This window comes from Mugil cephalus, chromosome 2, assembly GCF_022458985.1.
Source record: "Mugil cephalus isolate CIBA_MC_2020 chromosome 2, CIBA_Mcephalus_1.1, whole genome shotgun sequence".
Taxonomy (NCBI): Eukaryota; Metazoa; Chordata; class Actinopteri; order Mugiliformes; family Mugilidae; genus Mugil; species Mugil cephalus.
In genome coordinates, this window is record NC_061771.1 from 26,122,632 (window position 1) to 26,183,579 (window position 60,948).

The following is a 60,948-nucleotide window of genomic DNA, read 5'->3' on the forward strand; positions in this document are numbered from 1 at the left end:
TGCTTTAACTGTCGGCGGGCTCAAAAGGGCTCCCCATGCAGAGGGGGGCAGTTAAAGGGGACTTTATTTCAAAATGTACGGGGGGGGAACCGCAGAGTGTAATAAAGGCTATGAAAAAAAACCCCCCCGACACGGCTATGAAAAACTTATCAGAGTAAATCCTCCAGAAGGAAAAAAAAAGTCCACGGGTTGAAAGCTTTAAAAAAAAGGGGCTCCAAAAGGGAGGAAACTCACTATAACTACACTAAGACAAGCTAACCCGACCTAAAGGGGGGGAAAAATAAATCCCCGACAAACAAAAAGGGGCCCCAAAAAAGAGGAACAAACTGGTAAGAATAAATGAAAAAAAGGGAATTCCAAAAAAAAGGGGGGAAAAGCAAAGAAAGGACGAACACAAAATCACTCAGAAGGAGGAAACAAAAACAGCCAAATTCTAAACAGAAAAACCAATCACTAGAAATAAGCAAAGGGAAATCACAAAGAAAATCACTCTTTCGAGATAAAACAAGGAGACGTGGCATGGATCGCGGCAGGGTAGAACAGACAAAATGCAAAAACCCTCACCTCCAACCTCAGACTGGGGGCACTGAGGGGTGCAAGTGACCTGAAACAAAAGGAGAGTTACTTTCCAAAATAAAACGGAAAAAACGAGACAAACACACCCAAAAAAAGACCTGACCACACCGCGCGTGACACAAAAGAGGCCTTAAAACTGGGTAAAAGGGAAAACAACCGGGGGTTTACATGTGTAAATACCATTTTTCATTGTTATTGTATTACTGTTATGATATGAAGTTATTTGTCTCATTCCTTTTTTGATTATTTTGTGTTTCTGAAAAGCCGCCTATGGAGGTGGTGAAAATTAGCAGGGCTATTTACCCCAACAAAGCATCGGGGTTTTCCATGGGACAGTTCTTATCAGTTTAGTGTGTCCATATCAATTTCAGTAAACATAACTCTTAGCCTGGGTAAGCCTTTAGGCCAGGTTTTATCCGGCCGACCTCCCTTTGGTCAGAACCTCCTTGTGAACTGATTTTGTCCGACAAAGCTCCTACGCACGGAACACTGGGTTTGGGGTTTTTAAATTTTTGGGGTTTAAATTTTTTTTTGCTTTGGTCTGCCCCTGCTGCCAAAATTTGGGGAAAAATTGGAGATATTTTGTGTTTAGAGCTGCGATTTTAGAAGGTCCCGTGGATGAAATTGCATTCACTTGAAATATTTCCCTTTTTTTAAGTCTATTTTGGTTTTGAAAAGATTTTCACGAAACAAAGTCCGATTTAAAAAAAAGTGGGCCTGGTGTTTATGTTTTCCCTTAAACTTTATTTTAAAAGGTGAAAAGCAGATCTGTTTTACTCGGCATAAATTTAGGTACGTATGAATGAGGAGACTTGCAGTTTAAAAATTTTGTCGTCTCATGCTTTGCCCAGGGCCCCGGAGAGCGAACTTTTTGTCTACAATGTGGAAAAAATCATGTGACTAGTGTGTAAATTTTGGCGGGACGGGGTGGAAAAAAGGGAAAAGCTTCAACCGATTTTCCCCTTGTTCTCCCCCTTTAAAGTGCAACATTCTGCATTAGAAACGAGTTTCCGAGAAATTTTCATGGTCATTGCAGTGTTTGTCAAAAACTTCTCAAAACGAGGGGTAATCACCCGTAACATGTTGTTGGGTTTCCTACTCTATTCCTGTTGTATTTGTAACTGTGTGTGTACTGTGTAACCCAAATTCCTGGGTGTGTGTTGGTGGTATTGTTGTAACAAAATTTTTGGGACACGGGGTCCACTGTATTAACAGCAGGCTCAAAGGGGTCCCCGTGAATGAACTGGGCTCCTGTGGCCCAGGTCGTCAAGTGTGCCCTGGGCAATCCAGGGTCGAAGAAAGACAGAAGCGCACGGGCCGGGCCAGAAAAGAGTTTTCCCGCTTTTTTTCTGTCTACATTTGGTCTTATGTGCAAAACCTTAGCTCCCCAGAAAAACAACCATTTCCTGGGGGTCGTAAGACCTTCCTAAAGACTTTGATATGTTTTTGTCCTCCTAAAATAAATATTTTGGGGCACCTCGCGGTTTAAAGCCAAAAGGTCCCCTTCCCCTTTTTCCAGTAAAAAAAAAAAAGAAATGGAAAAAAATGTGGATTTTTAAAAATTTTGACCCCGTAGTGTATATTTATTAAACATCGAGTTTAATGTAGAAACATTTAGTTGGTAGGGGTCCTTCTTAAAGTTGTCATCTTTGGGGTCCTGGCCTAAAAATTTTTGAAAACTCCCGCATTAGCCCCATTAGTCCCCGTTAGCATTTTTGGCGAATTTTAAAAAAATGCAGACACCCACCCGGCACAGGTAAGGCTTTCCTGGAGAGCCCCATCACTCTGAATAAACCAGTGGAGAAAACCAGAATAAAAACTAGTAAACTTTATAAAAGTAAAAACAGAAAAATTTTGACTCATTACTTGACAGTGGTTGTTGTTTCATAAAATTTTATTGTAGAGAAGTCCCCGGCAAATTGTCTTCCCACAACAGTGAAGCAGTGGGACGTTTATTATTACAGTCATGTCTGTACAGCGTTTTTTAAAATGTTTTATTATTTTAAAACCTTTTTTTAAGATGGTATTTTGTTGTCCTTTGTTGGCCAAGGTGAAGCAACCACAAGTGCAGGATAAACGACATACAAAAGGTATCTGTGTACTGATGGGATTGAAAAAAAAGGGTGAGTCTTGTCCGACGATTTAGGACACCCAAAAACTCATGTTTTAAATAAACATAAAAAAACCTGTTTGGATGAGGACACCAGACACAGCTCTTAGGGCCCTAAAAAAATAATAGTGTTTGAAAAGCCTTCTATGGGTGAGGCTGGTATTTTATTTTTTTATATATTTATTTATTTATTTTTTTACCCGTGGTCCCCCAGCCTGCCCCCCAGGTTGGGGGTGATTACCCGACCTACTGAAAAAGGGTTCTGTCCAAGAGGGTTTTTACTGCTCCCCATGGGTTTTTTACTCTGTGTTTTAAATCTTTTCTCGAAAATAGCCCTTTAAAAGGCTTTTTTTTAGTGTTTTTGGGTTTTATGTAGACTTTGTATTCATGGCCCTTCCCCAAAAGCTCCCCCGTTAAATGGATAAAAATACTTGCCTCATTTTTTTCTCTATTTTTTTTTCAACTTGTGACTTTTTTTTGTGAAAACGCTATTTCACAACCATTCCAAATAAATAGTTTTAAAAAATGAAATATTTCTAAATTTTAATTGATGTTAAAAACCATGGGACCCCTTTTAAAATTTTGTTTTGATACCCCGCATCATTAAAATTATCAAGTATACCCGGTAGAATGTTGGCAGGTTGTTTTTTTTTTTTTTTTTTTAAAAATGACTGGAGACTATAACGTCACGGGGAAGGGGTTGAGGTGAGGCCCCCGGTGCAGGCGATAGGACGCGAGGTAGTTAAACAAAAGCATTTTAATAAACAAAAGGGCTGCGCAAAGCAGGAAAAATCCCAAAAATCATAAACGTGGCACGGTATCAAAAAAAGTGGCAAATGGAGTTTCATCAAATGAGCCAAGGAACAAAGGGAAAGGGAAAGGGCTTATAACACAAAGGGGTCAGGGCTGACCAGACCAGGTGGAAAAGCACGAGGATCAACAAGGTGAGCCCCCTTTTAAACAAAACAAGGACAGGGAGGCCAAAAAAGGAAAAAACCAAATTAACAAAATAAACGGAAACCAACAGCCAGACAGACATGCAAAACCCAAAGGAATGCGAAGACAGGAAATCCAGAATTTCAAAATTAAACGGAAAATTCAAAACATGATCACAAAATAAAAGACGACATGAAACCCTTTACGTAACTTAATCTCCCCGTTTTTTGACAGCGGGGGCAGACCAGGAAAAAAGAAAAAAAAACACCCGTGAAAGAAGGTGGGTTCAATGTAGGGTCTTAAAACTCAAGATCATTCGATCCAATATTTTTTGCAAGGAAAATAAATTTATTTCTGAAATTATTCGATTTGCAAATTTTAAACCCTTTAATTTCTTTCAAATTTTTAAGAAAACGTAGAATATTCTGCCCTAAAATTTCAAAATTCAATTTTTAACATTTAATAGTGGGTATTTATTATTTTCACTCTTTTTAAAGTTTTGTTTATAGGGGGACACTTCTCATGCTTTTTAAATTTATCTTTCGACAACAGTAAAACCGGCTTTATGATCTTTACGTAAACTCAAAAAGTCCTACACGTGGTCAAAGGTGAAAGGGAATGCCCCATGACACCACCCCTTAAATTTTTTCAGTCCTGCGTTTGGTGTCTGATTTTGTCTGTTGTAATTAATCTCCTCAAGAACAACATAAGAAATAACAGTAGATACTCCATATAGACAGCTCCCAGTGTTTCAGGATCCCAGCTAGGCCTCTTTTCTGGTAAATATGAGCTCATAATTAGTAAGTCACTGTTATAAGATGAGGTCTACATTATTAATCCACTTATATTTCTTAATTAAACGATTAACTTTTGTAGCCCTGGTCTGTAATGAGTTGAACCTGAGTGTTAACATATGCATATGCTGAGAATAGACAGCTCATTGAAGCAGGGTTGCAGTGTCATGTAATATTTATTCTGGAACAGTTTTGCAACATGTTTATCCTTAACCACAGAAGAAATCACTACTTAGTGCCCTCCTTGTTCTCCTAGTCCTTCTTCTTCAGCTTCTCCTTAATCTTATCCTTCAGATTCGTAAACCCTTCCTTAACCTTATCCTTCATATTCGTTAACCCTTCCTTAACCTTATCCTTCATATTCGTTAACCCTTCCTTAACCTTTTCCCCCACTTTCTTCAGCTTCTCCTTAAACGTCTTCTTCCTCTGAACAGTCTTCTTCTTAAATTTGTTCTTCAGATTTATCCACTTGTCTCTCACAATCGACGGTATTTTTTTAACCTTGTCTATCAGATTATTCACCATCATCTTTTTAACTTCATTCCGCCTCTGAACAGTCTTCTTCTTCTTCATCTTCTCCATCAGATTCTTTAACAGATTCGTCTCCTTAATGTCCTTCTTCATCTGAATAGTCATCTTATTCTGCTTCTTGTTGGAATTAGAAATAGTTGTTTCAATCCACTGTAAATAGCCTGGATGACAAAGGTCTATGAATCCAAATGCTTCTTTTGTTGCGTATACATGGCCCCCAGTGAAAGTGACTAAACCGTAGAGCCGGCCATTGAACACCACTGCTCCACCAGAGTCACCCTGTGAGAAAGAGGAACATGTTTATGGAAAGGTTTGTGCCTTATTCATTAAAACACTGATGAATCTTAAACTACTGAAAGTTTTCCACATTAGTAGCTGTACCAACTCACATGACATGCATCCTTTCCATCAGCTTGACCACAGAACCAGTGCTGGGAACTCTTAAGTTCACTGAGTCTGGTGCAGTCAACGTTGTTAACATTTGCACACTGAAGAGTTGCTGATTCACCACCTACTACGAATGAATGAAAAAGAGTTGTCAAATAAAATACAACAAAATCTCCATAGAATGTAATCTGGGGCAGAAAAGTGTTTGACCATAAATGATATTAATTGAAATGAATCAAATCATATTTTCAGTTTTTCAAAATAAATTGCCCAGTTAAAACGGACAAATTCTGAAATTAAAGAAATAATTCAAAGTAAATCTCACCTCTTTCTTTGTTGTTGCCCATGTGGGTGGAGGCATGTCCTGCAATCTGCACCTCATCTCCCCTGGAAATAAAAATAATTAAAAGAAGAAGGTTACCTTGACTTAATATTATTTCAGTTTCAAACATTAGAAAAGAAGTACAAAAATAAAAGAAAAGGAAAAATTAGATAAAATAAATGTAATGTTAAAATGTATAATAAAATATTTAATATACTTTCCTTTTTTTAATTATGAAGCTTCTGACCTTCTGAGCATTATGAATTATGAACTATAATAAATACAACACAATTGCCAAAAATGTGTTTGTGAGTAAAAAAATAAAATAAAATAAATAAATTATAAAAATGAAAGCGCAAACATCAGTATATATTTCACTACTCACAATCTTGGTTTTGCATTGCAGTTAGCAAGACCTATAATAGCTGGAATTTTTGTTCCTTCCGGTAGCTTCAGTAACATAATATCATGGATCCTCTTTTTGAAGATCGCAGGTTCTGTAGTTATGTCCACTTTCTCTCCTGGACCTGGATGCACTCCTAAAATGACTGACAATTTTCTGCAAGCACAGATAACACATTGTTACGTCTTACATTTTAGGTAAAACCCTGAATACTGTTCCGTGTCAACAGCTTAATCACATAATCGTTATGAGGTTTGATCTAAATTTAAGACTCAGAAATATTTGGATATTTTTCTTACAATCCTGACTTCCAGCAGTGAGCCACAGTCAGAACCCACTGGTTGTTGATCAAAGAGCCTCCACAGATGAAATTATTGTTTTGATCGACCAATTTCACATGATACAGACGCTCTGTTGGATTACATTGTTGACCTTTAATGATTCCTTTGTGCACATCCACCACTGTGCTCAGTGTGGTACCTGAAAGAGAAAATGATCTACTATGAGTCGGAACTTTGTGCTTCCAACTTTGTGCTGCCTCACTGACTAAACATAGAGTTTAGATAAATCATTTATTACAAAACACCCAACAGCCCAAATCTACTCAAATATGTTAGAAGTATAAAAATATCAGTAATGTCCTCTTTCCATGCATTGAATGAGGGAGGGAGACAGTTCATTAAACCTTCAGAACTAGCATCTGATGGATCAACAAAACATGATGTTGTCAAGTTTCAAAATGAAGAAATCACATAAACATCATTCTCTACTCACCGACCCACAGCAGAACAAGAAAGAGCTTCAGACGAGCCATCGCTTTCATTCTGCTTCCAGTGACTTCTGTCCAGTGGCACCACGATTTTAACCATGTTCACCATCTCATGTTGGTCATGGAGCAGCCAATCACAGAGCAGAGGCTTATCAATGAAACCACATTGACAGCAGATAATGGTTTTCCAACGAAAATGTAAAAAAAATAAAGTGACATCTGACAAGTTATGCAAAGTTGGTCTCTACTGCGGGAGTTGGGGGGTGGGTGAAAGGTCTTTGGTAGATTAGACATATTTTTATAGATTTTTTTTTTAATATTCGGTTTATGTTCACGGCAGTTGCACTACAACCTTACTGTTGCACGTTTCAAAATAAAAAAAAAAATTTGAACCTGTGTATTATTTGAATAGCTTATAATGATGTATATTTAGAAACAGCACTAAGCCGAGTTTAATATAGAACACATAATCTTGTCATCACTTTGGAGTCCTTGGCCTAAAAACATTTTGAAGACCCCCGGATTAGCCGATTAGTCACCGATTAGCATTTCATTGGCCTAATTACGAAACAAGCTTTCTCTGGAGCAGCCTCCTATGACTCTGAATAAACCTGATGCTGGAGAACACAGCGAATAAAACACTAGTAAACTTAGCATCAGTGTAAACACATGAAATATTTGACTCATTACATATGAAATTTGGTCGCTTGGTTTCATAAGATTTTATTTTATTGATTTTATGTTATGTGTATGTATGTATGTATGTATGTGTATCTTCCAGTGCATGGGGCCTAGAAAGAAGCTTCTCAAAGAGGTTCCATTGAACAAAACCTTGCAGCTGATGTCCTGCCTAAAAATATCAATATGTATATTCACTATTTGCTTATCACAAAGTTTAACACTGAGGTCTTTGTTCCTGTAGGGGTTTGATGAATTCTTTAATGAACAACCTTTGTGATGACAAGACAGAAGCTGGTGGTTTTATCTAGTTATATGGAGTGAGGAATAAAACCAAATTGTTTTATGACAAAAGTGGAGTCAGGTGTGGATGCGTCAGCCTTTCTTTATCAACAGCAGATGCAAATACTGAGCTTCCACTTTACCATACTGCCAGATCAGCTGGTGGACACACTCCAGACCTCTGGCTCTACTCCTGCTACCACTCACCTGTTAAACCCTCACTCCAAACTTTTTGTGTCCTGCATCTTCTCCACCATGTATCAACATAGCAGATTCAATTCATAGCAGAATTTTTTTTAAACAAGTCACACATAAGACATCCCTCGGAAAAATGTGAGCAAATCAGCAAAGACATCTGAGGCCAAACAAAACACTGGAGAAGACATTTGTCGAGAAGTCCCAGTCAAATTATCTGGTTTCTTCCGATTCTCACTAATGCCAAATCTTTCCTTACCATAATTGTAGATAATATCTCCCATCTTCTCCAACTCTCTACCGTCCCTTTTAGCTTACCTAGCGCACTGGCCAAATCATTATTGATGTCCTCCCACTTCCTAGTTTCAGCTGTGCCTGGCCACCTCACCCTTGGTTTCTGACCACTGATCTTCTCCTTCCTTGGCTGGCTGCACTTTTATTCTGTCTCCATGCTAGTATGCTTTAACATTAGGGATGCTGATATCCTGCAAACTGTGGATTACTTCCTGTCGCTGGACTCCAACCAACTGACTTGATACACTTCTTAAAAAGCAGCTATCAATGCGGGATCCCGGTGTTCCCTCTACCAAGCACCTTTTCCTCCTTTGATGGATTCTGAGGCCTTTTACTGTTGTTGCTTTCCGCCAGCCACACACACAAACCTGCTGCTTCTTCCCATCTCCATCTGAACAACTAGCTAACAAGTTTCGCCTACTCATTGTCAAGTCCATCGGGGTCGTGAACTGTGTTAGTCAATGGTGAGAGCCCCTGTCTTCGCCGACATTAGGGGTATTTTATCTGTCATTAAGTCTTTCCCTAGTCGCCAGCTGTGCTATTCACAGCAGTCACTAGCCTAGGCTAGCTTTCATATTCATAAAAACACAGGATAAGATGTTACAATCCCTTGTGCCATAATCTGAGGCAAAACACATTTAAAAACTTAGTCCAATTGAAAAGTCCACGAGCAGGCTACCAGTCAGCTACCAACAAAAAGAAATCAGCTAACTAGCCTAGCCAACAGCAGCAGGTAAGAAGTGATGGGACATGCGACTACACTTCAACCAACACTGACAATATCCCGCATTAACATTTTTTCTAAATGTTGTCTTTTTTTAATCGAATGCCACGGTGGCACAGTGCTGGAATACTTCCTAGCAAACACGTCCGGTTGGGGCCCATACGGGCCTCACTTGGGTTAGTTGGACTTTGGCTGGGTGTGGGCTCAGAGTGGGCTTTGCTGTTCGGCCCCACATGGGCATGTGGAGGACCAATTCAGCCACAATAAAAAATCAACATATCAAAAACAGATAAATGCAATAAATGCTATTTATGTATATACTGATGCAAGCACTTCAGCATGCACATTGAAATATAATGCAGATGAGGGAGCTGCCCACAATGGCTGAACTTTTCTCCTATTGGTTGATCAATGAGTGGACGGATTGACTGCACATGCCTTGCTTTTCACAGCCAGCCAGGTAGTTTGAACTTAAATGGCGCAGCAACAGCAGGCAGGAGCTGAGGCACTTAGCTGATGTGGCAGAAAGTAACAGTCAGGACTATTTACTTTTTGTAGTAGACCCTGTCTGATAGCCCGTTGCATTTAGCGTCTTACAACCATTGATCCTCAGACAGTACATCACTTGACCGTGTCTGTCTGCCACGCAGTTGGACGCCCAGTATGTGCGGCGCTAAGGGCCTCAGCCTCTTGGTTGGAAGTCGCCTGATTGCCCACATTGGCTCCCATAGACTTAATAAGGAGTAAATGCCGCATTCGTAGACATAATAAAGAGTAGACTCCGCATTGACTGCTACCACCCGTAGGAACTGACGAGCTGTGTGGTCTCCATCTTGGACCAGTCATCAGCTCCATACACTGACCTTTTTAAAAAGAATTAATGTGACCATAACTCCTGCGTTTTTCTTTGCTGCAAACGTCAGACTATGTGACTATGATACAGCATTATTATTTACATTGAGAACGAGTATTTTCATACTTTGCATGCAGACAGAAGGCTTAACAGTAACAGATTATTTTGAGTCTGTGTCCAGGCCCATTATGTTTGTAGTGTATTACATAACAGACACACACACATACAAAGAAACAGTACTATTCAACTCTTTTACTTCTATTTACTACTATCTGATTCTCTGAATACAATTGTATAAACTTTATTTCCAACCAGCATATCCACATAAACACAGATACACTATGTAAATGTACACACACACAAATATATTTGTAATACATACTGTATATACATCTACAACATTATGTCATCCACACACCTTTAAGAGCTAGAGTTTGAAATGGTTACTTAGCAATATAATTGTGTGGAGAGTAAACGGACTCAACTCACCTCAGTCTCCGGTCTGATCATTGTTATTTGCATCTCCACAATTGGTGACCACGAAAGTTTGAAAATGTCTGATGGTGAAGGAAGCAGGCACAACACCTCAGCGGCACTGGCACCAAGCGAGGTTAATGACACGGTTAATGTCAACGCCAACATCTATGCTGTAACCGTTAAGTTGCCCGACTTTTGGCAGCACAACCCAAGAACCTGGTTTCGGCACAACGAAGCCCAGTTCCAGTTGAGGGGAATAACTCAGGACGTTACAAAGTATTTCCCTGGCGTTAGATGCCTCGACAACGGCCAGAGCAATGGTGCTGCTGGAAGCGCCATTGGCTACCTGAAAATGCGGCACACTGAAGACATTCCTTTTGAGACTCTTTGAACTGTCTGATCTGTAGAAAGCGGACCACCTGCTGTCTCTCAACGGCCTCTGTGATGGCAAACCGCCGGCCTGATGGAGAAAATGCTGGCTGTCTTGGGCTCAGCCAACCCCTCATTCCTTTTTACGCACATTTTTCTGCGGCATCTCCCTGCGCCCGTGCCCACTGCTCTAGCTATTTGACCCCTCTCCTCCTCCAAAGACTATCGTGCTCTGGCTCTCCGAGTTCCCTGACCTCAACACGCCCACATTCTCGTCTAGATTGGCCAAGCATGGCGTGGAGCACCATATCACGACTGTGGGCCCCCCAGTTTACACACGGGCCTGCCGCCTTGACACAGCCAAGCTGGCAGTCGCAAGGGAGGAGTTCGCTACTATGGAGCGTCTTGGCAAAGTGTGCCACTCACACAGCCCATGGGCTTCCCCCTTACACATGGTTTCTAAAGTTGATGGAGGGTGGTGCCCCTGCGGTAATTTTCGCTGCCTGAACAACAGCACAATCCCTGTCCGATACCCTGTCCTGTACATACAAGATTTCTCCACTCACTTGGCAGGGACAACTATCCCCGATCTGATGCGCGGATACCACCAGGTGCCAGTCCATCCGAAGAATGTGCCCAAAACAGCTGTCATTACATCCTTTGACCTTTTTGAGTTCCTGCGAATGCCTTTTGGGCTCAAAGGGGCAGCACAGACAGTTCAGCATCTGATGGACTCTGTGCTACGAGATAAGTCATTACTGTTTGTTTACTTGGACGACATTCTTGTAGCCAGCACGTACGTAGATGAACACCTGACACATTTCTGGCAGTTGTTTGAAAAGCTCAGCGAACACAGACTTATTGTCAATCCAGCCAAGTGGCAGTTTGGACAGTCGTCCATCACGTTCTTGGGACACCACATCACTCCACAGGGAGCAGTTCCTCTTCCTGCCATGGTGGAGGCAATCACCAGTTTCCCATGCCCCCGCACCACAAAGTATCCTCAGGAGTTTCTGGGCATGGTGAACTTTTATAATAATTTTATTTGCTGCCCACCTCATGCGTCCTTTGTATGAGGCCCTGCGAGGAAAAAGGGCCAATGACGAAGGGGATTGGTCCCCAGAGAGAGACAAAGCTTTCTATGCTGTCAAGACCACACTGGCCAACGCTGTTCCGCTGGCGCACCCATCTCCCACTGCCTCAATCGCCCTCACTACCAGCGCCTCTGAATATGCTGTGGGGGCAATGTGTGAGCAGTGGGCAGGCGGTGCCTGGCAGCCACTAGACTTTTTCAGCAAGTGGCTCTGCGACAATAAAAAAAAATATAGCACCTTTGATAGAGAGCTCCTGGGTCTTTTCCACCCGACACTTCAGATTCCTGTTGGAGGGCCGCTGTTTCACTGCATTTGTGGACCACAAGCCTCTGACAATCGCCATGTCCAAGACCCCCGAGCCGTGGACTGGTCATCAGCAGCGGCAGCTCTCTGAAATCTGAGCTTACCACACATAACGGCATGTGGCGGGCAAGGACAACTTTGTCAGCGACTGCCTTTCCCAGGCGGTTGTATTGGGACTGGACTATGCTGCTATGGCGAGGCCACAGACTCAGACATTCTGGCTTGTCAGAAGGGCCTCACTCCGCTAAGGCTGGAGGATGTGGTGTTCGACAGAGCCAACACCACGCTTCTCTGTGACGTCTCCACAGACCTATTGTTGCTGCTGGCTGGTGACGCCGTGTTTTTGACATCATCCACAGTCTTTCTCACAGACTCTGTGAAGGCCTCTGCCAAGCTGGTCGGGGCTAATGTGTGGCATGTCAGTGCGCCAAGATTCAGCGTCACACCAAGGCCCCTTTGGCACCTTTTGCACTACCTGGGAAGCGTTTTGATCACGTGAATGTGGATCTGGTGGGCCCCCTGCCTCCTTCCCGCGGGTTCACTCACCTCCTCACCATGGTGGACAGGACCACCAGGTGGCCAGAAGCCCTGTCCTCATCTACGTCAGCAGAGGTGGCCAGAGCATTCATCACATCCTGGGTGGCCCGATTTGGCACACCATTGGATGTTACCTCCGACATTTGCCCATAGTTCCTGCCGGAGCTCTGGACTGCAATCGCTGAACACCTGGGGATGAAGCTCCACCGCACTACGGTGTACAACCACAGGGCAATGGACTATATGAGAGGTTTCATCGTGCCATGAAGGCCTCCCTATGGGCCAGCCTTAAAGGCAACGACTGGGTTGACCACCTTCCATGGGTAATGCTTGGTCTTCACTCTGCTCCCAAGGAAGACCTCCAGACCTCATCAGCCGAGCTGGTATATGGCCAGCCACTGTGGGTCCCGGGTGAGTTTCTCCATGATGCAGCCCCCTGGTCAGCTGAGTCTCATCGGACTGTGGCCCGAGATATCACTGACACTTTCGCCCCCGTGCCGATATCTTGGCACTGCCTCCCCCAGTCCTACGTCCTCAAGGACCTGCCGTCGGCCAAGTATGTTTTCATCCGCCACGACAGTCATTGGACCCCGCTACAACACCCCTACGATGGGCCCTTCCGTGTCTTGGAGTGGGGATCTAAGAACTTTGTAGTGGACATGGGGGGCAAACCAGGACGGATCACGATAGACCGTCTTAAGTCTGCTGATTTGGACGTGGAGGAGCCAGTGGAGTTGGCCGAGGCCACGCGGCGGGGGCGCCCCTCTGCTTTGGCCTCTGACCTCTGGCCTCTTATTTACATTTCCACAATGTAATATATATTCTATCTACAGCCTATCTTTTTTATTTCATCTTAAGCATAATCATATTTATTTTATGTAATCTAATAATCTTATCTATTCCATTATGAACAGGTTCTCTCTATGTAAGAGAGGTGGGTTTGGTGATGTGGTGAAGCCTTATTTTAAGGAACACGGAACAAGTAATGACACCAAATTGGATTGATGGTTATCAATGGAACGGTGTCTCTGCAATGTGGACAGAGGACATGTCCAGTGCAGACAGGGACACAGTGTCATCCTGTACCGCCACGTTGTCTGACTGACACCGAACCATCAGACAGTGGAGGATAGACTGGAACTGGTGTGCAGATGGATTATTCTTCCATCACGTCTGTAGGGAAGACACATACAAGACATACATTACATTAAAAAAATTACAAAATATATTTTCAGAATTCATTGTAATAAGAAAACTAAGAATTCTGACTGAATTCAACAAAAGCTCTAAGTGAGTCAGGCCGAACCTGTATCATATAGCATATAAATAGCATATAATTTCTTGTGTCCTATTTTGTTCGGTCTGCTGATTTTTACAGGAGAAGCTGCACAGTGCTCTGGTATAGTGCTTCAGTACTGTAGTAGCTGCAGCTGTACAAGATGGCGACAATGTTGCTCGCGCTGAAGCAGTCCATGAATGTGGTGTCTGCTCTTTTTTATGTCCATGAATGCGGTACTATTACAGGCATGTCTATATTAGCTCCTGTCTGCTGTTGCTGTGCCAGTTCAATTCAAACTACCTGGCTGGCTGTGAAAACATGTGCAGTCGATCCGTGCAGTCACCGATCAACCAACAGGAGAAAAGTTCAGCCAATGTGGACAACACACATGTCGTTGTGCATGCTGCAGTGCATGCATCAATGTTCAATGAATAAACAAATCAGTAAGACTTTAAATTGTAGGAATGACATTACTGTGGACTTTACCATACAATTTAAGTTGAAGTGCTGCTGCTTTTCTTTATGGTAAATTCACTTGATGGCTTTAGAAATAATGATAATAAGTGAAAAGATTATTATGGAAAAAACAGAAGCATTAATATCCCTGTTTTTGATGCTTGTAATTGTTTATCAGTTTCCAGGGTTCTCAAGTTTTGAACCTTGCTGGCTAGGAGAAATTGTTAGATATTGATGGTGTAGGGGTGAGGAACCAAATGCTGGACAATTGATGAGGAAGAAGGGAGTCTGGGAAAAATGACATATTTTAATGAAAATTAAAAAAACTAACAAAAATCACTGCAGAGGGCAAGTAAATACAAAACAATCAAAAACACAGCAAAAGGTCAAAAAGCGCAGGAACAAGGGCAAGGTAGGAACTCATGGAAAACAACACAACAACACGAGAGGGAACAAAGCGAAGGCAGGGCTAAATATACACAAGAGGGCTCAGGGATGACAAGACACAGGTGAAACTAATGAGGCTAATCACACCAGGAGAAACCAATAAACAATCAATACACAAGGAGGCACGAAAGACAGGAAACCAAGAAACTTGACAAAATAAAAACAGGAAACTCAAACCATGACCAAGAAATAAAAAGCAGACACAGAACCATGACAGAAATACTACTTTTTCATTGGAGGTTATTGATTCAGGCAGAGCAGTTTGCATTGCTACACCAACCACCTCGCTCTTTTCCCCTCACCAATATAAAATATACCAATAACTTAAATTGTTGTTTTTTTGTTTTTTTTTCTCTTATAATGTTTAGACAGGCTATTAAAATGCATCAACTCTAAATCATACTTCTAGAATCTTTCAATTCAACAATTCACAAATACTGTCTTTCTCATTTTTGCCACTGTGCAGATCATATATCAATAAACTTTGTACTTTGTTTGCAAAAAAAAAAAAAAAAATGCTAATGTGGCATGTGAATCCCACTTTCAGCCCAACTGGGCTTGCCCATGTGTGGCCACCATGGAACACCAGGCCAAATTTAACTGGGACCCAGCTGGGCAGCCTAGATGGGGCCCAATCACCATCTAATATTCAGTTGATCCATTGAAATTCCTTTACTGTTCTTCATGAGGTACTCTGGCCCTGAAGTAATTAGGCATATCATGTATGGGATATATATTATATGGGAACTGCTGAGCTTCCAGCTGTTGAAGACTATCAACCTGATGTCATCTGAGAGGTTCAGGCAAGATTATCAGGTCAAATGGTTCTACAGGAGTGTATAAAATACATATTACTTTCCCCTTCAATGTGTTTTTCTTGTAGTTCTTATACATACACTTTTTGGACTTAGTTTTACCACATAAGGGCAAGTTACCATATGTAGTCCCTTTGTTGACCTTGATTTTCTACATGAAAATGCACATTTTTGAAAAATTTCACAGTAAAAATGTATTGATATCTTGATTTCTTCAATTTTTCCGTCTGAACTGAAATTCAAATGACCCTTCAGCCTTTACAAGGCTTTCTTAATTAAATGATTAACTTTTGTAGCCCTGCTCGGTAGTGACTTGAACCTGAGTGTTAAGACTTTTCCTAGAACAACAGAAATCTACATTCTTGAGCTGAATACATACATGCTGAGAAGAGACAGCTCATCTAAAAATGTTTCTATAATTATTGTATTTCTAGTAGGTGTCATGTACACTAACAGGTAACTAATCAGTCTGTATCTCTCTCTCTCTAAATATAATCTAATAATGTGCATACACACACACACACACACACACACACACATATATATATTCAGTATGTGTGACGTGTGTAACACTGGAGAGATTCAGTTTTTCATAGAAAAAACAGGGCTTCATGCAGGGTTGCAGTGTCACATGATATTTATTCTGGAACAGTTTTGTGACATATTTACCCTTACCCACAGAAAAAAACATTACATCCCGCTGGGTTCTACTCGCCGCCGTCAGCCTCGCCGCCGTCGGCCTCGCCAGCATTGGCCTCGCCGCCATTCTCCTCACCACCGTTGGCCTCGCCGCCGTTGGCCTCGCCGCCGTTGCCATCGCCGCCGTTGCCATCGCCGCCGTTCTCCTCACCACCGGTGGCCTCGCCGCCATTCTCCTCGCCGCCGTTGCTCTCACCGCCGTTGCTCTCGCCGCCGTTGGCCTCGCCGCTGTCGGCCTCTGTGACTTCCTTATTCTCCTTGACCCCCTTCTTGTTCATCTTCTTCTTCAATTTTTTCATCAACTTCTTCATCTTCTTCTTTATCTTCTTCATCACCTTCTTCATCTTCTTCTTTATCTTCTTCATCACCTTCTTCATCTTCTTCTTTATCTTCTTCATCACCTTCTTCATCTTCTTCTTTATCTTCTTCATCATCTTCTTCATCTTCTTCTTTATCTTCTCCTTGATGTCGTTCTTCATCTGAATAGTCATCTTATTCTGCTTCTTGTTGGAATTAGCAATAGTTGTTTCAATCCACTGTAAATAGCCTGGATGACAAAGGTCTATGAATCCAAATGCTTCTTTTGTTGCGTGTACATGGCCCCCGGTGAAAGTGACTAAACCGTAGAGCCTGCCATTAAACACCACTGCTCCACCAGAGTCACCCTGTGAGAAAGAGGAACATGTTTATGGTTTGTGCTTTATTAATTAAAACACTGATGAATCTTTAACTATTCAAATTTTTCCACATTAGTAGCTGTACCAACTCACATGACATGCATCCTTTCCATCAGCTTGACCACAGAACCAGTGCTGGGAACTCTTAAGTTCTCTGAGACTGGTGCAGTCAACGTTGTTAACATTTGCACACTGAAGAGTTGCTGATTCACCACCTACTATGAATGAATGAAAAAGAGTTGTCAAATAAAATACAACAAAATCTCCATAGAATGTAATCTGGGGCAGAAAGGTGTTTGACCATAAATGATATTAATTGAAATGAATCACATCATATTTTCAGTTTTTCAAAATAAATTTCCCAGTTAAAAGGGACAAATTCTGAAATTAAAGAAATAATTCAAAGTAAATCTCACCTCTTTCTTTGTTGTTGCCCATGTGGGTGGAGGCATGTCCTGCAATCTGCACCTCATCTCCCCTGGAAATAAAAAAATTAAAAGAAGACAGTTACCTTGACTTAATATTATTTCAGTTTCAAACATTAGAAAAGAAGTACAAAAGTAAATGAAAAGGAAAAATAAGATAAAATAAATGTAATGTTACAAAATAAAATGAAATATTTATTATACTTTGCTGTTTTTAATCATGAAGCTTCTGACCTTCTGAGCATTATGAATTATAATAAATACAACAAAATTGCCAAAAATGTGTTTGTGAGTAAAAAAATAAAATAAATAAATTATAAAAATGAAAAAGCAAACATCAGTATATATTTCACTACTCACAATCTTGGTTTTGCATTGCAGTTAGCAAGACCTATAATAGCTGGAATTTTTGTTCCTTCCGGTAGCTTCAGTAACATAATATCATGGATCCTCTTTTTGAAGATCGCAGGTTCTGTAGTTATGTCCACTTTCTCTCCTGGACCTGGATGCACTCCTAAAATGACTGACAATTTTCTGCAAGCACAGATAACGCATTATTACGTCTTACATTTTAGGTAAAACTCTGAATACTGTTCCATGTCAACAGCTTAATCACATAATCGTTATGAGGTTTGATCTAAATTTAAGACTCAGAAATATTTGGATATTTTTCTTACAATCCTGACTTCCAGCAGTGAGCCACAGTCAGAACCCACTGGTCGTTGATCAGAGAGCCTCCACAGATGAAATTATTGTTTTGATCGACCAATTTCACATGATACAGACGCTCTGTTGGATTACATTGTTGACCTTTAATGATTCTTTTGTGCACATCCACCACTGTGCTCACTGTGGTACCTGAAAGAGAAAATGATCTACTATTAGTTGGAACTTGGTCCTAAAATTGGTTGGTTTTACTCACTGAACAACATAGTCACTCACTGCCTCAATGACTAAACATAGAGTTTAGATAAATCATTTATTACAAAACACCCAACAGCCCAAATCTACTCAAACAAGTTTGAAGTATAAAAATATCAGTAATGTCCTCTTTCCATGCATTGAATGAGGGAGGGAGACAGTACATTAAACCTTCAGAACTAGCATCTGATGGATCAACAAAACGTGATGTGGTCAAGTTTCAAAATGAAGAAATCACATAAACATCACTCCCTACTCACCGACCCACAGCAGAACAAGAAGGAGCGTCAGACGAGCCATCGCTCCCGTTCCACCTCTAATGTCTGCTGTCCAGTGGCACTAACTTATTAACCATGTTCACCATTTCATGTTGGCCATGGAGCAGCCAATCACAGAGCAGAGGTTAATCAATAAAACCACAGCTTTTCGTATTCATGCAAACTTTACAATTCCAGTCATTTTAAGCCACACTGACAGTAGACAATGGTATTGGTGCCATCTGACAGTTAATGCAAAGCTGGTCTCTTGACTTAAGCTAATTTATTTAAAGTACATCGACAGCACACCTCTAAGATCATCTCTCAAGTACAAACTGCTCTGTTTCACAACCTGTCCTTTTAGCTTTCAAAGAATTATTTCCCTTTAAATGTTTTCAGTGATTCGCTGGTTTACACCATCAGTGTGTGTTCAGTAAATGTGTTCTGTGTTGCAGCAGTTTGTCACGGTCAATCAATCAACTTTATTTATATAGCACATTTAAAAACCCCAGGGGAAGCCAAAGGTCTTTACATTGGGACATAAAATAGGTTTAAGATTAAGATAAAAGGCATAAAAACAACAACAAACAAACAAAAAAAAAACAGTCAGTTCCAATCATCTAATCACTTTAATCTTGGTTTTAGATGCTTGTTTGAAAGGATCACTTCTACCCTGTAGGTACGATTTAGCTGTGGACCCTAAGGTCGTATTCTGACCAGGCTCGCGTGGTCTGCTTGAAATGGACCTTTTCTCTAGTCTGGATCTTTTGGGTAGGTGTCAATATGTAACAGGGCGGAGCTGTATCAGCTGTTGTGTAGAGCATGTGTGGGTGTGTAATGGTGGGTGTGGCTTCCACATAGTGAGTGTGTGCAGTGATCGCAGGTGATGAGTGTTTTGATGGAGGTGTGCTGGGTGTGTCTTTAGCCTGCTAGTTAAGTGCTGCAGGAATATTCACCATTCGGCCTCTCTTTTTCCGTTGCCGGTGTCAGGTGTGTGACGGAGCACTGGGCCTTCTCTTAAGGACGCCGGGTTGAAATGAGAGCGGTGGAGGGCAGCAGCAGCAGTGCCCACCGAGCCTTCTGGTTCGACAGCCAACCCGTGGACCAAATGCACTAGTTCTGGTGATTGCACGGCTTGGCCACACGCTGGATCGCACACCAGGGACACCCAGCCCAGAGAACTCGTAGTCCTCGTGTAGTTCAGCCATGCCTGTGATTTTAAGACTCTTTCTAATAATCTTTTCTTGATTGGCCAATGAAGATCAATTGATAATAGTCCTGTCTGGTTGCCTCTTGCCTCCCTCTTACTGGTCGGTCAAGTCATTTGCCTTCCCACCTTACAATTGGCGTTGTTGGCAGGATTGACCAAAAAAGAAATCAGTGGTTGGCAAGACCAACATGACTGACCAAAGTGAGCCTCAATCAGGCCCTAGTCATGAAAATTTACGGTACAGTGTCTTGGCATGAGAGGGCATAATCAAGCCAATGTCCCCAGTGTGAAGGATTTGGAACAACTTAAAACCCAATTGCAGGATGAAATGAACACACGAATGTCAGCCAAATTTAATAAGCTGTCCCAGTCTCTGATTAAGGAGATCCGGTCAGAGCTCCACCAGACTACCTCACGAAGTGGGCCACCAAGAAGGATGGGTGAACCCTCGGCTGGGTTCAGCCAACCGGTGTGATGACCACGGTAACCCTCTTTGTAACATCTGCTCTCAGCCTGGACATATAGCACGCTTCTGTAACAACAGACAAAGGTCTGCATCGTTACTAGGATACACCACTGTGGCGGCCCAGACAGTGGGGTGTCCAGATGTGAACGGACCTCTTCATTTTTTCTTGGAGTGTTTTGCAAAGAAAGGGGAGCGGTTGAAGGACGCCGACAGTTGGCTGACCTTAGAAGCTGCTAATGGACTGAACACACCTTATGTGCTATTACCTGTTAAAGTCGGGGAAATTGAAGTTTCTGATGGTGGGCTTCTGGTTGTTAAAGACCATTGCTTCACTGATGCAGAGAGGTTGGTGGGCACGAACATCATTGAACGTTGTTGGAGAAACATGTGCCTCCTCGCCTTTCCCATTGTTCTCTGTTGCATAATTTTTACCCCCATTTTATCTAGTTATATGGAGTGAAGAATAAAACCAAATTGTCCTATGACAAGAGTGGAGTCGGGTGTGGATGAGTGGCCATACCAACTGCCAGCCTTTCTTTATCAAAAACAGATGCAAATACTGAGCTTCCAATTCACCATACTGCCAGATCAGCTGTTAGACACACTCCATCCTTTGTATTTTTGCACAGAAAGAATAATACCCATGCTAACACTCAATTGTTAAGCCCTCCCTCCCACATGCTAAAATGCCTAGCCTTGATAACCTCGAACTGTACTCTGACATACATTTAATACATAAAATAATTAATAATGCCAATTTCGCAAATGGTAATAATTTTTCTTTCATATGTATATATATGATGCTGTGTGTGAGTGTGTGTCTGATCATGTCTGATTTTATTGCTTGTATCTGTCCATGGACTGCAGATGGAAATTAGCTTGTAGCTAAATCTAGCACAGAACATCACTGACGTTCATTAACGTATTCTGTAAATGATCCCTGAAAGAAATAAACTAAATGAAAAAGAGACTTGTTTCACATGCGTCTATTTTATAAGCATGACATTAGTGACAATGGGACTCATTCACCAATATCTTCTTGAGAATCTTCTTAGATTCTTTCTTAAGTCTTCCTTAAGAAGATTTCTAAGAAGAGCCTACGTCAGATTCATCAACGTGTTCTTAAACCGCTGAATTAATGAATGCTATCTCCTCGTAAATTGAGCGCGCGTGCCGGGTGAGTCTAATTAACATAGGATTAGCATAGTAACCGCCCATTAATGCCCATAAAAGGGACAGCACGGCCGCGTGTAGACGCCACACAGAGGAAACGGCAACAGAATGCGTAAAGCAAAGAGTAAATCCGGTGGAGCACAGGTAAAAAGAAAAAAAACGTTAGTAGTTCAGAACTAGAAGTTCTGCTGCAGGAGAAACTATATTTAGCCTTAGTGGAGGTTGCACTAACACAAAAAGGAGGCCTGAGGGCAGTTGCGCGTGCAGTGAATGAAGTGTCGGGAGAGGGACGGGACGGGAATGGTTCGACCTTAACTGCGAAACATTGCAAAATTCCGTCGGGAGATGCAACGGACTGGAGGGGGGACAGCATGTCGTGCAGACACGACACCCATGTCTGAGTTGGACCAGCGCATTGGGGCCATCATCGGGGGAGACGGCACTCTCGGGTAGGATATATGGATTACATTTTCCCACCTTGCTTTTTCAGGAGCGCCATCAATTGAGTCTCTGGACACGGACCTGGGCACCAATGCAATGCTGTCATCCCCTCCCTGTGCCGCTGCTTCTCCAGAGGAATGCGTATGTATATGTATGTATATGTGTATGTATGTGTATGTATGTGTATGTATATGTGTTTGTATATGTGTATGTGTGTATATATATGTGTATATATGTGTATGTATATGTGTGTGTGTATATATATCTGTATATATATATATATGTGTGTGTGTGTGTGTGTGTGTGTGTGTATCCATCCCACGGAGCCGTTTTGAAAAATATAGGAGTCGTGTGCTCCTCCCGGGAACCGGGACACTACGTTCAGCAGGTGGTTATTTGAGTCGCAAATGAGTTGTACATTTATTGAGTGATAATGCCTGCGGTTGAGATATGTAAAGGAGTCTGGAGAGGGTGCCTTGATGCGCACGTGGGTGCAGTCCATTGCGCCGATGGTGTTAGGGAGACCAGCAACAAGAGGAAATCCTCTCTTGACTGCGACTCGCTCTTCTGCTGTGTATTGAAATTGGATGTATTGCGTAGCGAGTTGATTAATTGCATCCACAACTCGAAGGACAGCGCGGCTGGTGGATGACTGTGAGATGCCCACCCTGTCTCCCAGCTCTCGTTGAAAGGATCCAGTGGCCAAAAACCCGAGGGTCGATAGTACGTGCGGGGGGACAGGGTCGGACCGATGTGTGTGGCTCCGAAGTGCTGGCCCACAAATAGTTGCAGAGATCGTTGAGAATAGCTCGTGGGAGCCTCGTCGCTCTCTGAAATAAATAAATAAATAAATAAATAAATAAAATAAAAAAATCTACGTGGTCCTGAAAGATTCGTTCCCTTCGTAGGGCACGATCCGCAATCTCTCTCTCTCTCTCTCTCTCTCTCTCTATCTATCTATCTATCTATCTATCTATCTATCTATATATATATATATATAATATATATATATATATAATATATATATCTATATATATATATATGCATGCCATTGTTTTGTAGGCCGTGGATGGAGAAATGCCACTTATAAATAGGGTGGGATCACTAATTGACGGCATGGTTTCCAATTTACTTGATTCATGTTAAAGGTTGGCACATTTAATTTAATTAAAATGGGGGAAAAATTTAAATGAATAAATATGACAGAAATTGCACTATAATGTATTTAATTGAACTTAACAAAAGAAGACAACACAACCATGCCAACATGTCGCTACTGAAATGTGCTTAAGAGTACTCCTGGGTGTTCGTAGGATTTGTTCTTACACTAAGAAAAATCCTGGATGAGAAAAAAATTCCTGAATGCCACAATCTTCGTAAATTTTTGTGAGTAGGACGGTTCGTGAATGAGGCCCAGTGACATTAGTCCACATGGGGAGGGAGATCTAAAACATGAAAAACAATTGGATCTGACATCCCTCTGAAGCATTCACTGGAGCAGCCCGCTATGGCTCTGAATAGCAAACTGTTTTTAGAGAGCGGAGTCAGGTGTGGATGCGTGGCCTTATCTGTTGCCAGCCTTTCTTTATCAAAACAGATGCAAATACCGAGCTTCCACTTCACTACACTGCCAGACCAGCTGGTAGTCACACTCCAGACCTGTGCCTCTACCCCTGCTAGCACTCACCTGTTAGACCCTAACTCCAAACTATTTGTGTCCTGCATCTGCACCACCCTGTATCAACAACCATGACACAAAATACACAAAGGTCATAGCAGATTTTTTTTTTAAACAAGTCACACATAAGACATCCCTCAGAAATACTCAGCAAATCATCAAAGACATCTGAGGCCGGACAAACACTGAAGTAGGAAAGTCAAATTCTCCATGTTCCCAATAATAGGAGGCAATTCCAAGGGCCCTTGACTAACAGGGGCCCCAAAAGATAGGTAGAAAAAGAGACAGAAAATGATTAAACCACCCTCACAAAAAAGAATTTTGTCATATAATAATGAAATATAACTATTTATATAGTGATAAGTGATCTTTTTGGCGGGAAAAGTTAAAAAAGTCTCTAATGAAAAGGCAAATGATATTGACCAACAACCTGCATGATTCTGCCTGCTTTTGCACATCAGTTGCCCAGGCAGCGATCTTCTGTAGATGCCCTGATCCACAGACGTGATAAATTATTACTATGGCTTCATCAATCACAATTCTCCCCAGTGGCAAACAAAAATTGGGGTTTTAAAAAAGGAAAGAAGGAAAGGAGAGAGAGGAGTGAGCCGATTCTTCTGCAAGAAAGGTGTGTACCCTCTTTAATTTGTGAGTGGCAGAAATTAACCTGTTGTCCATAGTGAAATAAGCTAGGTAGCTACAGGCTAGTATTAGTACCATTCATTCATTTGAATTTTAACACAGACAAGAAAATCAATAAAATGGAGAAACAGTTCATATTTCATTATTCATGTTTCAATGTCAAACAAAACTTTGATATCCATTTCTAATATCCAATCGACTACACTGAAATCCCTTTGCTGTACTTCATGAGGTACTCTGGCCCTGTAGTAAATAGGTATATCATGTATCAAACCTATATGTACAACACACAGAAGGGCTGAAATGGTCGTCCTCATTTATATGGGAATTGCAGAGCTTCCAGCTGTTGAAGACTACTGGGTCATGGAGACCAGGATCCAAATTGTCAACCTGATGTCATCTGAGAGGTTCAGGCAACATTATGAGGTCAAATGAGTCTACAGGAGTGTTTACAGGGTCAACCGCTACATGAACGCTGAGTATAACCACTTCATTTGATACATTTGTACATGTGTAAACAATGTTGTTATAATGTGCATGCTTACAAGTGTCGTAATGTTAAAAAAATAAAAAGTCTTAATGATATAAAATACTTATTACTTTCACCTTGTATGTGTTTTTCTTGAATTTCTTATATATACATTTCTTGGACTTAGTTTTACCACTTAAGGGCAAGTTACCATATACGGTCCCTTTGTTGACCTTGATTTTCTACATGAAAGTTAAAATTTTAGAAAATTTTCACAACAGTAAAAAAGTCTTTATAAGTCCATTTTATTGTTTTTTCCTTCTGAATTGAAATTCAAATTAATAAATGGTACATGGACCTACCCTTTAGCCTTTACAATGTGGGGCTGTTGCCCACAGTGATGTGTTTTCCATGGGCCCAAAATTCCTGGTGGCGCCCCTGAGTCCACTATATATTGAAAAGTCAAGTCATGAATAGTTTGCAGGTATTGCAGTAGAATACCGCAATGAAATCATCAATGAATCAATGAAATCTATATTGTTGACCTGAATACATATGATGAGAACAGACAGCTCATGTGCTAGATACTGACTATATGTATAGCCTGTAAAAATAAAAGGCTGCGACTGAACACCATCAGTAGCTTTTAATAGTGCTCAATGGCATATTGCAGGATGGCAGCCAGATTTTAAAAAATGCAGTATTTTTTCTGATGCTCTAAATTGACTGCTGTAGAGAGGACTACTTATGTAGAAAACCCATATCAGATTAAATTGTGGCATTTATACTTAAAAATCACACATTACATTGATAAACAATGAGTTGTTCATGACAGCAATATAGTAAATTATGTCACCAAAATGTTTCTATGTTTCTATGTATCTCTAGTACCTGTTATGTATAGTATCAGGTAAAAACAATCAGTCGGTTCAGCTTTTCATACAAAACGAGGTCTCGTGCAGGGTTGCAGTATCATGCAATATTTATTGTGGAAGAGTTTTGTGACATGTTTGTCGTTAACCACGGAAGAAACCACTACATTTTTTTCTCTTTGGAATAGCAATAGTTGTCTCGATCCACTGTAAATAGTCTGGCTTCATGCAGGGTTGCAGTGTCACATGATATTTATTCTGGAACAGTTTTGTGACATTACATCCCGCTGGGTTCTACTCGCCGCCGTCAGCCTTGTCGCAGGGGGCCTTGCCGCCGTTGGCCTCGCCGCCGTTGGCCTCGCCGCCGTTGGCCTCGCCAGCGTTGGCCTCGCCGCCGTTGGCCTCGCCGCCGTTGGCCTCGCCAGCGTTGGCCTCGCCGCCGTTGGCCTCGCTGCCATTCTCCTCACCACCGTTGGCCTCGCCGCCGTTGCCATCGCTGCTGTTGCCATTGCCGCCGTTCTCCTCACCACCGTTGGCCTTGCCGCCGTTGGCATCGCCGCCATTCTCCTCACCACCGTTGGCCTCGCCGCCGTTGCCATTGCCGCCGTTGGCCTCGCTGCCGTTGGCCTCGCCGCCGTCGGCCTCTGTGACTTCCTTATTCTCCTTGACCCCCTTCTTGTTCATCTTCTTCTTCAATTTTTTCATCACCTTCTTCATCTTCTTCTTTATCTTCTTCATCAACTTTTTCATCTTCTTCTTTATCTTCTTCATCACCTTCTTCATCTTCTTCTTTATCTTCTTCATCACCTTCTTCATCTTCTTCTTTATCTTCTTCATCATCTTCTTCATCTTCTTCTTTATCTTCTCCTTGATGTCGTTCTTCATCTGAATAGTCATCTTATTCTGCTTCTTGTTGGAATTAGCAATAGTTGTTTCAATCCACTGTAAATAGCCTGGATGACAAAGGTCTATGAATCCAAATGCTTCTTTTGTTGCGTGTACATGGCCCCCGGTGAAAGTGACTAAACCGTAGAGCCGGCCATTAAACACCACTGCTCCACCAGAGTCACCCTGTGAGAAAGAGGAACATGTTTATGGTTTGTGCTTTATTCATTAAAACACTGATGAATCTTTAACTATTCAAATTTTTCCACATTAGTAGCTGTACCAACTCACATGACATGCATCCTTTCCATCAGCTTGACCACAGAACCAGTGCTGGGAACTCTTAAGTTCTCTGAGACTGGTGCAGTCAACGTTGTTAACATTTGCACACTGAAGAGTTGCTGATTCACCACCTACTACGAATGAATGAAAAAGAGTTGTCAAATAAAATACAACAAAATCTCCATAGAATGTAATCTGGGGCAGAAAGGTGTTTGACCATAAATGATATTAATTGAAATGAATCACATCATATTTTCAGTTTTTCAAAATAAATTTCCCAGTTAAAAGGGACAAATTCTGAAATTAAAGAAATAATTCAAAGTAAATCTCACCTCTTTCTTTGTTGTTGCCCATGTGGGTGGAGGCATGTCCTGCAATCTGCACCTCATCTCCCCTGGAAATAAAAAAATTAAAAGAAGACAGTTACCTTGACTTAATATTATTTCAGTTTCAAACATTAGAAAAGAAGTACAAAAGTAAATGAAAAGGAAAAATAAGATAAAATAAATGTAATGTTACAAAATAAAATGAAATATTTATTATACTTTGCTGTTTTTAATCATGAAGCTTCTGACCTTCTGAGCATTATGAATTATAATAAATACAACAAAATTGCCAATAATGTGTTTGTGAGTAAAAAAAATAAAATAAATAAATTATAAAAATGAAAAAGCAAACATCAGTATATATTTCACTACTCACAATCTTGGTTTTGCATTGCAGTTAGCAAGACCTATAATAGCTGGAATTTTTGTTCCTTCCGGTAGCTTCAGTAACATAATATCATGGATCCTCTTTTTGAAGATCGCAGGTTCTGTAGTTATGTCCACTTTCTCTCCTGGACCTGGATGCACTCCTAAAATGACTGACAATTTTCTGCAAGCACAGATAACGCATTATTACGTCTTACATTTTAGGTAAAACCCTGAATACTGTTCCATGTCAACAGCTTAATCACATAATCGTTATGAGGTTTGATCTAAATTTAAGACTCAGAAATATTTGGATATTTTTCTTACAATCCTGACTTCCAGCAGTGAGCCACAGTCAGAACCCACTGGTCGTTGATCAGAGAGCCTCCACAGATGAAATTATTGTTTTGATCGACTAATTTCACGTGATACAGACGCTCTGTTGGATTACATTGTTGACCTTTAATGATTCCTTTGTGCACATCCACCACTGTGCTCACTGTGGTACCTGAAAGAGAAAATGATCTACTATGAGTTGGAACTTGGTCCTAAAATTGGTTGGTTTTACTCACTGAACAACATAGTCACTCACTGCCTCAATGACTAAACATAGAGTTTAGATAAATCCTTTATTACAAAACACCCAACAGCCCAAATCTACTCAAACAAGTTTGAAGTATAAAAATATCAGTAATGTCCTCTTTCCATGCATTGAATGAGGGAGGGAGACAGTTCATTAAACCTTCAGAACTAGCATCTGAGGGATCAACAAAACATGATGTGGTCAAGTTTCAAAATGAAGAAATCACATAAACATCATTCCCTACTCACCGACCCACAGCAGAACAAGAAGGAGCGTCAGACGAGCCATCGCTCCCGTTCCACCTCTAATGTCTGCTGTCCAGTGGCACTAACTTATTGACCATGTTCACCATTTCATGTTGGCCATGGAGCAACCAATCACAGAGCAGAGGTTAATCAATAAAACCACAGCTTTTCGTATTCATGCAAACTTTACAATTCCAGTCATTTTAAGCCACACTGACAGTAGACAATGGTATTGGTGCCATCTGACAGTTAATGCAAAGCTGGTCTCTTGACTTAAGCTAATTTATTTAAAGTACATCGACAGCACACCTCTAAGATCATCTCTCAAGTACAAACTGCTCTGTTTCACAACCTGTCCTTTTAGCTTTCAAAGAATTATTTCCCTTTAAATGTTTTCAGTGATTCGCTGTTTACACCATCAGTGTGTGTTCAGTAAATGTGTTCTGTGTTGCAGCAGTTTGTCACGGTCAATCAATCAACTTTATTTATATAGCACATTTAAAAACCCCAGGGAAGCCAAAGTGCTTTACATTGGGACATAAAATAGGTTTAAGATTAAGATAAAAGGCATAAAAACAACAACAAACAAACAAAAAAAAACAGTCAGTTCCAATCATCTAATCACTTTAATCTTGGTTTTAGATGCTTGTTTGAGAGGATCACTTCTACCCTGTAGGTACGATGTAGCTGTGGACCCTAAGGTCGTATTCTGACCAGGCTCGCGTGGTCTGCTTGAAATTGACCTTTTCTCTGGTCTGGATCTTTTGGGTAGGTGTCAATATGTAACAGGGCGGAGCTGTATCAGCTGTTGTGTAGAGCATGTGTGGGTGTGTAATGGTGGGTGTGGCTTCCACATAGTGAGTGTGTGCAGTGATCGCAGGTGATGAGTGTTTTGATGGAGGTGTGCTGGGTGTGTCTTTAGCCTGCTAGTTACTGTAAGTGTTGCAGGAATATTCACCATTCGGCTCTCTTTTTCCGTTGCCGGTGTCAGGTGTGTGACGGAGCACTGGGCCTTCTCTTAAGGACGCCGGGTTGAAATGAGAGCGGTGGAGGGCAGCAGCAGCAGTGCCGACCGAGCCACAAATGCACTAGTTCTGGTGATTGCACGGCTTGGCCACACGCTGGATCGCACACCAGGGACACCCAGCCCAGAGAATTCGTAGTCCTCGTGTAGTTCAGCCATGCCTGTGATTTTAAGACTCTTTCTAACAATCTTTTCTTGATTGGCCAATAAAGATCAATTTCTATAGTCCTGTCTGGTTGCCTCTTGCCTCCCTCTTACTGGTTGGTCAAGTCATTTGCCTTCCCACCTTACAATTGGCGTTGTTGGCAGGATTGACCAAAAAAGAAATCAGTGGTTGGCAAGACCAACATGACTGACCAAAGTGAGCCTCAATCAGGCCCTAGTTGTGAAAATTTACGGTACAGTGTCTTGCTATGAGAGGGCATAATCAAGCCAATGTCCCCAGTGTGAAGGATTTGGAACAACTTAAAACCCAATTGCAGGATGAAATGAACACACGAATGTCAGCCAAATTTAATAAGCTGTCCCAGTCTCTGATTAAGGAGATCCGGTCAGAGCTCCACCAGACTACCTCACGAAGTGGGCCACCAAGAAGGATGGGTGAAACCTCGGCTGGGTTCAGCCAACCGGTATGATGACCACGATAACCCTCTTTGTAACATCTGCTCTCAGCCTGGACATATAGCACGCTTCTGTAACAACAGACAAAGGTCTGCATCGTTACTAGGATACACCACTGTGGCGGCCCAGACAGTGGGGTGTCCAGATGTGAACGGACCTCTTCATTTTTTCTTGGAGTGTTTGGCAAAGAAAGGGGAGCGGTTGAAGGACGCCGACAGTTGGCTGACCTTAGAAGCTGCTAATGGACTGAACGCACCTTATGTACTATTACCTGTTAAAGTCGGGGAAATTGAAGTTTCTGATGGTGGGCTTCTGGTTGTTAAAGACCATTGCTTCACTGATGCAGAGAGGTTGGTGGGCACGAACATCATTGAACGTTGTTGGAGAAACATGTGCCTCCTCGCCTTTCCCATTGTTCTCTGTTGCATAATTTTTGCCCCCATTTTATCTAGTTATATGGAGTGAAGAATAAAACCAAATTGTCCTATGACAAGAGTGGAGTCGGGTGTGGATGAGTGGCCATACCAACTGCCAGCCTTTCTTTATCAAAAACAGATGCAAATACTGAGCTTCCACTTCACCACACTGCCAGATCAGCTGTTAGACACACTCCATCCTTTGTATTTTTGCACAGAAAGAATAATACCCCTGCTAACACTCAATTGTTAAGCCCTCACTCCCACATGCTAAAATGCCTACCCTTGATAACCTTGTACTGTACTCTGACATACATTTAATACATAAAATAATTAATAATGCCAATTTTGCAAATGGTAATAATTTTTCTTTCATATGTATATATATGATGCTGTGTTTGAGTGTGCATGTCTGATTTTATTGCTTGTATCTGTCCATGGACTGCAGATGGAAATTAGCTTGTAGCTAAATCTAGCACAGAACATCACTGACGTTCATTAACGTATTCTGTAAATGATCTCTGAAAGAAATAAACTAAATGAAAAAGAGACTAGTTTCACATGCGTCTATTTTATAAGCATGACATTAGTGACAATAGGACTCATTCACCAATATCTTCTTAAGAATGTTCTTAGATTCTTTCTTAAGTCTTCCTTAAGAAGATTTCTAAGAAGAGCCTACGTCAGATTCATCAACGTGTTCTTAAACCGCTGAATTAATGAATGCTATCTCCTCGTAAATTGAGCGCGCGTGCCGGGTGAGTCTAATTAACATAGGATTAGCATAGTAACCGCCCATTAATACCCATAAAAGGGACAGCACGGCCGCGTGTAGACGCCACACAGAGGAAACGGCAACAGAATGCGTAAAGCAAAGAGTAAATCCGGTGGAGCACAGGTAAAAAGAAAAAAAAACGTGAGTAGTTCAGAACTAGAAGTTCTGCTGCAGGAGAAACTATATTTAGCCTTAGTGGAGGTTGCACTAACACAAAAAGGAGGCCTGGGGGGCAGTTGCGCGTGCAGTGAATGAAGTGTCGGGAGAGGGACGGGACGGGAATGGTTCGACCTTAACTGCGAAACAAAAAGAAACATTGCAAAATTCCGTCGGGAGATGCAACGGACTGGAGGGGGGACAGCATGTCGTGCAGACACGACACCCATGTCTGAGTTGGACCAGCGCATTGGGGCCATCATCGGGGGAGACGGCACTCTCGGGTAGGATATATGGATTACATTTTCCCACCTTGCTTTTTCAGGAGCGCCATCAATTGAGTCTCTGGACACGGACCTGGGCACCAATGCAACGCTGTCATCCCCTCCCTGTGCCGCTGCTTCTCCAGAGGAATGCGTATGTATATGTATGTATATGTGTATGTATGTGTATGTATATGTGTTTGTATATGTGTGTGTGTGTGTATGTGTATATATATATATATATATATATGTGTGTGTGTGTGTGTGTGTGTGTGTGTGTGTGTATATATCCATCCCACGGCGCCGTTTTGAAAAATATAGGAGTCGTGTGCTCCTCCCGGGAACCGGGACACTACGTTCAGCAGGTGGTTATTTGAGTCGCAAATGAGTTGTACATTTATTGAGTGATAATGCCTGCGGTTGAGATATGTAAAGGAGTCTGGAGAGGGTGCCTTGATGCGCACGTGGGTGCAGTCCATTGCGCCGATGGTGTTAGGGAGACCAGCAACAAGAGGAAATCCTCTCTTGACTGCGACTCGCTCTTCTGCTGTGTATGGAAATTTTATGTATTGCGCAGCGAGTTGATTAATTGCATCCACAACTCGAGGGAGAGCGCGGCTGGTGGATGACCGTGAGATGCCCACCCTGTCTCCCAGCTCCCGTTGAAAGGATCCAGTGGCCAAAAACCCGAGGGTCGATAGTACGTGCGGGGGGACAGGGTCGGACCGATGTGTGTGGCTCCGAAGTGCTGGCCCACAAATAGTTGCAGAGATCGTTGAGAATAGCTCGTGGGAGCCTCGTCGCTCTCTGAAAAGAAAAAATAAAATAAATAAATAAAAAAAATCTACGTGGTCCTGAAAGATTCGTTCCCGTTGTAGGGCACGATCCGCAATCTCTCTCTCTCTATATATATATATCATTGTTTTGTAGGCCGTGGATGGAGAAATGCCACTTATACTGTAAATAGGGTGGGATCACTAATTGACGGCATGGTTTCCAATTTACTTGATTCATGTTAAAGGTTGGCACATTTAATTGAATTAAAATGGGGGAAAAAATTAAATGACTGAATACATACATATGACAGAAATTGCACTATAATGTATTTAATTGAACTTAACAAAAGAAGACAACACAACCATGCCAACATGTCGCTACTGAAATGTGCTTAAGAGTACTCCTGGGTGTTCGCAGGATTTGTTCTTACACTAAGAAAAATCCTGGATGAGAAAAAAATCCATGAATGCCACAATCTTCGTAAAACCTTCGTGAGTAGGACGGTTCATGAATGAGGCCCAGTGACATTAGTCCACATGGGGAGGGAGATCTAAAACATGACAAACCATTGGATCTGACATCCCTCTGAAACATTCACTGGAGCAGCCCGCTATGGCTCTGAATAGCAAACTGTTTTTAGAGAGCGGAGTCAGGTGTGGATGCGTGGCCTTACCTGTTGCCAGCCTTTCTTTATCAAAACGGATGCAAATACCGAGCTTCCACTTCACTACACTGCCAGACCAGCTGGTAGTCACACTCCAGACCTCTGCCTCTACCCCTGCTAGCACTCACCTGTTAGACCCTAACTCCAAACTATTTGTGTCCTGCATCTGCACCACCATGTATCAACAACCATGACACAAAATACACAAAGGTCATAGCAGATTTTTTTTTTTAAAACAAGTCACACATAAGACATCCCTCAGAAATACTCAGCAAATCATCAAAGACATCTGAGGCCAAACAAACACTGAAGTAGGAAAGTCAAATTCTCCATGTTCCCAATAATAGGAGGCAATTCCAAGGGCCCTTGACTAACAGGGGCCCCAAAAGATGGGTAGAAAAAGAGACAGAAAATGATTAAACCACCCTCACAAAAAAGAATTTTGTCATATAATAATGAAATATAACTATCTATATAGTGATAAGTGATCTTTTTGGCGGGAAAAGTTAAAAAACTCTCTAATGAAAAGGTAAATGATATTGACCAACAACCTGCATGATTCTCCCTGCTTTTGCACATCAGTTGCCCAGGGAGCGATCTTCTGTAGATGCCCTGATCCACAGACGTGATAAATTATTACTATGGCTTCATCAATCACAATTCTCCCCAGTGGCAAACAAAAATTGGGGTTTTAAAAAAGGAAAGAAGGAAAGGAGAGAGAGGAGTGAGCCGATTCTTCTGCAAGAAAGGTGTGTACCCTCTATAATTTGTGAGTGGCAGAAATTAACCTGTTGTCCATAGTGAAATAAGCTAGGTAGCTACAGGCTAGTATTAGGGTACCATTCATTCATTTGAATTTTAACACAGACAAGAAAATCAATAAAATGGAGAAACAGTTCATATTTCATTATTCATGTTTCAATGTCAAACAAAACTTTGATATCCATTTCTAATATCCAATTGCCTACACTGAAATCCCTTTGCTGTACTTCATGAGGTACTCTGGCCCTGTAGTAAATAGGTATATCATGTATCAAACCTATATGTACAACATACAGAAGGGCTGAAATGGTCGTCCTCATTTATATGGGAATTGCAGAGCTTCCAGCTGTTGAAGACTACTGGGTCATGGAGACCAGGATCCAAATTGTCAACCTGATGTAATCTGAGAGGTTCAGGCAACATTATCAGGTCAAATGAGTCTACAGGAGTGTTTACAGGGTCAACCGCTACATGAACGCTGAGTGTAACCGCTTCATTTGATACATTTGTACATGTGTAAACAATGTTGTTATAATGTGCATGCTTACAAGTGTCGTAATGTTAAAAAAAAAAAAGTCTTAATGATATAAAATACCTATTACTTTCACCTTGTATGTGTTTTTCTTGAATTTCTTATATATACATTTCTTGGACTTAGTTTTACCACTTAAGGGCAAGTTACCATATACGGTCCCTTTGTTGACCTTGATTTTCTACATGAAAGTTAAAATTTTAGAAAGCTTTCACAACAGTAAAAAAGTCTTTATAAGTCAATTTTATTGTTTTTTCCTTCTGAATTGAAATTCAAATTAATAAATGGTACATGGACCTACCCTTTAGCCTTTACAATGTGGGGCTGTTGCCCACAGTGATGTGTTTTCCATGGGCCCAAAATTCCTGGTGGCGCCCCATGAGTCCACTATATATTGAAAAGTCAAATCATGAATAGTTTGCAGGTATTGCAGTAGAATACCGCAATGAAATCATCAATGAATCAATGATATCTTTATTGTTGACCTGAATACATATGATGACAACAGACAGCTCATGTGCTAGATACTGACTATATGTATAGCCTGTAAAAATAAAAGGCTGCGACTGAACACCATCAGTAGCTTTTAATAGTGCTCAATGGCATATTGCAGGATTGCAGCCAGATTTTAAAAAATGCAGTATTTTTTCTGATGCTCTAAATTGACTGCTGTAGAGAGGACTACTTATGTAGAAAACCCATATCAGATTAAATTGTGGCATGTATACTTAAATAATCACACATTACATTGATAAACAATGAGTTGTTCATGACAGCAATATAGTAAATTATGTCACCAAAATGTTTCTATCTTTAGATGTTCTATGTATCTCTAGTACCTGTTATGTATAGTATCAGTCGGTTCAGGTTTTCATAGATAAAACAGGGCTTCATGCAGGGTTGCAGTATCATGCAATATTTATTGTGGAAGAGTTTTGTGACATGTTTGTCGTTAACCACAGAAGAAACCACTACATTTTTTTCTCTTTGGAGTAGCAATAGTTGTCTCGATCCACTGTAAATAGTCTGGATGACAAAGGTCTAAGAATCCAATTGCGTCTTCACCTGCACGTGTAGCGTTCACGCTGAAAGCGATTAAACCGTAGAGCCGGCCATTGAACACGACTCCTCCACCAGAGTCACCCTGTGAGAAAGAGGAACATGTTTATGGAAAAAGTTGTGCTTTGTTAATTAAAATACTGATGAATGTTAAACTATTAAAAATGTTCTAGGTTCGTAGTTGTATCTACTCACACCACGTATATCCCTTCCAGTAGCTTGACCACAGAACCAGTGCTGGTGTTCATAGCCTGTGTTACTGCGACTCTCAATTTTTCTGAGCTCGGTGCAGTCAACGACGTAAACATTTACACACTGAAGAGTTGGTGATTGAATATCCACTACAAAGGAATGAAAAAGGGCTCTGTAGTTGTGGTATAAAATAGTGTAATCTGATGCAGTGTTTGACCGTACCATAAATTATATCAACTGAAATTAATCACATTTCAAAATAAACTGCCCAGTTAAAACGTACAACTTGGAAACCATGTTTTTTGTATTATTAAATAATAATATAGACATTAAAGATCAACATTTTAACATATTTATCATCCTCAGAAAATAATGATAAAATAATACGTCAAAGACAATCTGACTTTCATTATTACCGTCCATGTGGGTGGAGGCATGTCCTGCAATCTGCACCACATCTCCCCTGGAAAAAAATAATCAATAAAATGTTACATTTACTTTTTATCATTTCAATTTTGTTCAGATTCAAACACTAAAAATCCATTTTTAATAAATACATTTTATTTTTTACTTTTATTTGTGAAGCTCCTGACAGAGTAGCATTATTGTATTATACTAAATACAAAGCAATTGCCAAAAATGTGTTTGTGAGTAAAAATGAAAAAGTAAACAATCCTTTACTTCTCACAATTTTGGTTTTGCATTGCAGTCAGCAGGGTCTATAGTAGCTGGAGCTTGTGTTCCCTCCGGTAGCTTCAGTAACACGATGTCATGGATCTTCTTTCTGAAGATGTGTTTCCTCTTTATATAGCTCTTTATTGTGGTTATCTTCAATGACTCTCCTGGACCTGGATGCACTCCTAAAACTACAGACCTGCAAGCACAGATTATAAAACACATTTCAGGTGACAGGTAAAACTGTTCCTTTATCGCATAATTGCTGTGAAGTTTGGTCTCAATTTAAGAAGCAGAAATATGGAGTCATTCTATAATTAGGGGTTTGTATCATGTTGACCAAAAAGGCAATATATGGTAAATCTTAAAGTTCACATGAATATGTTGATAACACAACTGACCATTAATTAATGTGCTCTATGTGCGCGGAATAACTTTGATAAAGTACTGAAGAGGAGAAGTAAAGATTTACCACTCTGTCTTCAAATCTGCCTCCAAAAAGGGTATGACATCACAGTGATGTTGGACATGTGACTCCAGAGCAAACCATTTCAGATTTATGGGAGGTTTTTCAGTGGGCAACACAGCTGACAGAGTTTTCTTGGGGACACATAAATTGGTTAATTGAATGCATATGAATGAGCAAAATATATACTATAAAACACCTTAATTACCATAATTATTTCTAGCAAATATTTAGGATTTTTTTATGCAAAAACATGTAATTTAGTATTAATCTAAGGAGCAAAACCTGAAATTTGGCCATAGACGATAGCATAAAAACAATCAATTAGCATTTTTTGCAAAATAAATAACGGGATCGGTTGACGTTTTTGTATTTAACAAAAGAGAAATGTGCCTTGATGTAAAATTGATCATGCCTTTGAGTGAATACTTGGTAAAATTGAAAAATTACAGCCAATGGACATGACATGTACCCCTAATCAAAGAATGACCCTATTAAGGTTTTCTCACAGTCAGAACCCACTGGTCACTGATCAGAGAGCCTCCACAGATGAAATTATTGTTTTGATCGACCAATTTCACGTGATACAGACGCTCTGTTGGGTCACAATTTTTACCTCCAACGATTCTTTTGTGCACATCCACCACTGTGCTCACTGTGGTACCTGAAAGAGAAAATTATCTACTATGAGCTGGAACTTGGTGCTAAAATTGGTTGGTTTTACTCACTGAACAACATAGTCACTCACTGCCTCAATGACTAAACATAGATTTAATAAAAAAAATACCATATAGCCCAAATCTACTCAAAAACATAATGTTCCCAGTGAGGGAGGGAGACAGTACATTAAACCTTCAGAACTAGCATCTGATGGATCAACAAAACATGATGTGGTCAAGTCTCAAAATGAAGAAACCACATTAACATCAATCCCTACTCACCGACCCACAGCAGAACAATAAAGAGCGTCAGAGGAGCCATCATTGTTGTTCCGCTTCCAATGACCACGGAGCCACCAATCACATAGCAGAGGTTTATCACTAAAACCACAGCTCTTCACATCCATGCAAGCTTCACAGTTCCAGTCATTTTAAGCCACACTGAAAGTAGATAATAGTATTCCAATGAAGACATAAAAAGATAAAGTGACATCTGACAGTTAATGCAAAGTTGGTCTCTTTGACTAACTAATTTATTTAAAGTACATCGACAGCACACCTCTAAGATCATCCACCGAGTACAAACTGCTGCATTTCACAACCTGTCCTTTTGAGTTTCAACAAATAACTATAACTTTCCCTCTAAATGTTTTCATTGGTTCGCTGGTTTACACCATCAGTGTGTGTTTAGTAAATGTGTTGTGTTGCAGTGGTTTGTCACTGTCAGTTCAATTCATCTTAATCTTGGTTTAAGATGCTTGTTTGAGAGGATCACTTCTACCCTGTAGGTACGATGTAGCTGTGGACACTACACTGTAGCCTGAAGCTCAATTTATAGTCATGTGTCACTGCTACGCTAACCCTCCCATGTTCAGTCCCCGACATCATTCTACTCAGACGTCTCTACACAGAGACACAGCACAGCTGACTAGTCACTCAGTGCGTTTACATGCAGAGCTTAATCGAGCTACGCTCAAAATTCAACTTTCTCACTACAGTCCTTGTCCCAGTTTACATGCAGCGCAAGAAAATCGAATAACTGTTCTCCTCCTCCTGACTAGGTGGCGATACGTGTCTTTTCAGCGGGATAATACCACGTTAATACGGCCCGATTTCCGGTTGTCCTATTACGTGATATAATAAACAATAGTTGTTCATGCAACAGACTGGCATTTCAAACAACAACCAGATGGATAATAGTACATGTTTTAATCTTATACACAATGTTCGCGCTACTTCTGGTGCAGGTAAGATCCGCGTTATCCCTCCGACGGCTCCGTTTCTATTCTTCTTCTTCTTCTACGATCGGATTTCTTGGACGTTTTTGTTCCGGGGTCACCCGCCAGCGCAGCGGTTGTGGAGCATGCGCACACGCATTATCCAAACGAAAACTCAGATTCAATCGCATTATCTGGGTGTCTCAATCGGATAATGACAACTCCGATTTTAGTCGGAGTAACGTGTTTACATGCACTTAAGTTCTCCTGTTATAGTCCGATTAAGGCAATAATTCGTTTTTTTTTTCACGTGCATGTAAACGCACTGACTGATTAGCATTTCAGTGGAGTAATTACATAACACTACATAGACCACAGGTATAGAAGCTTTGACTGGAGCAGCCTCCTATGACTCTGAATAGGCCTCTAGCTGGAGAATACGGTGAATAAAACACCAGTATACATAGCACAAAACACGTGAAATATTACTATGGAATTACTAAAAAACAAATTGTTTTATGACAAGAGATGTGGATAAGTGACCTTACCTGCCGCCAACCTTCCTTTATCAACAGCAGATGCAAATACTGAGCTTCCACTTCACCACACTGCCATATCAGCTGGTGGACACACCCTGCCTCTACCCCTGCTAGCACTCACCTGTTAAACCCTCACTGCAAACTATTTGTGTCCTGCATCTGCACCACCATTTATCAACAACCATGACATAAAATACACAAAGGCCACAGCAGAAAGTGTTTGAAACAAGTCACACATAAGAAGACATCCCTCAGAAAAAGCGACATACTCCACTTTCCCACTTTCTACGGTCGTATCTGTACAGCGTCTTTTCCAACAACTGATTATTATAGAAAACACCTTTATTAAGGTTATTTCTTAATGTAAAGGTTCAAAACATAAGTAGTAAAAACAAAAAAATAAATAAAAATGCCTCTGGGATACAACCCATGGGTAGCGGCAAACAGCCTTCATCAGGATGTAACCGTCCGTGGACAGAATCCTGAGCAGGTTGTTGGGCCAACGGTAAAAAACAAAAAAACTCGTTATATGCATTAATATACATCCTGAGCACCCTGTTTTTTCTCTTGGTTGTACCTAATATGTATGCACAAGTAAAATATGATGCTAAAGGAAGCAAGAAAAAAATAAACACCAATGAAGGTAGGCTGGCATTACCTGACTCAGTTCCAATCAGACTATGTGTCTGGTGTAGAGATGTCGACCGTCATTTTACTGACCCGCGAGTCACGACTCCTCGTCTCCCAGCCCAGCAGTCCACTCCCTTATCACTGGGAGAGCCACTCCCTTACCTGCTCTGCTCAGGTACACTCTGAGTGACGACACAGAAGAATTTTTTTACGCTACACATTACGTCTATCTGGCAAAGGTAATTAGTTTATATTTGCCTGATAAGAAAAAAAAAAAACGTCAGTTTCACAGTCTTTTCTGAAGATTAACTACAGCTCTAGTGTTCGACTCACTACTGTTTGCATGCGATTATTTTCTGTTTGTAAAGAGGTTTCATTTTGAAAAGGACGCTCTGTTGAATTCATTGTTGAATTCAATTTTGCACAGTTGCATTTAAATTTATTTTGCATGATGAGAGGAAAATAGACGTCTGAGAGCTGTTGAGCTTACTTGCTTCAAGATTAAATGGGTGATTTTCTGATTTTAAATCATCTGTTTTAGCAGCATGAGTCAGGTGGGGGGGTTGGGAGTGGGTGGAGCTTGTGTTTGCATTTAGGCATCGGCACTCTCTAGTCCTACAACCCATCAGAGCCATTTTGTTGTAAAAAAACTTCAACTCCACGGCCCCATTCTGGCATCATTACACTGGCTCGCCGCTCATTTTAGGACGCACCTCAAAATTGTTTATAGTTCCCTGGTCACCTTCGGCGTTAATAGCTTTTCATTTGTTGATACATTGATCTGCAGTTCACATGTTTATATGACACGTCGAATGTGGTGCAAATGCTGTTTTCTTTTAAGATGCTTTAAATGAAATACATGAAATCAAATACGTTAAAGTATCGGTGGTCCATTGTAACTGCTGCAAAAGATTATTAGAAATTCAACAACAGCTAGACAAACACCAGCTTCATGCTTTTTTTAAATATATATATATATATATATATAATAGTAATAATGAAACTATACAGTAAAGTGTTTTTATCTAAGGAAGTGTGAATTGTTTCTGCAAAATGCTCGGCACAGAGAGTCAAATCATTTGCCACATGAGACATCGAGGTACGTTGTCTACCATTGTGTAGAGGTGTTCAACACCAGGGACACTTTGGCAAATGTATCTCTGTCAGTAAAGCTGTACATACAAAGTATTTTGCATCCCATCAAGATCTGATCACGTTAAAGACAGGCGGGAACACCCCTGAGATCCCTGCAAGCGTTGAGACCACATCTGAGAGATGACCACATTTGGCGGTTTCGTCATCTGCCTGCATCAAGTAGCGTGAACGCACTGTGTCCTGAGACGCATTAAATTGTTTTCCAAATATCCGGTATTGTGGTAAATGCTGACCACCAAAGGACAAGCGTCTTTTTTAACCTCCGCCTGTGAGTATCCAAAAATGCTAAAGAAAGGAAACTGGACTTGCAGAGCATCTAGAGGACGTTTCATTCAAGTAGATGGGAACATCTGTAGGTGTCAATTATCAGAAACTGGCAAGACAAGCGTCCGTTAATGACCAGATATTCACTTGTCAGGAGAAGAAGAGAAGACGGTTTGACCCCGTCCTCTTCCTCCAGCGTACCCTACTCTAACGACCCATTGTTAGTCAGAGGCTCTGGTTTCCAGGCGTGAATGACGTTTCTTTACAGGCATCTTAACTCACCCTGCTGTGAGCAGGAGGCGCTCATCGTTGCACCCCGCCCTCCAAGTAACGTTTCATTCATATTTTTTGAGCACGATTGACTATATGTCTTAAAAAAGTGGAAGTATCTGGAATTGCCAGCTGAATTAGAGTCAGCATTAGGGATTTGTGTTGGGAATGCCTTGTCAATAAGAGTCCTTGCAGTGTGTTGACAGACAGATGTGTGTGTGTGTCCGTGTGTGTGTGTGTGTGTGTGTGTAGGGGTTTGGGGGTGGAGGCTGTTCTTTCAGCGCTCTCAGCTCGCAGACAGAGCTCTGTGATGAACGCAACAGTTAACAAGTCCAATCTACGTTACCCTCGTCGAATTACGCAGCTCCAGAAAAACATGGACGGAGGTGAGTGTTTCACTTTGTCTTTGTCACGGTATCTGCCGTACGCAAAGAAGCTGTTTTAATTCCAAACTCTCTGCTAATGATCAACCAAGGCATGGCTATGGATTTTATACGTTAAGCTTATTTCATAAAATATATACTGTGCATCCTGTATAATTTTCCTGTAGCTTTCTGTATTATTGTTTTTGCTTCCGAGCAGTATGTCAGACATTACTCTAAATTCATTGCTGCTCATCAGCATTTGAATAAAATGAACAGTAAGGAGACTGGGGCCACTTCAGTGAACGCAAGATGATTTAATTAATTTGAGGCGACGGATGCTGAAAAGTTTAGGAACAGCTGGAACAGATGGAGGGGTGACAGGAAGGAATTGAGAGGAAGGGACAAAAAGTTAAATGTAAAATGAGAAGAGAGGACCGGGAGACGAGATTTAAGAGGACACAAGAAGGAGAGGGAGAAAGAGAGGACAAGAGGTGATGGGGGAAAAGAGAGATAAGGAATAAGAGGCGAAGAGAAAGCAATGCCGGGCAAAGTGTGCACCTTTAAGTTGTGCTCCGTAAATGAATGGGCTGCAGTGGAATAAAAAATAATTAACCTCACTGTGACCCGTCCGTCTCTCAGTCTCGCTCATCATCTGTCTGGAGGCCCGGGCGTTTTTTTTACCGAATTGGTCAAAATCCACTCTGGAGGTTTTAAAGCTTTTTAGTCCGCTCTGCTCATCTGACTAATTTGGCGTGAATTTGTATGGACGGCATGTGTGCTGCACACTGCGTGGGAAGAGGAGGTAATTGTTGCTAATTCTGTGTGTGGTGGCACCGCACCACTGCTTACCCACATATATATTTGTTGGGGGGGACACAGCAGGTGTTACAGTCTTTTTTCCTTTTTATTCCATTCAATCAGTTCAATCAGTGCTGCATGACTCATTTAAATGCGTATACGCGAGGAATTTTCTCCCATGTCTCTCTTTGTGTCCGTGCATATGTTTGAAAAAAAAAAAAAAAAAAAAACTGCGTCGAGTGGCGTGACGCACTGAGTCAAGCCAACCTGCGAGCTCTCGTCAGCCTTTGTATCGAACATCGTGGAAGCGTTAATGTGGCCCTGAAGCAGACCGCATCCAAACGCCGCAAATCCGTTAAAGGAACAGCAACAGGAAGTAGACTCCCTTGGGGGAAGACACTGATGGATATCCAATTAGCTGATGGCGTTCCCCCCCAAAGAACATATCAACGTGTATTAGTTAATCCAGTTTAATCCTGGATTGTTTTGTTACTATCTGGGTTCACATGGAGCCAAATATTCTGTTTACAGTCGGTTTAGAAGCCCAGACCAAATGAAAATGCTTCTCAGTCGGAATAAACAGGCTCAAACCAAATGAGAACTTGTTTTTAATAAGAACTAGACATTATCGCACGCTTAGAAAACATAGAAATACTGAACTGTTTCAAAAGGTGCATCAAAAATTGCCTGAAGCCGGGATAGAAGACCGGTTACTATAAGGCTAAACAACGCAATAGCAAAAATGTACCACCCACCTAGACACACACACACACAAAAAAAAAAAATGGTTTAGGAACATTTGGACCCTAAACTGATCAAGTACACATTTTGCCTCTTCTGCACTCTTCTCCACTTTTGTGTTATTTCAGTCGCATACAATGCTACGTGTAAGTGTGGCGAAAGCGTTGATTCTGAGCAGCAGCAGATGTGACGTTCAGGTGTCACCTTGTCAGTGTGTTACACATGTAATGTGATTGGACAGACCTCTATTAGCCTAATGTAAAGTCCCCCAGGCTCCGTGCTAATGGCAGCTCAGGGAAATAAACATAAAGTGGCATCGGTGCCTCACCACCTCCTAAGAGTCACCTACCTCCTTTCCTTTTTAAAAAAAAAAAAACGTGCTGATAAATAAGATTGTGACTCTTATTTACTCTTAAACAATAAAATAAAAGAAAGAACAAGTGAATCCTAAAATTAACATATTGAATGAAACAATATTGAGTGGACCTTTGGACCTTTGAGCAATCAGCTGGAACCCATTCACCAGACGGGCATTTGTTTTAACGGTGACCTTATGATCCCTCTGTCACACCAGCGGGCCGTTGTATTGAGCTGTCGCTTGAGCAATTACGAGGTATTACGCAGCATCAATAGAGCCGAGGAGGACGCATCTCTTTGACCCCAGCATCAACCATGTAATCACGAAAAGCCCTCGAGTCGACAGCATTGTCTGCGTAACAGCGGCGACCGGGTTCAGACCGATCCGCCTTTGAAATTTATGTAAAGGCACGTCTGCCATCTGTTTTGCGCTCCTTTATTTGTATGGGAGGTTGGTCACTGTCGGAAATGGGACTGGTCAGAGCTGAGCTGGAGCAAAAGTGGCGACTGAAAATGTGTATTTTTTCTGTAAAAATCACCTGTGCGGCAGCATGGAAAGCAACGTTAAAAAGGGTGCTCATCCTGACAAGTGCAGTGTCTGCGTCGCACTGGATTCCACTCTTTATGTTGGGGGTCTTCAACATTTTTCAGGCCAAGTACCCCCAAACTGATGGAGAGATTAAGTAGGGACCCCCTGCCTTCCATATTAGTGCCATTTATAAATATAGATTATCATTTTGCATTCAATATTAAGCTATTCAAGCATTAATTTTAATTAATTTCTAACATGTGTAACAGCAGGGTGGATGTCCAACTATCATTAACAAAAACATACCAATATATATCATGCACTGTTAGCTTCTCTTCTGCTAATATTGCAGCATGCGCCTGGGATTTCCCTCAGGGACTAAATAGGCTCTCGGCCAACCTAAAGACGCGTAATATACAGCCTTGTGGTTGGCTCAGCAGCAATGTGGGCGGGGCCTATTGTGATCAGGAGGCTTAGATTGACAGGCCTCAGCTGGCACTATGTATGTATGTTAATTTGCAGGGAAAAATTGAGGGTATAAATTCAAATATATATAAAAATGTCTAATCAACCAAATACTTTGCCACGATCTGACATACCACATGGGTCTAAGAGCTACAATATGCTGTCAATACTCAGATTAATGGAGGCAGATTAGCTATAAAGGCCAAAATAATTTTTTGGACCAGGCTATAGACTAGGAGAGGGAAAAATATCTATATGGCAATATATCGCGATATTTTTTCTTTCGATATAATATTGGTTTTTAATCTTAACAGAAAAAGAAAAAGTCAAGCCTTCTGCACCTCCACTGCCACTTTTTCTGTACAAGTGCAATAAATTGGAAATGTATAATTTATCTTGTTTTTTGACTCAATTTCTCCGATTAATTATCACTGTCATCTGATGTACATATATGATATGATATGATATGATATGATATGATATGATATGATATGATATGATATGATATGATATGATATGTGTACTTTTTTTGGCTGCACTTAAAATTTCTTAGTGAACTATGTAGAATATTGCAATATACCGCAATATCATAATATCGCAATAATGTATCATGACTCAAGTATCGTGACTCAAGTATCGTGATACGTATCGTATCGTGAAGTTGCCAATACCCGCCTCTGCTATAAACGTGTCCATTCTTATGGCGGAACTGTGCATTTTAATTTGGCTCTACGGGGATTGGAGCTAGCCTAGAAATCCGACCAAGTTCCGAGATTACGGGTTCCCGGATACTTTATTATATGAATAATTTGTGGCGGAAGGTTAGTCTAGAACACCTCAGCTGGGAACTGATAGGTTCCGTCCATAGTACCAGTGTTACCAGACGTTCTGATAAATATTGAGTCTGGTATTCTACGCTAGATTAGAGCAAGCCTCAAGTGGCCATTTGTGGAACTGCACTTTTTGACTTCAGCCCATGAAAGCTTCTAATCTGAAAGCAATATACAAAAGGGAGGATTTAATTCAGACTTGACTCATTTTTCTTTTCCTTTATTTTACATGCACACACGTAAAAAACTCACATATCACGCACCTGTCCACTAAGACAATTCTTTCTGTCGGCTTTGTATCTGAATGTAAAGGCTCCAGAGTCTTCGATAATCAGCATTCATTCCGAACTCCTGTTTATCTCTGTGATTTGTTCCACGCCGGGGCCATTTAAGCCTTGCCATAAACTTCCATCCCCATAGCAACATCTCCCAGGACGCTTTTCTTAGAGCTGGCCATACAACGGCGGACAAAAGAAGTGCTGCATTTTGGGAAGAAAGATTGTCTGTCTGCTCTTATTGTGTTTATCAGAGATTAGAATGGGAGGCTGTTCCAAGGTTGGAGTCAAGAGTGTGTATGTGTGTGTGAGTGTGTGATTAAATGAGTCTGCCACCTACGAACATATAAGTGCACTGTAGTCTCCGTAGGGACACTTTTATGTGCTATTAGTTCCAAGAAAGTGTGGCTGTAATCGCATATGATTTGAAAACAAGTTAAAAAAAAATGTGTTGCACAGCATGCCATCGTTACAATTTATGAAGTTTGGAGCTCGCTTAGCATTTTTATGTCTATCATGGGCATTTTGCAATTGCCCCCTTTAGACTATTTCTTATTTAATGTGTCTGTGTTTTCTGTAAGCAGCCGCTTTACATTGGTTGGTTTTTACAAGCTAATTTCTCTATTCTTCAACACGGATGGCATGGACTCTAAAACCAAATCCGTACATAGTAGTTATACACCGATCTGCCACAACATTAAAACCACTGGAAGGAGAAGTAAATAACAGTGTATATTAGAGAGAGTCTGGCCAACTCAAATCATGGGCACCATGTTAGATACATCGGCAGCATACAGTGTAACCCCATAGGGCAGATGTCCTATATTGAAGTAAATGTCTTATTTTCACCATTAACAGGCCTATAAATGTTATTACCAACATCTGTCAACATTTAAAACATCCTCACTTAAATATCCCAGCGTCTACTTACTTTAAATATCTTAAATGAGCCTGTAAAATGCTTTGTAGCCCAATCACCTCATCAGTCATGGAGCTGTGTTTACCTTCTCCTCAGTCTCCTGTGTTCATGAAATTGTGAAAATTAAACTAGTCTTGCTGTTATTTAGTATTATCATTGTAACATTAGTACACTAGCTGTAATAACTTAGTACTGACCGAGGCAAAGTTACGTGCCAATTAAATTTGTCTTTCTACATTGACATAAATTACATGCACACATGGCTTTCATGGTGTATATGACGGTAGCTGCTATTTTTCTAAGCCTTTACTCCAGATAACTAGCTAGCATAAGGCTAGGTTAACTTCAAACATTCATTAGCCAGACTCTCTCAAATATACGGTTCTGGACCAGGCACCTCCACCGCATGACACAGCTATATACACAAAAACACAAGAACAGCACAATGTGTTGACCAGGACTCCACAAAATACAGAATATCTGGACAGAAAACATAGTCCAACCTGTCATGTAAAACACAATATATACAAAGTGGTTGGCAGTTTTGAAAGAGTAGGATTTAAGGTGAATATGGTGTGTTGTGTGTAAGCTACGGTAACATACAATTTATAACAACTTGTTTTAATGCACTGTAGAGTTGCTTTAGTCTCATGCCTTTGTACAGTGTGACTACATGAGTGTCATGCAACTATTGTCAGAAATAATAAGCCAGCCACCGCCAAACCCCCATGAAAAGTGGAGGTACTTTCAGCATCTATGAGTGACTCCAATGAGCTCATCTTCTTCTTCACACCTACTCCTCTACCACCAATTTCTCTGCTCTGTCAGGGGGTTATTTCTGTAAAGCCCCCTCCCTCTTCTACTATTTACAACTTCACACTGGTGACTTCACAAATCTCTTCAACATCCTTTGATTATTCAGTCCACTGTGCCTTATGCTTCCAATCTATGTATAATGTATGTATAATCAAATATATATATATATATATATATATATATTTGTGTATTTACCTGGACTGACGCCATCTCCTGGCATTTACTTTTGGTAATTGGTGCCTTGACCTCTGGTTGACTTTTACATTTAGTCTAGGAGAAGAAAAAAAAATTGCTGGTCCTTTGCCAAATGAAAAATACTCACATGCGCCAATAACTGGACACATGTTTGACCAGAGAAGACCAGAGACTCGAGGGTGGGCGTGTAAGCTGCCCTTTAGATTGAGGCGTAGAGTCGATATGGAGTCACTCCGTTGGGAGTTAATTATGCGTCGGCAAAGATCTTCCAAGCCAATCCTCCTGTTATTTTTGTTCCATTTATATTTGCTGCATTGTTGCTGCATTGGAAAACGGCAAACGGTGTTTCCCACAAAATTTCATCAGAGTCTGGTGTTTGTTTGCTTGTTTCCTCTTCACTGTGATGGTATCTCAACTATTAAAAAAAAAAAAAAAACACCAGAATATGAACTGTCTGCACAAAGAATAAGAGCAGGCGTTTTGTATCAGTTTGTCTTTAAATTACCGCAATAACATGGATACTGAGTTAAGGAGCAGCGTGTGCAGATCATCCGGTCATATACAGGAACATATACAGGCAAATGTACGCGTCATTAAATAAAGCAAATAAATCTAATTTATAATAAACTGTTGACTTTCAAATTAAGTTTTCTAGCTAGCTCTTGTAAAGTTAAGCTAGTTCACGTCTTTAGTTGATCGCTCCAGGTTTGAACATTTCTTTAAATATACTACCAGACTTCTGACTGGTACTGTAAATCTGAATATAAGGGGTCTAAAAAAATCAAGAGCACAAACACTGGGTTTGAAAAAAGTGCCGGTAACGTCAGTTTTTATGAGCAAACAACACAAATAGCTTCTCATGGTACATGAATTGTGCCGTTCTCCCCCCATCAGGTTAAATTTATAAAGAGCAGGCCAGTGACAGGTGTATTTGGAGGGTCTGGGGGGAGAGGAGGGGAGGTAGGGAGAGATGGTTACAGAAGCCATAAGACAAACAACGCAAGCATAACGATTTTTGAGACGTGCAGAAATATTTCCGATTCGTAATGAGATCATGATGGAGTAAAGTAAAGTAGACCCTTGTGAGCTGCCACAGTATTATCATTGTATGGAAAACACTGCAGTGGAGCACAGAGGTGAGACAGCCTCACTGAAAGCCTTCATTTATTTAAAACACCAATCAGCCACAACATTATGACCCCCGACAGAAGGATAAATAACACTGACCATTTTATGACAAATTCAATGTTCTGCTGGGAAACGTTTGGACCTGACATTTATTCATGTCATGTGGATGTTATGTAGACATGTACCACCCACCTAGACCAGACCAGGCACCCCAAACCCACAGTAATGGCACAAGCACACACACAAAAATGCTTTAGTAACAACTCAAAGAACATGAAAATGTTGACCTGGACTCCAAATTCACTAGATCCACAGAGGCCCCTCCCCTCAACCCATGACCCAAAGGACCCCATTAACAACATGCTATTACCAGACACCACAGGATGTCCTCAGAAGGTTCATGTCCATTCTCTGATGAGCCTCAACTGTTTGGGAGGCACAAAGGAGACCTACACAATATTAGGAAGGAGGTCATAATGTTATGTCTGATTTGGGAATGTTTTAGTATTTTTCCACTTGTTATAGTTCCCAATTAAATCATCCACCTTTCCCTTCCACCTTCTCTTTTCATCATCTGTCTGTATTAATATATTTAAGTGAAGGTTGCGGGGGACATGCCTCTGTTATTTCTTCTTCATAGGTCAGCACATTTTATTCCCAACAGAGCACCAATTATTAGCCATCGCTGTGAGGGACGAGGGTGTGCCTGCATGTGGCGTGGCGTTTATTAGGATGGCAGAACGGCTACATAAACAAGTGCTGAGCTAATAGAATGAACTACGCTATGTTTTTGTTATGGTGCCGGCTTGTTTTTGTTGTGACAGAAGGAGGTTCGTCACGTTGATTAGTCGTTTAGTATTCGTCGAGCCGCTCGGCTGAGATCGGACCAAACTTTTGGAACTTTAGGCTGTTGGTGATCGATCCATAAATTAAAAGCACAGGCAGTTTGCTTCCTTGCTTCCTGGTGTCTCTTGTTATTTGTTTTTTTTTGTATTACGTATAATGTTATATAACATTTTTATCTTTTAGAGGCATAGCTTAACATTGTGTTAAAGGTAGACTGCCAAATTAAAACCACAACCAATGACATTCACAGTAGCTTCATGAAGGCACTGCCTCTATCTAAGCTAGAAGTAGAACTGATAAGCCCCAATCAAACCACCAAATGGTTTACAGTTGTCTACAGATTCAGTAAATGATGCAGAATGTAGTTTCAGCAGTTCCTGGAAGAACTAGTCTCTATTTATACACCACCAAGCTGTTTTCTTATAGTTTTAGTTTTATACTAGACTTAACTCAAACTATCAGGTTGCTGGCTAAAGCTAAGCTACTCATCCAGATCTTGCCAACACTATGGAAAGATAAATCTCAAACTATTCATTTAAATTCAACTTTTGCCTAAACAAGGTTTGCTTTGCTTTCGCAGGGTTGTTGAGTTGTCACTGATGGGATCCCAAAAAGTTCTGTTGCGGCACATTCCTTAGCGACCTCCATGGAGCTCATCCAGGCCACCCAGGTTTCTTTGGTGCCCCAGGAAAGCCTAACATGGAGCAACACCTCTGCAGCACCCTATTCCCATTCCCTGCTCTGCTCCGCTCCCTCTGAACCGCTCCTCGGCCTCAACACGGGTCTCCTCTTCAACAGCACCTGCCAAAACGGCACCAAAAGTAAACCCGAATCCCTCGCTGGTTTGGCCGGAATCTTCATCCCTCTCATTTATGGGATAGTGTGCGTCGTGGGCTTGGTGGGAAACACCCTGGTCATCCACGTGATCGTGAACTACACCAAGAATGAGTCAGTCACGAACATCTACATACTCAATCTAGCCATTGCGGATGAGCTCTTCATGCTGGGCCTGCCCTTCCTGGCGGTGCAGAACGCTCTGCTGTCGTGGCCCTTCGGCTCTCTAATGTGCCGCGTGGTCATGACAGTAGACGCCATAAACCAGTTCACCAGCATCTTCTGTCTGACTGTGATGTCAGTGGACCGCTACCTGGCTGTGGTGCACCCCATCCGCTCCTCCTGGTGGCGGCGTCCTCGGGTGGCCAAGGCTATCAGTGCCACGGTCTGGGCGGGGTCCTTTGTGGTGGTGTTGCCGGTGGTGGTGTTTGCCGACGTGCTGAAGGACGATGGGAACTGCAGCATCGTGTGGCCCGAACCGGAAGAAGTGTGGAAGACTTCCTTCATTGTGTACACATGCACCGTTGGCTTCTTTTGTCCCTTGCTGGTCATCTGCTTGTGCTACCTGCTGATCGTGATCAAGGTAGGCATTGCGACTAATCTTAAATTGACCCAGAATTCACAAGTAAACAGATGTTAGCTGCAAAGTGAATTGCAAACAACATAATCGTTGTCTTCTTTCTGCTGTCTGTTACTCATACAATTAACACCTTGGGAGTTACAGTTGACTTACGTGTATGTAAATTGAGCAATACACCAATCAGGCACAACATTAAAACAACTGACAGGAGAAGTAAATAAAATTTGACCATGTTGTGACAAAACAATGTTCTTCTGGGAAACTTTTGGACCTGGCATTGGTGTGGATGTTACTTAGACATGTAGCACCCACCTAGACCAGACCAAACCAGGCACCCCCACCCCCTAGCAATGACACTCCTTGATGGATAAGAGTTTAGGAAAATCTCTACAAAACCTGAAGGACGGCACAAGTTGTTGACCTATCCTCCAAATTCACTAGATCCCAAACTGATCAAGTATCTTTGGGATGATCCACGGAGGCAGACACCACAGAACACCCTCACTGTTGGGAGGCACAAAAGAGACCTAGGAAGGTGGTCATAATGTTATGCCTGATTGGTATATACTGTTACTTGTTTTTTGTTTTTTTTTTAACATTAAAGCAATTATATATGCCACTGGCCTCTTCCGCATCATGATTAGTGCTGATCCTACTGCCCCAGCACGAATGATGGTCACACTGTCTTTGGGAAAACGTAAATGGACTTTTAGTTTCAAAGCCAGCTTTGACAAAAACAGTCCGTCTCTGAAACTCCGAAACTCTATGGCACTGTGTAATTGTTATGGCATGGTAGCTTTGCGGGAAAAAAAAAAAAAAAAAAAATGTGTCGTTTTCTCTGAAAACCCTTATTATAATTATGTTGCAGGGCAGAGAAGCCATCCTGTATAATTAACCTTTTCTCTGTTCCTATCACTAATTGTGGTGCAGGGTGCTTTTTCCAAAGCAGTGTTTGCACAGAAATAATGGAGAAGCACACTATGCCATGCCTAATGTTATTCTGAGAAAAAAAAAAATGAAGTGTGGCTCTGAAGCCGGCTACTTGTTTCAGTGTACAAAGGCTAAGTTCACCCAGATAACATAATCGCAAATTTGTTTTTTAAGTTGCAGGTAATAGGTATTAATAGGTTTTAAGGGTTAGGACCATAAGTACATTCGGCTTACAGCAGAACTTTTACTTGTCACTTCCAATGACAAGAAGTGTTTTATTCAATTTTTGGACATTTGGGTGACATTTGTTGTTCTAAAAGCCTAAAAATATATTATGCCCTTTTGTTTTCCCTCTAAGGTGCGAAGTGTTGGAAAACGGGCCCAGGCCACATCCTCTAGACGCAGGAAGTCAGAGCGTAAAGTCACCAGGATGGTGGTTGTTGTCGTGGCGGTCTTTGTCTTCTGCTGGCTGCCCTTCTACGTCCTCAACATCCTCAACCTACTCGTGGTCCTGCCTGGAGACTTCAGGGGGCTCTACTTTTTCGTGGTCGCGCTTTCGTACGCCAACAGCTGCGCCAACCCCATACTGTACGGATTTCTGTCCGACAACTTCAAGAGGGGCTTCCGGAAGGCCCTGTGCCGCACCTCCCGCAGGGTGAACAACAACGACAGGGCCGGCACGGAGTTGCAGCGGCCCACGGAAGAGTGGGGCGGCATCGTGCTCCAGCCACAGGGGAATGATCGAGTGGCTAAGGCGCACAGAAAAGAAAATGGCCACCAAAGTGAAGAAGAGGAGGGAATCAATGGAACGGACGGGGGCGTGCAGATGAAAGAAATGTGCAAAATGTCACAAAATGGAAACCAAAACGGAGTAAAAGAGGGCTCAAGGACTGTGCAGAGGGGAAAGTCTGAGCTTGGCTCGGGGTTCGACCCTGCTGAGGGAGTGTCCTCCGTGGCCTGCAGAAGTAGACCAAGCAGGACACAAACTGAAGAAATCCAGGATAAAAACTCTGTGCTGGACATCAGCTATCTGTAACATATGTTGGCATGTTCTGAGTGTATTTTCGTACCCGTGATTTATGTGTGTGTCGTGAGTATTTTAATGTGGATTGTGCCAAAATCAATGCAAAGTGTGTGGTGTGAGTGTACTTCAACTTTAACAAAAGCAGGAACACATGTACCGAGCTGGATTGGAAACCAAAGGAAACCTGAAGGACGAAGAGACCTTATACCTAAGTGTGCTTTCAACCCCATACCTACTTCTGACTTGGAGTAATTCATACATGTGTTCAAGGTTACATTAAACCTCGGTTCAAATCCTGTTCTTATGCTAATTGAGACAAAGAAATCGACTCTGTTGAAAAGGGAGTTTGACATCGGTCAGAATTTTGCAGAAAATGTGATTTCAGGAAAGTTATGTAACCAAAAATGAGTTGTCGTTATGTTCTGTGGTTCGTGTACCAGTAGCTGGGTTCACATGGGTCTATTTTCTCATTCTGATCGAAGGTTTCAGGTCGGCTGTTTACATGTGAGGTGGTCTATTCTGATCTGATGTTTACATGAACCACTACTTTTAATGAGAGCGGCCGTTTTACAGACGTGTGACATGCGCAGATCGATGAAAACATCCCGTGACTGATCAAAGATGGAGGCCTCTCATCCAATCAGCAGTAGTTGCTATAGTTCTTACACTTTTATTATTGATTTGGAAAGTTCGTGGGCTCGTATCCGCTTTAGTTATTGTGTTGTTTAGCCTCATGGCAGCTGGTCTTCAAGTTTTTCCAGCGGTTCCGTAATTGTCCCAAGCTCCAATCTGTCCCGGTTTCAATTCAATTTTGACGGAACTTTTTAAACAGTTCAGTATTTTTATTTTTTCTGCCGTCTAAGGGTGCAACAACGTTTAGTTCAGTCAGAGTTGTTATAGAAACAATCTCTCTGCGGCACAACTGGAATGAAGTCAGGCTGATTTCATTCAGATTCACCGTTTACATGTCTGGTTTGGGAAAAGGAGTATTCTACCCCCGTGAAACTGAATGAAACTGAGGCGTTTATATGGAGCCTTTCATTTAGTTTTGGCTCCTAAACCAACTGTGATCAGAATACACGGCTCCATGCAAACAAAGCTGACGTTCTGTATGTGAAAAACCTTTTTAGTTTGTTTGAGCATCTACGCTACATGTAGAAAACGTATATATAGCAGCTCTTAAAAGCTTTGCACGGTTCAGAATTTCCTACATTTCTGCCTAAAGATCACCCACAACATCAGCGTCCTGGGTTCTCCATGTTTATGAGGAAATGTAGAACAATCTGAATGGTGTGAATGATTTTAAGCACCACTCTACGCTCCGAACAGCCAACACAAGCCAGCGAAGACCACCTCCTCTTACTGTAAGTCAGCTCAACTGATTTGCTCCAGGAGTGTGATTGTTGCGTTCACACCGACCTGGTGGGGGAAAAAATGCTCCCAGGTCAGAACATGGTGTGAAAGCACTCTGGAGCACTAGCAAAAACACCGTGTTCTGGGAAAACGTCTGCAGGTACGACAAAGTACAGCGTGTATGCAGATATTTTTCCATCCATGGCCTCTTGAAACTCACAAAGAAAACAGCTTTACACAAAAGGAGGTCATCAGAGGGTGAGGACTGGAATCATTTTAACAGAAATTGCTGGCATTTAAGCGAAGCCTGACACTTTCTGAATTGGGGAATGTCTTGTACTAAAATGCCTAATGCACCGTATGATTCATATCCCAGTGGGAAGTAACGCAGATGATGACCCACTGTGAAATGGAGGGAAAAAAAAAAAATTCAATTTTTATCGCTCTGGCTTTCAAGCACAGCCCACAAAGGTAATTTCAAAAACACGCCTCTCCATTTCAGCTTTTGTGCAGCAGCATGGCCGGGACCGCATACAGAACACCAAGGGGCCGTCATTCAGATTTTTTTCAAAGCGACAAAGGCATTTTTTGCTTTTAAGGTCAGCTGACAGCTCGCTTTAGCTCATTAACTGTTAGAAATGTACAATTACACAGCTCCTATGTAGAAGTAGATATACTGAAGTTTTTAGACTGGGTTTAGCTGGATTTAGAGAACTGTGTTAATTCATAATAATGATCATTTTTTTGTCCCCTTATGTCAAAATCTGATATTTTGCAAAATGTGTTATATTTTTAATGCGGTATTCAGATAAGAGGTGGAATTAACTTCATATTATCTGAAATTATTACAATATTAGGAAGGTGGTCATAATGTTATGCCTGAGCGGTGTTTTTTCTTTTTTAAGAAAATTTTCACACTCAAACGTATGGATTAGGAATTTTAGGGTCATTTCATTTCATGATCCTCTCCTTCCCCAATGCGGTTTGTTGATACGTGATGTAAAGAAACAGTTAGGTGGTTGAAATAGTGGGTGTTTCGTAGAGTTCTGTGAGGTCCATATTTTATGCCTGATTTGATCAGTGCTTATAGACGTGGTAGGTTGTATTACAAGAACAACTTCCCACGTAATTACTTTTTTCTCAGTATTAGGATGTTGTGTCAGAGCTTCACTAGAGCCACGTGTCATGTAGTCATGGTTTGCTAAATAAATGTTTAATCTGATCATGTTGAGTCAATAAAATCACAATAAAACGTGGTGTTTTCTGCAACCATGTCACTTTTACACCATGAACGTACATGTAGGTTATATATATGTAATGTTTGTAACCGTTGTCATTGTCATGCTGTGTTCACCAAGAGACACTTAAAAACCTGTCCTTCGCTTTATTTCACCATGCAATCTTCACTATAGAAGAAAAAAGAAACTGATGCCTGTTCACTTTTAACTCACACTGGTTAACTTAAAAAAAATATATATATCAGACCATTGTTGCCCTCTAGAGGTTGACACATAAGAAGGAAGACAACAATTTAGAAGCCTTCATATATGGTCCCAACAAAGTAAAACAGAAAATATTTCAGAAAATATGTCTTTTATTCATTTTGTTTGTTTTTTTAAAAAAAAAAATGCAACAGCCACTTTGTTTTGCCTCGATCTTGTCTCTGACGTCCACTCATTAGTCCACCTTCACTCCGGCACAATGTCCCCTATCCACTTGAGGTAGGGTGGGTTACCCTGGTCGATGGGCAGGCTGATGACTTCAGCCACCTCGTAAGGATGGTTAGAGCTGGACGGCACAATAACAGACATGAGTCCACACAGAGAGACATAAACTCTGACTGGATGATGGAGCAAATGATGAAAACACAACGTTCTTAAGAAACGGTTCTTCTATAGCGAGACTTGAAATGAACTTACCGGACATATTCAGCGAGAGCAGGCACCTTGGAACTTCTTGTTTTAATCATCTGAATGAGAAGAGACACCGAGTCAAAAAGACTGACTTCATGAGACACCCGGGGAGATGAGTTCAGGGTCAAGGACGCTCGCGGTTTTTGTCAGCTCTGATCATGAGAGTCTGTCTCTACAACTTCCTGTTCAATCGTCTTTTTAAGCGACGCAGGGCCATGAAAGATTAAACTCCTGTTGTATAGATTTAGTCTGGGTAACAGTGATAGAAAAATAATATTTCTTTAAACTGCACCTATTTTATTTAGTTCTGAAATTAAGTATCATTGGTTGGTAAATTTCTCCCCTGAAACACTTCACCCTTTAGCAATACTTTGTCAATATCAAGTTGACATTCAATGATTATTCTATGTGTAAACACTGAAACAGGCACATCCAGGAGTATTTTCTTTGTATTGACTGATTGAGCTTTATTTATTTCAAATATATTGCATGTTTCTTTCTTCTACCTTTTTTTGCTTTGAATATATTTGAAATAAATAAAGCTCAATCAAGTAATGCTCAGACATGATGAGTTGTGCTGCTGACTTTGTCTACGGCGATTAAATATATTAGAAGAGATGTCAGAGACAACACAGACAGCTCATCATCATGTTTTACACTGTTATATTTACGTATTTACGTTCGTTCAGTTGTGGTAAAACCAAAAAAAGCATGTTTTTTACGGTTACAGGGTAAAATATTTGATAAAAACTTGTGCTTAAATTGTCTTGGTATTTCTAGTATATATTTTGCAGTTAAGCCCAAGTGTTTCTAGATTTTAGGACTAAAAAGATTTGTCATGGGGAAGGTTTGGGGAAATGTTATTTCTTAAATCAGTTAAGCAAAGGAAAAAGGTCTAATAATTGCAGCATGTGACCAAAGGATTTACAGTTGCTCCCCCCTAAAAAAAAACGTATCGACAGCAACAACAAAAACAAAACAACTCTCATTTAAAGCAGAGATCTAAATACTTAAATTATTAGCTTTTATGGTAAGAAACTGCAGCTTCAGCAGTAGTTTCCTTCGCCTCTTTGTTGGACAAATACATTTTAGCTGAATTTCCAGTTAAGCTTGAACCTTATTCGAATGAGACCAGTTTTATCTGGGGACCTCCAGTAACTTATAATAATTATGGAGGACGTCTGTGATCTCAATCCTGTGTGAATCGACCGTGTCCGTAACAAATTAACCTACCATACGTCTCGTAACACAGAGATCCTGCAATAAAACTAATCCAGTGAAAACCGATCGACATCTCTGTGATTTGGGGGAGCGAGTTTGTAAATTTTCAAGACTTTCTGCCTCTTGTCACTTAAGAATGATGAAACATGGGCTGTAACTCAAAGTTTGGACCGATGTTTGGGTGCCAAGTCGACATGCTGCTAAATTCACCCATTTAGACGGATGAAATCATTAAACCAAGCATTAATGTGAGGGGCTGGTTTAAATAATGCCAGTTTGTTCGTAATTCGTTCATCAGGATCAACACTCGTGTTATTTTTAAAAATATATTTGTTTATAATAACATGACAGCAGCAGGTGAAACTAATCCCATGCAAATAGGGCTTTATGTGTAAAAATTTTATAAAATATCAGCACTCACCAGAAGCACCTCACTGTCTTCCTCGATCTTGCCCTGCCATTCGTATCTGAAGGAACGAGACAAAAGCATTTCAAACAAACGGCACTGATTTTTAAAAGCCTACATTTATTGCTGCCTGTAGTCAAACCTTACATAGATTTGATCGCGGGGACGATGTTGACGCAAGCGGCCAGTTTCTTTTCCACAATACCCCTGTGGAATAGAAGAAATGAATGAGTCACACGTAGAGGACGGGGGACAACGCGTTGACTGATCGGTCGGAATGAGAGGCTAAGTTTGTAATGCAGGGTTATGAAGGGTATGAGGTACTATATGTCCAACCAAGATGGATGACTCATTGTCATCAGGTACAAACAGGGAGGATAAAAATGTCAACAACATGCATTTTATTTTATTGTTTATTCTATAGTGAAGTTAATAGGATGAAAAAGAATAGTGTGAAACAGCAGGAGAATGAATCACCTGGCCAAGTCCCTGGCAACCGTATCATTAGGACAGGTGACGAAAGCGGCAGAGTGTGTGCCCGATGTGTACGTCTCAGATGCCATGGAGAACGCCCTCAGTCCAACGGTCCTCAACAGCTGGAACATAAACACACTGACGAGCACGGACTGGAGAGAGAAACCAGAAGACGACAATGAAACACCGATCAAGCCCCTGTGGACCAGGTGTGGTCCAGTGCATCAAACGATGCTCGATCAGTCGGGGATCTAAGGAATTTAGAGGCTTAGGTCAAAACCTTGTGCTGTTTTCATGTTTTTTTTTTAGTTGTTGCTAAAGTGTTTTTGTGTGATACTGTGTCAGGCTGCATCCTGTTGGGTATGACTGCTGCCACCAAGGAGTTTCATTGCTATGGGATGGGGGGGGGTTGAGTCTAGGTGGCACACGTCCAATGCTGGTGTTGGAGCTATTTGTTATTCTTTTGAAATCTTGTTTAAATAGTAGTTTTTTTGAAGCTCAGGCAAGTAGGTTTATAAACACATTTCTGTTTATTCAGATTACTTGTTAGTGCTTTTATTTTGAAGGCATTAGGTAACTGGGGCACATCAGGTGAGGTCATAAACAGAGGAAGAATGGCACAGGTGAATTAGGCATTGGGAAGGGTTATGGTTTTTTTTTTTACCAGGATGAGAGAGGCAGCAGAAGTCATTGCTGTATCTTTTCTCTTTTCCAGTCTAAATAAACCACCCCAAATGTCACTTTTCACCGGGACAATGGACTTTTTTTCTCTCAGTCCCTCAGAGCCTCAGTGGCCGTTTGAGTTGAATTTAGTTTTTTCATGAAGTATTTTTTGTTTGTTTCTTTTGTTATTAGTTTGAGACAAACAGCCACTACAGTCAGACGGTCTTAAGCTTCCCAGCAGAACACTGAACTGTCACAAGATGTCCAACGTCAGTGGTCATAATGTTGTGACTGATCGGTCTATACTAGACATGTATGTGCATGTTAATATATCCTCTGCACACTCACCACAATCAGCGCTTTGAACGATCCACCTGGCAGCGTGTCTGCACTCGGCAGTCCAATGCGCATTGCCTTAGCAGGTCAAACACATCACAGTGAGTTAGCAAACACAAACACATGTTTGACTTGTCGAGTGTGTTTGCAGCGGAAGTACCCGGAAAAAAACCCGGACAGATTCCAGCTTTTTTAACAAATTATTGTGATTGATAATTAAATCCTTATACCTGCCAACCAGGATATAGTTGTTAGTACGAGCTGTTAAATAGTCACAGGCAGCTCCCTTGCACGGTTTAGTTATTTAGTTATGTTGCAGCCGAGCTCTACTTAGCACGTAGCTAGCGTGTGTGTGTGTACTTTAGCAACTATCTCAGCTGTTTAGCCGCGACTAAAAAAAACCCTGCACGAAAAAAGACTAAAATTACCCGACAATACGAGCGAGAAAAGCAGCAACTGTTTCGTGCTTGAGTATTTATTTTATGTAACTTCTTACCTACTGACAGCCACTCCTTTCCGCCTGTGTCCACAAGGCCGTAAATTGTGACGGCTGCGGTTTTGTGAAACTGTCGTAAATCCGCGTGTCTTCAGCGGCAATCGCACGAATACACTTTAATGTTATTCAAAGGTTTTAGAGAATGCGTTCAACGGTGCTAATGAATTATAGAGATATATTGAGAGGCAGGGTGATTTTCCAACTCATTGCGCAGCTTAAATACGCTGTATTAGGAGTTAATTTGCAGGCGATTTGACGCCAGGTGGAGCGTGAATGGGGCAAATGTAAACTACAAAGGCGACATCGTTTATTTTATTCACTGAGCAAACTTTTGTTTGTTTTGTGTTTTTTCTTTTCATTCTATTCCTACTTGATTGTTGAACGCTTGCTGAAGTTTAACCATTAAACGACTAGGGGGCGCCAAAGTGTAGGACAACGGAAGACCTGGTGGGTTAAAGTCATCTCGGTTTCGGTGAGATTTTTAAGTTCTTACTCTGTTATTGCTGAATTTTCATTTTGCAATCAGGATCCGTGCAAATATAGATGATTATCTTGTCCAATTAATCTGGCATGACTACTTTTTTAGCAATACAGTTGAACTCAAGTCTGAGCCTTAACTGGACTTCAAGTAGCAATTACTGTATTACTGCACTTTACATTATGTAATATTATAAATACGTGTATATACAAGACCTGCCCCTTTTCAGTTATACATATTTTTAATCTTGTGTGCTGTCCGTAATTATTACTGTTTTTTTTTGTTATTTTTTTACTACTAAAACACATTTCACTGTGGATTGCACATGTATAACTGTGAATGTGACTCATTTTACTATTAATGTGTAAAAAAAAATACATATTTTAAGAAACTGCAAAAAGCACTCTCTCCATCGTATGTAAGTTAGTCTGTCCACAAGAAAAAACATAACATAATATTTCTGAAAAACAGTGACAGAAGTGTATGAGTACAAGGGCAAATTGCGAAGGAAAGCAGGGATGTGTCGACAGGTAAACGAGTCAATGTCTACCTTTTACCTTATGTTTTCCAATGACCAACATAAATTGCGTGAAGGCTCTACAGCATGATGGC

General features: G+C 41.1%; 4 protein-coding genes and 1 long non-coding RNA gene across 6 annotated transcripts; 1 reads left to right on the plus strand and 4 right to left on the minus strand.

Annotated features, from left to right (window-relative positions):
• Window positions 1-4,619: 4,619 nt before the first annotated feature.
• LOC125003463 (serine protease 1-like) lies at window positions 4,620-6,873 on the minus strand. Its single transcript, XM_047577418.1, has 6 exons — window positions 6,834-6,873; window positions 6,359-6,539; window positions 6,042-6,215; window positions 5,660-5,721; window positions 5,337-5,461; window positions 4,620-5,226 (listed from the first exon to the last, which is right to left on the minus strand). Exons 1-6 carry the CDS (start codon window positions 6,871-6,873, stop codon window positions 4,669-4,671), a joined length of 1,140 nt encoding a protein of 379 aa, XP_047433374.1. The 3' UTR covers window positions 4,620-4,668.
• A 10,550-nt stretch (window positions 6,874-17,423) lies between these two features.
• Window positions 17,424-18,237, minus strand: LOC125003890. The gene is made up of 3 exons (XR_007112282.1): window positions 18,110-18,237; window positions 17,793-17,966; window positions 17,424-17,485 (listed from the first exon to the last, which is right to left on the minus strand). It is a non-coding gene; the product is annotated as an uncharacterized LOC125003890 (long non-coding RNA).
• Window positions 18,238-35,133: 16,896 nt separating this feature from the next.
• Window positions 35,134-37,719, minus strand: LOC125003868 (alpha-fibrinogenase albofibrase-like). Its single transcript, XM_047578108.1, has 6 exons — window positions 37,572-37,719; window positions 37,247-37,294; window positions 36,178-36,363; window positions 35,906-35,952; window positions 35,493-35,638; window positions 35,134-35,382 (listed from the first exon to the last, which is right to left on the minus strand). Exons 1-6 carry the CDS (start codon window positions 37,694-37,696, stop codon window positions 35,191-35,193), a joined length of 744 nt encoding a protein of 247 aa, XP_047434064.1. The 5' UTR covers window positions 37,697-37,719; the 3' UTR covers window positions 35,134-35,190.
• Window positions 37,720-41,714: 3,995 nt separating this feature from the next.
• si:zfos-169g10.2 (somatostatin receptor type 5) lies at window positions 41,715-55,392 on the plus strand. The gene is made up of 3 exons (XM_047578094.1): window positions 41,715-41,750; window positions 50,209-51,045; window positions 52,331-55,392. The coding sequence occupies exons 2-3, from the start codon at window positions 50,275-50,277 to the stop codon at window positions 53,006-53,008; spliced, it is 1,449 nt and encodes a 482-aa protein (XP_047434050.1). The 5' UTR covers window positions 41,715-41,750; window positions 50,209-50,274; the 3' UTR covers window positions 53,009-55,392.
• A 533-nt stretch (window positions 55,393-55,925) lies between these two features.
• On the minus strand, window positions 55,926-60,005 carry LOC125003875 (protein CutA homolog). Of its 2 annotated transcripts, XM_047578117.1 has the most exons (7): window positions 59,859-59,963; window positions 59,375-59,440; window positions 58,367-58,515; window positions 58,037-58,096; window positions 57,905-57,950; window positions 56,269-56,318; window positions 55,926-56,137 (listed from the first exon to the last, which is right to left on the minus strand). In XM_047578117.1, the coding sequence occupies exons 2-7, from the start codon at window positions 59,435-59,437 to the stop codon at window positions 56,038-56,040; spliced, it is 468 nt and encodes a 155-aa protein (XP_047434073.1). In that variant the 5' UTR covers window positions 59,438-59,440; window positions 59,859-59,963; the 3' UTR covers window positions 55,926-56,037. The 2 variants fall into 2 exon arrangements, with proteins under 2 accessions (XP_047434073.1, XP_047434074.1); XM_047578118.1 differs by lacking the exon at window positions 59,375-59,440 and having other exon boundaries at window positions 59,859-60,005.
• Window positions 60,006-60,948: the final 943 nt, after the last annotated feature.

Coding starts and splice junctions, on each gene's coding strand:
- LOC125003463 (XM_047577418.1), bottom strand. CDS start 6,873: ATGGCTCGTCTGAAGCTCTTTCTTGTTCTGCTGTGGGTCG. Junction 6,540..6,833: donor TCTTGTTCTGCTGTGGGTCG/GTGAGTAGAGAA, acceptor TTTCTCTTTCAG/GTACCACACTGAGCACAGTG. Junction 5,462..5,659: donor GGGCAACAACAAAGAAAGAG/GTGAGATTTACT, acceptor ATTCATTCGTAG/TAGGTGGTGAATCAGCAACT.
- LOC125003868 (XM_047578108.1), bottom strand. CDS start 37,696: ATGGATGTGAAGAGCTGTGGTTTTAGTGATAAACCTCTGCTATGTGAT. Junction 35,953..36,177: donor TGCAATGCAAAACCAAAATT/GTGAGAAGTAAA, acceptor ATTTTTTTCCAG/GGGAGATGTGGTGCAGATTG. Junction 35,639..35,905: donor TGCCTCCACCCACATGGACG/GTAATAATGAAA, acceptor ATTCCTTTGTAG/TGGATATTCAATCACCAACT.
- si:zfos-169g10.2 (XM_047578094.1), top strand. CDS start 50,275: ATGGAGCTCATCCAGGCCACCCAGGTTTCTTTGGTGCCCCAGGAAAGC. Junction 51,046..52,330: donor ACCTGCTGATCGTGATCAAG/GTAGGCATTGCG, acceptor TTTCCCTCTAAG/GTGCGAAGTGTTGGAAAACG.
- LOC125003875 (XM_047578117.1), bottom strand. CDS start 59,437: ATGCGCATTGGACTGCCGAGTGCAGACACGCTGCCAGGTGGATCGTTC. Junction 58,516..59,374: donor CGTTCAAAGCGCTGATTGTG/GTGAGTGTGCAG, acceptor TTCTCTCTCCAG/TCCGTGCTCGTCAGTGTGTT. Junction 56,138..56,268: donor GCTCTCGCTGAATATGTCCG/GTAAGTTCATTT, acceptor TGTGCCGTCCAG/CTCTAACCATCCTTACGAGG.